The sequence below is a fragment of the Malus domestica genome, chromosome 05, assembly GCF_042453785.1.
Source record: "Malus domestica chromosome 05, GDT2T_hap1".
NCBI classification, from domain to species: domain Eukaryota; kingdom Viridiplantae; phylum Streptophyta; class Magnoliopsida; order Rosales; family Rosaceae; genus Malus; species Malus domestica.
Window position 1 is genome coordinate 22,346,119 of NC_091665.1, and position 72,089 is coordinate 22,418,207.

A 72,089-nucleotide genomic window follows, 5' to 3' on the forward strand; every position below is an offset into this window, starting at 1 on the left:
GTAGAGAATTTGCTTTGTTAATGTCCGAATGGATTTAGGTACGACTACAGTTGTAATATCGTTAGTTGTCATTAGTATTACTGTTTAGTGAAAATATTCTCCATTTGTAAGTGGGGAGGTCTCATTTTAACTTTGAGTTCAAATCTAATTGTCACGCCCCAATCCTGACATACGTACATGATCGACATGTGACATCACTTAGTACTCGTATATCTAACATACCCCGCCTCCAGGATATGGACAATCACAAGAAAGATCCAATTGCGTAGTAATTTTTCGTATACTCTATGGCTGCATCTAACCTCTTTGTTAGATTGCCTTCGTACCCTCCGATGAGATCAAGCCATTCGTAGTTCACTATTTGTTAAACTATGAACTATTCGTAAAATACTTCCTAGCAGAAAACATAGAGTACCACACTACACATCAATCATAAGCCAAGCAAGAGTTGTCATCTTACCATTCACACACACATATGCTTTCCAACACCATTCAACAATCACATCAATCAATAACACATACAATACACCAAAATGCAGGGCTAGAGCGACACAGTTCGGGAGAAGCCTACATCCCTGAAGCTTTCTCAATTTAGACCGAATCCAAGGAATCAGCGAAGTCAAGGATGTGATTTCGGACCACTCAACGAAATCCTACAAAATTGGGTTCCGGACCACTTAACGGAATCAAAGTACCAAACGAGATTCTGGACCTCTCAACGGAATCCAAATCAGGATACGATTCCTGACCACTCAATGGAATCACGGAGTAAAAGGGATTCTGGACCTCTCAACGGAATCTAAGTGGATACGATTCCGGACCACTCAACGGAATCTAGACGGAGCAGGGAATCAGACCACTCAATGGAATCCCAGCAGAACCCGGTTCTGTACCACTCAACGGAACTGAGTGGAAGTCTAGGAAACATAACAACGACTCGAAGAAACAAGACATGAATCAAGTTACTCAATTTAGAATGGCTCAACAAAATAAGAGATGAAACAATGAAACTAGATATGAAACAAGCTTCGAAGCAACAAACCCCAGGACAATGGGTTAACGGTTCACTACGAGCCCTCACATTTCATCAAACAATTCAACAAGCACTTCGAATCACATTTCAAAAATATCATCAATACACAAGTCAAATCACATTTAATAAACATAGATCAATGGCTAAATATAAAAAAAAAAAAAATCACATTTCAATAGAAATCACATTTATAAAATCAAGTGATATCCACAAAGGATACTAAATGCAAAATCAGGGTAATAACCATATCACATATCTTAAAGTCACTCACTAACCAATGTAGGCCCACTAGACTTCGCTTAATCTCTAATAGTACTAATTTTAGTATTTAAGAACGATTTGAATCATGTTGACCAAAAGTCAACTCTCTGTCAATGGTGGGTTCCGCAACCCTACATAATTCGATCTGGAACATCCGCCCACAGATTTCTGATCTGTAACCTCCCAAGAGTCTCATTAATCTTCTAGAACAATATTCTAAAGTTTTAGAACGATCCAACTGTCGGATCTCCGCCAATCACTAAAATTAAATTGCGGTCAATGTTTGGTTTTACAAATTTAGAAATTCAATTTGGGAAGATCCGTACCTCGGATTTCCAATCTGTAAGTTCCTAAGGTCCTCAAATATTACGTTTAATAACATATTAACATTTATTGACAATCTAACGGTTGGATCTTCGTTTGCTACATTAGTCAAGTGGTGGACCCTAATGGAACTAGGTCCAAACGACAGAATTTCATCGAACGGAGGTCAAATATGAAATTAGAATATCAAATTTAGCCTAGAAATTTAAAGTTGGCCCACTGGCCAAACGCTGCATGCGACGGTTTCCAGCAAACGAAAACCTAATTTTCCGACTAACTCCAAAAATTACCAAATTTTATAGGATTATAGAGCACAACAAGGGGAACAAATTTCATACCTAGGCTGAAGTCCAATTCGTCCAGGAAACGCCTGAAAACATCGTTGATCCGTCAGAACCCTAGAAATGGGTGTTCCTCGATTCGTTGAATTTGCAGCTCTGCCGCCCGCAAACTTGTTTGGGCTATATTCCTGGACTCAAGAGATGCCTAAGGGTGGTGGTGGTCGATGGAAATTTTTTCAGAAATGGCGGATTTGTTGCCTACACGCACGAAGCCCTCGGCTTTGATTCTTACAGAAAGACACCAAATCAACTCGGGTTTTGGGGGGAAATGGAAAATGACTTAATGCTGAGTTGCTTCCAGGTGATGGGTGGCTACGAATCACCAGAAAAAAAATGCCTGAAAAGGCGTCAGAAAACATGGTGCCGCCGGATTGGGTCTCGAGTTAAAGGGAGGGATCTGATTCCCTCATTCTCTCATCCCTTCTTTCCCCTCCTTGATTTTCCTTCTAATTCGCCTGTTTCTCCCACCTCTCTCTCCTTATCTCCCCATCCTAGCCACATAAATGGCACCAAATCAATGCTCCAGCAAATCTGAAGCCTTTCAGATAATGGTCAAATGATAATTTTGCCCTTGTCTTTACTTGTATATATCTCGTTCGTTATAGCTCCGTTTGGTGAACAGTTTTCCCTTACACACTCGTGAGGTCAAGCTCTATCCAAATATGTAAATAAGAATGACAAAACATATAGGAATTAAATACATCATCGAAAAGTACGTTTAGTTCATTAAGGTCTTTTTCATCCTTTTACTTATCGAAAAAAAACTATACGCCGTAATTATAAACGCATCGAAACTAAGAATACGAAATACGTAATTTTAAATAGTGAAATATGAGGACGGGATTTCACACTACTTCGACCAATGTTGTTGATATTTTCTTTTTAGGATTGTACTTGGGTACTCACTAGTGAGTACTCACATTTTGATTGTGATTATTCACCTTTTGATTTTGTCCAATAATATTTTATGAAATGTTTTATTGTTTTGAAAAATAATGCACATATGTTACTAACTTTTCTTGGGTAATAAAAAATAAAGAACATATGACATTTTTTGAATCGGCCAAAATCAGAAAGTGAGTACATAGATTGGTGAGTATTTATGTATTTAGGGTTGGACTATTATTTAATCTTTGAGGAAAAATTTTGCCTTTAAGGTAATTAAGGAAAATTATTAAAAAAATCTTTTTTTAATGCTTGATTTGACCCAATTATGTATTTTGAATGTGGAATGCTTGCTAACATCAAATACCTGAATGTTGGAATCAAATCTGAGTAAACTTGAGCAACCTGCAAAACAGTAAAACAATTGTGAGCAATCCTTAAACCCAGGGGGGGAGATGGGTGTTCATGCCAAAAGCTTTCCAACGGTCAAGTAAGTGAATGATTTTTAGACTCTAGTGAGTAAGAGAATTGAAGTGTATAGATTGTGTTACCATGGATGAACCCTAGGTGGGTGTATTTATAGTGTAGGAAAGAGACCTTTTTAGGATATAGTCCTCGTTCTAAGACGAGAGAATCCTAAAGGATATCTAGTAAATAGATATTGCATCCTCTTAGGAGTTGTGATTACTTGCAGCACAGGCCTATCCTTAGATTGTAAGGACTCCAAGAGACTTATAGGATCTGATTGTGTTCATATTCAGATCAGATCACGTATGGAACATGCATGGTCATCCAACGGAGTTGTTAGGACTTTACCTAGTACCCCGGAGTAGAGTGATGGTAGCACCCTGTTTCGTCTGATATAGCACCACCCGGAGTTGGAGCTGGTGAGTCCATGATCGAACTTTTAAGGTAACAACATTCAAATTTGACTCACTCTGGCCTTGGAAAATCATGGTCCCCCACTGAATTCATTAGAAAAAACAATTTCTCAACAAGTTAACCTACTATTTAGGAATACCATAATTGTGGTTCATGAATTTTCATTGCTGGAGTAAGGCAGATCGAAATACTAATACCTTAGAAGTCCGATCATGGACCCAACAACTTCGGCAGCGAAGCTGCATAGATGGATCATGGAGAAACGTTGTCACTATTAACCTATTTTGAAGCAGTGAGTGAAGTCCGTCAACTTCGCTAAGATTGACCATGCTTATTCCGTATGACTGAAGGAAAAATTTTTGTCCTAGCTAAGAACAAGTATGAACATTTGAATACACATGCAAGCTATTAACACTTTAAAGTAGGCATGCATCCAAAAACAATTCATAAAACCCATGACTTTCAAAGCCTAGTATATGGTGAACCAAAATAAACTCTTTAACAACATTAAAGAGAAGTAAAGATTTAGAGTTTCTTTACCCTTGAAGCTCATCCTTGTTTACACAAGGGATTCACCCAAGTGGAGGGCCTTCAAGTCACCTCCAAGCTCCTTGAATCCTCCTTGTGTTTTCCTCCCTTTAGTGCTCCTTTGATGATTTGAGGAAAAAGGATTTGTTCTCCAAAACACCAAAAGCTTGATATCTCTAAGTCTCTTCACCAAGGTTGTATCTTGTGAAGATGATATGGATGACTAAGGGAAGAAGAGATTGCTAGATGTCCCTCCCCTTAGTGGCCGGCCTCCTTAGAAGAAAATGGAGAAAATGTTTCACCCAATTTCAACAAGAAAAACCCCAATGAGAAAATAGCTATAAAGTTGCTTTTATAACCTTTTCTTTGGTGAGTGGCAAACTTGTAATTAAGCAAACTTTGCCCATCCACCCTAATGGCCGGCCATCCTTTGTTATTGGGCTAATTTGCCCATTTTGTTTTAGTTTTCATACAACTTAAACATAATGGGCCTTTTGGACCAAAACGCTTTTGGGCCCCGAAACCCAAAACCAACATATAAGCCCAATACGAACCTTTCGTAAAATTAATTAACTAATTAATTAATCTTGACCATTCTTCAATTAAACCATTTAATTGCTTATCCATTTCATATAATTTCTTCACATACATCCTTACTCGGTGTACGATCCATTAGGTTCCAATTAGCGAGGCAGTGGGCGATGTTACTCTTAACTATTGATTGTGAATTGAAACCACATTTCAATTCTCCCTTTAATGATTAGTGTTACCTAATCATTTGGGCTTCCACAAACCATGAGTGACACCTAGCAGTATGTCATGGTTACCCAAGCTAAGTAGAATTGGTTGGAGAACCTATCCAGTTACAACTACAATGCAATACGGTCCTTCTCTAATACAATACTCTTAATCACATTGTTTAAGCGATAGTTTGTTTCATGTCTACTATCCAATGTGATACTTTCATATATGATTCCCTTGAATATGATTTGGAACAAACTTCCTAAGTCATATTCATTTGCTTTGGCCAAAGACTTTAGAATCATATCTTAGAGTATTCTCCCTCCACCATGGAAGGTTAGAGATCCCTTGTTGTACATTCATATGCCTACATGACTAGATAGCTTGACCCCAACAATGTCGTGGACACTCCAAAGGAATGCCGTTGACATGATCAAAGATCAAGGACCTAACCATTAGACATCGATGATGCCTCAGGTCAAAGGACTACTTTGCATATTGCAACCTTAGAGTTCATACATGACATGTATGTTCGAACTCTCTTTTGATCGTAGTTCAGTGTACTCGAGTACTCTTTCGAGCACCTATGTGTTTGTCTTAGTGTCCAACACCAAATGACTTGAGACTAGTTATACTCACGATTGAGTCAACATAACACATACTAGCCTTAGCGGATTGTCAATGCCCAATTAGCAATCCTATGGCTAGGAACATTTTAGGAATGAACATAAGAGAAAGGTCTCGATAATCTAACTCATTAGATCACTTATCTCTTAATCAAATACATTCCTTGGATTCCCTTATTGCTTAAACACATGATACAATAAATAGTGATTAACAATAAGATTTGCCCTCCATTAAACATATAAAAGTTTAACACAATAAGTATTCCAAAAAGCTATTACATCAAATGAGTGGCTTTGTGGGCATACTTCCAACAATCTCCCACTTGCACTCAAAGCCATCGTCCCATGTATCTAATACCCATCTTTTCCATATGACGGTCAAGCTGGATCTGAGACATTGGCTTTGTCAGTGGATCTGCTACGTTATCGACTGAAGCAACTTTGAGGATGTTGATTTTCCGCTCGGCAACATATCTTCTAATGATATTAAAGCGTCTGTCAATATGCTTGTTCTTTTGATGTGCCCTGGGTTCCTTGGCTTGAGCTATCGCCCCACTATTATCACAGTACAAAGTTACTGGTGATGTAATGGTTGGAACCACCCCAAGTTCAGTGATGAACTTCTTCATCCAGAACGCTTCTTTGCCGGCTTCAGCTGCAGCGACATATTCAGCCTCTGTCGTGGAATCAGCAATTACACTTTGCTTCTTGCTTTTCCAACTGACAGCCCCACCATTCAGAGTGAATACATATCCGGAGTTGGAACTTCTATCATCGACGTCAGATTGGAAATCTGCGTCTGTATAGCCTTCCACTCGCAACTCTGATGCTCCTCCATACACGAGGAACATGTCCTTAGTTCTTCTTAAGTACTTAAGGACCGTCTTGACAGCTCCCCAGTGTTCTGATCCTGGGTTAGATTGATATCGACTAGTAATGCTCACATCATATGCAATATCTGGCCTTGTGCATATCATGGCATACATGAGACTTCCTATGGCTGAGGCATAAGGAATACAACTCATTTGCCGTATCTCTTCAGGAGTCTTAGGTTCCATGGATTTAGAAAGGTGAATTCCATGTCCAACAGGAAGAAAACCTTTCTTAGATTGTTCCATCTGGAACCTACTTAGCACCTTATCAATGTACATAGATTGGGATAATCCAATTAATTTTCTGGATCTATCACGATAGAGCTTTATCCCAAGTACATAAGATGCATCTCCCAAATCTTTCATGTGGAAGGTTTTGGACAACCACACTTTTACAGAAGAAAGTACTGCAGTGTCATTCCCGAATAGTAATATGTCATATACATATAACACCAGGAATACAACTGCATCCCCAACGACCTTTTGATAAACACAATTGTCGTCTTCGTTTTGAGTAAAACCAAACGTTTTGATCTCAATGTCGAAACGAATGTTCCAGCTCCTGGAGGCTTGCTTAAGTCCATAAATGGACCTTTGAAGCTTGCATACCTTAGTCTTTTCAGACTTGGACACGAAACCCTCGGGTTGAGTCATATAGAGCTCTTCCTCTAGGTAGCCGTTCAAAAAAGCCGTCTTCACGTCCATTTGCCATATCTCATAATCATGGTATGCAGCTATCGCAAGCAAAATCCGAATGGACTTAATCATGGCTACAGGAGAGAAAGTTTCTTCATAATCAATCCCTTCTCTTTGCCTGTAACCCTTGGCTACTAGTCTAGCCTTATAAGTCTCCACGTTCCCATCAACGCCTATCTTCCTCTTGAAGACCCATTTGTTTCCAACAGGTACAATACCTTCTGGAGGGTCTACAAGAGTCCAGACCTGATTTTGATACATGGAATCCATCTCGGATTTCATGGCCTCTTGCCATCTCTTTGAATCAATGTCGAACATTGCTTCAGTGTAGTCTCTAGGGTTCTCCTTTGTTTCATTGTCACCTAGAAGGTACAATTCATCAAAGTCATTGTCTAAGCCATACCTCTTAGGTGGCTTACTAACCCGTTCAGATCTACGTGGAGCTAGGGGTTCAGGAACAGGATTGTCAATATGTCGAGTGCTTGTTTGTGGTTCATTATTAATCTCATTAATTTCCATCTGTTTGCTTATAGTTCCTTTGAGAACAAATTCGTCCTCTAGAAACTTAGCAGTTCTGGCGACAAAGACTTTCTGGTCGTCAGGATGGTAGAACTCATATCCCATAGTTTCTTTAGGATATCCCACAAAATAACATCTTACTGATCTCGCTTCAAGCTTAGTAGCTTCAAGCGTCTTGACATATGCTTCACAACCCCAAATCTTAACATGTTTAAGACTTGGCTTTCTTCCATGCCATATCTCATAGGGCGTTTGTGGAACTGACTTGGAAGGTACTCTATTAAGCAAGTAAGCTGCTGTATATAGAGCGTATCCCCAGAATGTTACTGGTAGATCAGCGGAACTCATCATAGAACGAACCATGTTCATCAAGGTTCGATTTCTCCTTTCAGAAACTCCATTAAGTTGTGGAGTTCCTGGAGGAGTCCACTGTGATATTATTCCACACTCTTTGAGATAATCTAGGAACTCATTACTCAGATATTCACCCCCTCGATCTGATCTTAGGGTCTTTATCTGTTTCCCAGTTTGCTTCTCAACTTCATTCTTGAATTCTTTGAACCTTTCAAAGGATTCTGACTTGTACTTCATAAGATACACATAGCCAAACCGAGAGTGATCGTCGGTGAATGTGATATAGTAGGAGAAGCCTCCTTTCGACGTGGTAGACATAGGTCCACATACGTCAGTGTGGATTAACCCTAGAATTTCAGTGGCACGCTCTCCTTTTCCAGTAAATTGAGATTTGGTCATCTTCCCTTTCAAGCAACATTCACAAGTACCCATCCGGTCATTACCCAATGGGTGGATATATCCGTCTTTCGACATCTTGCGAATCTTATCAAGGTTCACATGTCCAAGTTTAAGATGCCACGTCTTTTCTTGGTTAACATCTTCTCTAGCCCTTTTGGGTTTTGAGGTATTCCCGCTTTCAATACAGTGCAACCCACTATTCGTCTCTAGGTGAAAAAGTCCCTCTATCATATTACCATGAGAGATAATACGACCGTTCAAGTATAAAGTGCAACTCATGTTGTCAAACAATATTGAGTGCCCATCTCGTAAAAGCTTAGAGATGGAAATCAAATTCTTTATACATGAAGGAAAATATAAACAATTTTTAAGTTCCAGGACTTCCTCAGAGGGTAGGTTAAGCATGTAGGTGCCTATTGCTTTTGCTGAGATTTTAGTGCCGTTTCCAACTCGCACAATCATCTCCCCATTGCTCAGTGACTTGCTCCCCACTAGTCCCTGCATCGTATTACAGATATGTTGACTAGCGCCTGAATCAAATATCCAGGAATTGGAGCTCACTGTAAAAGAACTCTCTATGACAGAAATAGTCTCTTCAAAAGTTCTTGTCATAAGGCTCGCAATGCGCATCCTGTATTTCTTCTTCCAACGTTCATCCTTTCCACAATGAAAGCATGTTCCTTTGGATTTCTTTGCCTTCTTCTTATGCAACCTTTTCCTTATGTTTGCATTCTCACTCCTACTGTCCATTTTGAATAAGGGCTTGCTCCTTAATACATAAATAATGGGCTAAGTCCCCCAAGTATTTTTCATGAGGCCCAATTGAGGCCCAATATATGGTACATAATGTAGTCCCCCAAGTCTTCGGTCAATAGAGTCTGTTGGCTGAAGACTTCAAATTGAATCCATGTATGGGCCGAAGTGGCGGTTGTTCAGAGGCGGTATTTGTATACCCTGCACTGAAGCTTTTGTGGGTGAAGCTTTGCAAGTAAAGCTTTGAAGCTAGAGCTCTGTAAATGAAGCTTTCGAAGTTGAAGCTTTTGTAAATGAAACTTTTGAAGCTAGAGCTCTGTAAATGAAGCTTTTGAAGCTAGAACTCTGTAAATGAAGCTTTTGAAGCTGTTTGACATGAGTGATGCTCATGAATGTTTATGTTGATTGACATGAGTGATGCTCATGGATGTTGTCATGAGTGATACTCATGAATGTTAACATGAGTGATGCTCATGAATGTTAACATGAGTGATGCTCATGAATGTTGACACGAATGATGGTCATGAATGTTTATGTATGATTGTCACGAGTGATGCTCATGAATGTTTATGTATAAATGACATGAGTAATGCTCATGTACAATTTAGAGTACTGGGCATACTTTTGTTCACCTGATTGGTTTGGGCTTTTTTTTTTTAATTACCCTTTGATGGGGTTTATACATATTACCCTCTGATGGGGTTTATACAGATGTTTCCAAAAGATCTGAAAAATAAATTACATCATTCAAAAATAAATAAAGCAATCGTTGGTGCGTTGCTTTTGCTTTTGTTTTCGGCTTTGCTTTTGCTTTCTTCTTTTGCTTTCTCTTTTCCCTTTCCTTGTACTTCTCTATAAACCAAACCAGGATGCTTTGCAAGCCTATGGAACAGCAGAAGCAGATTTGCTTTTGCTTTGCTTTTACTTTCTTTTTCCTTTTCTGTTTTTGCTTTTGTTTCCTTTTCTTTTCATAAAGTCTGCCTTGCTTTAACATAAGTGCAGGTGCCTGGGGTCCATCGGCGGCCTTCCCGGATTTTCCTTTCCGTTAGAGATCTGTAAATGAAACTTTTGAAGCTAGAGCTCTGTAAATGAAGCTTTTGAAGCTAGAACTCTGTAAATGAAGCTTTTGAAGCTGTTTGACATGAGTGATGCTCATGAATGTTTATGTTGATTGACATGAGTGATGCTCATGGATGTTGTCATGAGTGATACTCATGAATGTTAACATGAGTGATGCTCATGAATGTTAACATGAGTGATGCTCATGAATGTTGACACGAATGATGGTCATGAATGTTTATGTATGATTGTCACGAGTGATATTCATAGCTCCAGACCTCATGTCTCCATGCTTGCACTATCCAATCTTGGCTAAAAAAATGCTCTAAAATGCTCCAAAATGCACTTTCTTGCCAACTTTGTTATTATGACCTACAAACACATGAAAATAGCTTAAAATACATAATTAACTAAGAAATAACAACACAAATGCACAAGAACAAGCTAACTAAGTCGCATGAATATGCTTCTATCAAGGGTGAGGAGCCTTAGGAATTGGCCTCAGAAATGGCCTCTCCTAATTGTGAGGGTAAGGGGTCCTTTTATAGAATAAGGACTCCTCACTTATTACATATTTACCCCTTCCTTTATCACATAATTACATTTAAGTCCACCGAGTATTTATACGAGGTCTAAATACGAGGCCCTAATTATGGTATAAACAGTAGTCCCCCAAGTCTTCAGTCAAGAGAGTCTTTTGGCTTGAGACTTGAAATTCAGTCCCTGTGTGGGCCGAAGTAACTAGATGCTGTCTTGAACCGATGCTCGATATGAGGCAGTGCTCAATCTGAAATGACGCTCAACTAGAAGTAGCACACGCTGGGAGGCTGCTCAGCTCGTGGCTTATGTTGCCTTGGTTGGCTCGGCTTGCGGTGTTTGAAGGTGAGGGAGTCCCTTTTATAGAATAAGGGCTTACTCCTCAATACATGAATGATGGGCTAGAGTTGATGCTCTCTAATGATGGTGAGGGAGTCCCTTTTATAAAATAAGTGCTCGCTCCTCACTACATAAGTGATGGGTTATGAGTGATGCTCTCTAATGATGGTGAGGGAGTCCATTTTATAGAATAAGAGCTCGCTCTTCAGTACATGAATAATGGGTGCTTTCTAATGAAAGTAAGGGAGTCCCTTTTATAGAATAAGGGCTTGCTCCTTAATACATAAATAATGGGCTAAGTCCCCCAAGTATTTTTCATGAGGCCCAATTGGGGCCCAATATATGGTACATAATGTAGTCCCCCAAGTCTTCGGTCAATAGAGTCTGTTGGCTGAAGACTTCAAATTGAATCCATGTATGGGCCGAAGTGGCGGTTGTTCAGAGGCGGTATTTGTATACCCTGTACTGAAGCTTTTGTGGGTGAAGCTTTGCAAGTAAAGCTTTGAAGCTAGAGCTCTGTAAATGAAGCTTTCGAAGTTGGAGCTTTTGTAAATGAAACTTTTGAAGCTAGAGCTCTGTAAATGAAGCTTTTGAAGCTAGAACTCTGTAAATGAAGCTTTTGAAGCTGTTTGACATGAGTGATGCTCATGAATGTTTATGTTGATTGACATGAGTGATGCACATGGATGTTGTCATGAGTGATACTCATGAATGTTAACATGAGTGATGCTCATGAATGTTAACATGAGTGATGCTCATGAATGTTAACATGAGTGATGCTCATGAATGTTGACACTAATGATGGTCATGAATGTTTATGTATGATTGTCACGAGTGATGCTCATGAATGTTTATGTATAAATGACATGAGTAATGCTCATGTACAATTTAGAGTACTGGGCATACTTTTGTTCACCTGATTGGTTTGGGCTTTTTTTTTTTAATTACCCTTTGATGGGGTTTATACATATTACCCTCTGATGGGGTTTATACAGATATTTCCAAAAGATCTGAAAAATAAATTACATCATTCAAAAATAAATAAAGCAATCGTTGGTGCTTTGCTTTTGCTTTTGTTTTCGGCTTTGCTTTTGCTTTCTTCTTTTGCTTTCTCTTTTCCTTTTCCTTGCACTTCTCTATAAACCGAACCAAGATGCTTTGCAAGCCTGTGGAACAGCAGAAGCAGATTTGCTTTTGCTTTGCTTTTACTTTCTTTTTCCTTTTCTGTTTTTGCTTTTGTTTCCTTTTCTTTTCATAAAGTCTGCCTTGCTTTAACATAAGTGCAGGTGCCTGGGGTCCATCGGCGGCCTTCCTGGATTTTCCTTTCCAAAAATCCCTTTAGCCCTTGAGAAGCTGCAATCGTCCTGATAAGTTCAACAAGGTTCTTCTGTTCGCCATGAACTACATATTCCAGATTTAGCCTCTTAAAATGAGCAATGAACGTCCTTGAAACCATAGCAGCAACAACTCCAGACCAAAGATGCTTGGTGGTATTCATAGCTCCAGACCACAGCTTCTGGACGACATCTTGAGCTGCTGGAGGTTGTCACTGGACGACACGTGTGACAAAAGCTGGAGAAGACACAACAGGTGCTGGACGACAACGTTGGCAGCCGCGGCTGCCGCTGCTCTAAGTTCGTCGGCAGCTGAATCGGTGAGTTCCATTTATCCGAGTCAGGGTTTGGAGCTCCAGGTCGATGCTCGTACCCTTTGATCAGACGGCTGAGATTTGACACGAACAGAAAAGAGAGGTTTTGGCTTTTGGGTTCGAGGGAACACACAGAGGAAAAAGAACCAGAAATGAAGACCAAAAGCGGACTGTATCGACCTGACACTCTCTCTAATCTTTTTTTTCTTTATTTTTTTTTTGAACTGCGATGTGAGGTCTGAAGAACCCATCTTTTACTTTTCCTCATCTCCTATCTCCTCAAACCCATTTTACGGGTTGCTAAAGGCCTTTCTTCTCGGTGACTCAACTGAGAAATCTCTGAGATCGTCCATGGAAACCGCCCGGGTCAACTTCCTCGTCAAGTCGTCGATCGGCGACAGCAAAAAGGGCGACAGCGATGACGCCGAGAGGGTAACGGAGCGAGTTCTCTAGATTTGCTGCACCATTTCCGGTTTGCTGATAAAAAAAATGTTGAATCTTTGGAATACTGCAGCCAGGAGTTGGGTGCCGGCGTCGATGAGCTCGAAAGATTAAAACATTAAGGGAGAGAGAAACTGGGTTTGTGAAGGAATTTCGAGGATTTTTCAGGTGACATGTGAGGATATGATTGATCTGTGAGTTTTGATTTGATGGGTCTCTGCAAATTCCTTGGAGAATGAGGAGGAACAAGGTAGCAAGCGGCTGATGGTGGTGCGGCAGGCGAGCAAACGGGATCCAAGTCGACGACTATGAATCGCTGTGTTGATCTAGCGGTGCTCGATCTGCTTGATCATCGACATCGGGAAGCAGATCCACTTGGCTGACGAGTTAGGAGAGCCTTAAGTCACTTTCTGGATCTCTGGACTCAAATCCCACTCTTCCTCGCCGTCCAATGCATCTCCAAGTCCCTCTTGGGGATTTCTCGCCATATTTCTTTTACTTGTGTTGACAAAACTCCACCAGTTACTAACTTTTTTCTGCAACTGCTCAGATGGGTTTTGTAATTTACAGTAAGAAACATGAAAGGTTTGGTGAGTAAAGAATTAAAGCTGGGTTCTTGATGCTCTTTTTAGAGAGAGACAGTCACAAAGAGAGAGAGAGAGAGAGAGAGAGAGAATGAACCGTTGGGTTTTTGTGAAAGCTTTCGGTTTTTTGCAGATTCACAGTGGTGAGATTTGATGAAAAAATGAAAGATAACTGACATAGTTTTTTGTGTCGATTCCCACAGACAACGTCAAATGTTGATGCACAAAACCGGAGGTCTTGGAACAACGTAAATCCGACCGTGAATCTGCAAGAAATGTAAATAACACAAGATGTATCGCGGTTCATCCCAAGGTTTGGGCTACGTCCACACTGATTATATTTCTCTGAGAGTATTTGTGAGGGAGAGAGAGAGAGCTCTGAGAGTGAGAGCGTTAAGAGGGTGAGGAGCCTTAGGAATTGGCCTCAGAAATGGCCTCTCCTAATTGTGAGGGTAAGGGGTCCTTTTATAGAATAAGGACTCCTCACTTGTTACATATTTGCCCCTTCCTTTATCACATAATTACATTTAAGTGACCCGAGTATTTATACGAGGTCTAAATACGAGACCTTAAATATGGTATAAACAAAAGTCTAATGTAAAAAAAATCTGAATAAGATGACTTCACGATGTTATAAATATTAAACGGTCTAGTGGTATTCCTCTTTACTTGTAAGTGAGAGGTTTTAGGTTCGATTTTAATCAAAGGCGAATTTGAACCACATTATTGCTAGCCCATTATGAGGCTAAGCCCACTCTCTCTCCGTTAATGTAGATAATATCGTTTGTTCCAAAAAAAAAACAAAAAAACAAGACACTACATTTTTTTTTTCCTGAAAAAAAATGTCTTATCTATTTAAAATTTGATAATTTACCTTTAAAGTGTATCACATAAAAGTTTTTGAAATGTAAATTGTGGATTTAGCGCAAAGGTGTAAGAGAATGTTTTGCTAATTTGTGCTCTGCAATGGATTGAGCTGCACCTTTCCTTGCACAGAAATATACAAAACTTTCATTCTTCGTTCTTTGAGTTTTTCTTCAGTCTTATTTCCCAATCCATAACTTAAAAAAACAACATCAAATACTAAAAACCAACACAAGTCACGTAATTTAAATTGAAAAAAACTAAATAGATTACAATCTAGTAGAGAAGGGAAGAATTTGGAGGTTTTAATGAACTTAAGGACATTTGTTTGAAAAAATATCATTAGGGAACTTAATTTTTTAAATGGTAGGATTATGAGAGATATGTTGAAAAGTGTGTGATTAAGGAAATGAACTCAAATAAAAACTAAAAACTATTTTTAACTTGTATTTATTTTGAAGATTTTGTTTTTTGTTCATTTTTCTTTGTTTCCTTCATTCCCTTCCACCAGTATTCTTCATCCCTCATTTTCGCCTCCACTCTTCTTCATCCCATATTTCCTCCAAATAATTTCTCCATAACTCAAACACATAAAAATGAAAACTAAAAATAGAAAACATTTTGATAATTATCTCACAAATATGATCTCACATTTCCACCATATAATTTCCCTTTATATTTATGGAATAGTTATTAGCACTTAAAAGTCATTATGCACTCTTTAAATATATAGATTTGACAAACCGGCATTATATCTATCAAAGACAAGGAGCAAGAAATAATTGCTTGGTCACAAGCCAGCAATTTCTTTCTAATTAATATGTGTAGTAGATTACCAAGAGAAGTTTACCACAAACATTCATCGTTTCAGCCAAATAATGTAAATTAGGGTTTTCTTGGTTGAGGCAATAGTAGGACCTCAAGCTAGGCAAGTAATTATGCAACTTTGATCGTAGCATGCATGTCTTACTAGCAAGTTACCAAAATTTATTTTAAATAAAAAAGAGTGAATTCTTGATCAATTGAAATTTACCGTCCACCATGCCAGTGGAAGGTATACACAAAGGATCGATCATCACTTATTTATTCATTTTCTTTATTCTTAATAACCTACTTATCTTCTTAGATATATCCATCAGCAAAAATTGCTAGAGTGGTTGTTGTTCTTCCATAGCTAGTAAGGCTTCTCCCCAACATAGTTGCCTGGGGGATCATAGTTGCATCCAATGAAGGTACCCCCACTGCTGCACCTCACTTTTGCGCACCCTACACGAGCCGAGTTACGCCAAACCACCTGTGTATAATGCCCACACACCTTTCCAGCAGCACACGAGTTCGACTCATAACTGTAGTCGGCTTTCTCCGCCACCCACAGGTCCACAGCCGCTGTTCCCGACATGTCACCAGTGCTCATGGCAAGGTTTTCACCGTATGGCCCACCGGAGTGCACGAGATTGCAGTCGCCAACATGTTGGTTGGCGTAGTTTTGTGCATAGCCTGCTACATTGTCATCCCACGTCAAGGGACCAACGCCTACTGCTGCTCGAGCGGCGTTGTGGGAATTGAGGTAGTCTTGGGGTGTGTCTTGGGCATGAGAGGATTGTATTAGGGCTGAGCCTAAAATGAAAAGGAGAGCTAGGGAAATATTACACAACCCCATGTTAATGGTTTGTTCTCTTTGTGGATGGGCAAATGAGATGTTATGGTGCGGAATATTTATAATAGCGGGGAACGGTAAATGTTGATATTATGAGCTCTGAGAAATTGAGGATGTGGAAATTTATTTGCATGACTATCAAAGTTGAACGTTCACATTGCGTTATCAACTGAAGAAACCAAACCGTCGCCGAACTGATAAAACAAAACCCTACTTCTATATTTCTTTACTTACAACGGCTTACTTTTACAAGTAAAATTTATGAGAGGATTAACTTTTTCTAGTACTACAAACGATATTCTACATAGTCTAGACAAGGATGGAGATAGTTTGAACTAGGAAAGAGGATATGAACTACTATGACAATCTACCACTTGCATGAGAAGTACGAAGATTAGTCAAACTTTCTCGAGGTAATTAAATTGTCAGTATAACAAAAATAAGCAATCGTAACACCAAAAACGTGGCTACTGCTGGGGTAACAATAATATCGATCACTGACCTAGATATTATGTTGCTATGTAATACTTTAATTTCCCGATATTTGTTAACACAATTAACAATCCCTTGAAACCTTTGAAATTCATGTTGATGATGCAACATTGGAACAAATTGGAACTAATTGCTTTGGTAAATAAGCAGATCTGCTTCTTCGAATTTACGTTTGAAATTTACGTTTGTCATATCTGTTTACTTTTCTTTTAGAAAAGTATATGATCGATGCATGTAGGAAACGTATATGTTCATCTGTTGAAGGAAAGGTCTACTAAGCCTTCCCGTCATATTCTATGCACTGTTGCAATACGTGTGGTATACGGGTCTTCTCCGAAGTTTTATTTTCTTGAAACAAATATATTTTGGATGTGGAAGTCTCACTAAACTACACAATCACCTAACCATAAATTTGGCATTATTTATGGTTTTGAACTCCTCTTTAGGAAAACTGAATTTAAGACTTTCAACTTACAAGTTAGGAAAAAATAAATACCACTATATTGTAGTAGTAGAGGTGCGAGTCTTCTTTCAATTAAAATAAAATAGAATATTATGAACCTCTCATTTTTTTCCCTAACATTATAGAGGAGAATAATTGAGTTAAGTCACACAATTGTTAGGGTTCAAGATTTTTGTATATGAATTTCGCTGTAGTAATTGAGAGAATAAAGGACTGCATTTTCTGAGAATGAAAGATGTAGTTGCAGAGAGAATGTTTGAAGGACTGTATAAGATGCAATCCATTACCAATCCTTTCATATATTTTATAATATACATATTTATTTGTTTAATTACTACTTTAAGTTTTAAAATTGTTAAATTATTTTATCTCATTATATTATAACATGTGAATAAATAACATCATATTACCCTTAATATTGTGTTCAAAAGGGATATCTGTTGTACGTGGTTTAGTGTTGTCCGCGAATGTCCTCAACGCAAGACTTTTACCCGAATTGTGATGGCATTATTAGCATTAGCATACTTTTGGACATAAAGGCTACTACGTCAGCATCCTACGTCAGCATCCTACGTCAACTTTGGTAGCATTGAGACGCACGAAAATGTGGAACACGATGGCCTGTATGTATTGGGATATAGTGTGGAAAAGTTGGCGGCGAACCGTCTGGCGTCTCGGCGTTGTAAGGAAGCATGTGATTTAATTTGGGTCGATAGGTCCCCATCTTCCTTTATTCATGTTTTGTGTAATGATGACCTTCTTTGTTCCTCCTAATTGCTTTCTGGTAGTGCAAGGTGAGACGCTTTAGCATTAGATGCGTCGTCGTGGTTTTTCTGACCCCCCTTTGCACTACTCTTTTCTAGTAGTTTATTTGGTTGTTTGCCTCGGTGTAGGCTTTCTTGTTTCTCTTTGACATATTTGCCCGGTTATTGATATTTCCGTTTTCCCAAAAAAAAACTTGCTTTGTTGAAGTCCACATAATTTTTTTTTAAATTTAAAAAAAAAAATTGGAACCATGTGTATGTCTTTGGTTCCGGACGAAAGTGTTGGAAACTACGACCTGTCTATATTCAGAAGTGTGGAAAATATGGGACACAGACCCCTCTTTCCTTTAAATTATTGTACTAATTTTGAATCATTCATCCTACCCTTAATAATAATAATTTACAAAAAATTGGAACTATATTAGATCAAGTCGTTAGTCACGGAAGAAAATGTGGACACTATACCAGTATGTATTGGGATATATTGTAGAGAATTTGCTTTGTTAATGTCCGAATGGATTTAGGTACGACTACAGTTGTAATATCGTTAGTTGTCATTAGTATTACTGTTTAGTGAAAATATTCTCCATTTGTAAGTGGGGAGGTCTCATTTTAACTTTGAGTTCAAATCTAATTGTCACGCCCCAATCCTGACATACGTACATGATCGACATGTGACATCACTTAGTACTCGTATATCTAACATACCCCGCCTCCAGGATATGGACAATCACAAGAAAGATCCAATAATTTTTCGTATACTCTATGGCTGCATCTAACCTCTTTGTTAGATTGCCTTCGTACCCTCCGATGAGATCAAGCCATTCGTAGTTCACTATTTGTTAAACTATGAACTATTCGTAAAATACTTCCTAGCAGAAAACATAGAGTACCACACTACACATCAATCATAAGCCAAGCAAGAGTTGTCATCTTACCATTCACACACACATATGCTTTCCAACACCATTCAACAATCACATCAATCAATAACACATACAATACACCAAAATGCAGGGCTAGAGCGACACAGTTCGGGAGAAGCCTACATCCCTGAAGCTTTCTCAATTTAGACCGAATCCAAGGAATCAGCGAAGTCAAGGATGTGATTTCGGACCACTCAACGAAATCCTACAAAATTGGGTTCCGGACCACTTAACGGAATCAAAGTACCAAACGAGATTCTGGACCTCTCAACGGAATCCAAATCAGGATACGATTCCTGACCACTCAATGGAATCACGGAGTAAAAGGGATTCTGGACCTCTCAACGGAATCTAAGTGGATACGATTCCGGACCACTCAACGGAATCTAGACGGAGCAGGGAATCAGACCACTCAATGGAATCCCAGCAGAACCCGGTTCTGTACCACTCAACGGAACTGAGTGGAAGTCTAGGAAACATAACAACGACTCGAAGAAACAAGACATGAATCAAGTTACTCAATTTAGAATGGCTCAACAAAATAAGAGATGAAACAATGAAACTAGATATGAAACAAGCTTCGAAGCAACAAACCCCAGGACAATGGGTTAACGGTTCACTACGAGCCCTCACATTTCATCAAACAATTCAACAAGCACTTCGAATCACATTTCAAAAATATCATCAATACACAAGTCAAATCACATTTAATAAACATAGATCAATGGCTAAATATAAAAAAAAAAAAATTCACATTTCAATAGAAATCACATTTATAAAATCAAGTGATATCCACAAAGGATACTAAATGCAAAATCAGGGTAATAACCATATCACATATCTTAAAGTCACTCACTAACCAATGTAGGCCCACTAGACTTCGCTTAATCTCTAATAGTACTAATTTTAGTATTTAAGAACGATTTGAATCATGTTGACCAAAAGTCAACTCTCTGTCAATGGTGGGTTCCGCAACCCTACATAATTCGATCTGGAACATCCGCCCACAGATTTCTGATCTGTAACCTCCCAAGAGTCTCATTAATCTTCTAGAACAATATTCTAAAGTTTTAGAACGATCCAACTGTCGGATCTCCGCCAATCACTAAAATTAAATTGCGGTCAATGTTTGGTTTTACAAATTTAGAAATTCAATTTGGGAAGATCCGTACCTCGGATTTCCAATCTGTAAGTTCCTAAGGTCCTCAAATATTACGTTTAATAACATATTAACATTTATTGACAATCTAACGGTTGGATCTTCGTTTGCTACATTAGTCAAGTGGTGGACCCTAATGGAACTAGGTCCAAACGACAGAATTTCATCGAACGGAGGTCAAATATGAAATTAGAATATCAAATTTAGCCTAGAAATTTAAAGTTGGCCCACTGGCCAAACGCTGCATGCGACGGTTTCCAGCAAACGAAAACCTAATTTTCCGACTAACTCCAAAAATTACCAAATTTTATAGGATTATAGAGCACAACAAGGGGAACAAATTTCATACCTAGGCTGAAGTCCAATTCGTCCAGGAAACGCCTGAAAACATCGTTGATCCGTCAGAACCCTAGAAATGGGTGTTCCTCGATTCGTTGAATTTGCAGCTCTGCCACCCGCAAACTTGTTTGGGCTATATTCCTGGACTCAAGAGATGCCTAAGGGTGGTGGTGGTCGATGGAAATTTTTTCAGAAATGGCGGATTTGTTGCCTACACGCACGAAGCCCTCGGCTTTGATTCTTACAGAAAGACACCAAATCAACTCGGGTTTTGGGGGGAAATGGAAAATGACTTAATGCTGAGTTGCTTCCAGGTGATGGGTGGCTACGAATCACCAGAAAAAAAATGCCTGAAAAGGCGTCAGAAAACATGGTGCCGCCGGATTGGGTCTCGAGTTAAAGGGAGGGATCTGATTCCCTCATTCTCTCATCCCTCCTTTCCCCTCCTTGATTTTCCTTCTAATTCGCCTGTTTCTCCCACCTCTCTCTCCTTATCTCCCCATCCTAGCCACATAAATGGCACCAAATCAATGCTCCAGCAAATCTGAAGCCTTTCAGATAATGGTCAAATGATAATTTTGCCCTTGTCTTTACTTGTATATATCTCGTTCGTTATAGCTCCGTTTGGTGAACAGTTTTCCCTTACACACTCGTGAGGTCAAGCTCTATCCAAATATGTAAATAAGAATGACAAAACATATAGGAATTAAATACATCATCGAAAAGTACGTTTAGTTCATTAAGGTCTTTTTCATCCTTTTACTTATCGAAAAAAAACTATACGCCGTAATTATAAACGCATCGAAACTAAGAATACGAAATACGTAATTTTAAATAGTGAAATATGAGGACGGGATTTCACACTACTTCGACCAATGTTGTTGATATTTTCTTTTTAGGATTGTACTTGGGTACTCACTAGTGAGTACTCACATTTTGATTGTGATTATTCACCTTTTGATTTTGTCCAATAATATTTTATGAAATGTTTTATTGTTTTGAAAAATAATGCACATATGTTACTAACTTTTCTTGGGTAATAAAAAATAAAGAACATATGACATTTTTTGAATCGGCCAAAATCAGAAAGTGAGTACATAGATTGGTGAGTATTTATGTATTTAGGGTTGGACTATTATTTAATCTTTGAGGAAAAATTTTGCCTTTAAGGTAATTAAGGAAAATTATTAAAAAAATCTTTTTTTAATGCTTGATTTGACCCAATTATGTATTTTGAATGTGGAATGCTTGCTAACATCAAATACCTGAATGTTGGAATCAAATCTGAGTAAACTTGAGCAACCTGCAAAACAGTAAAACAATTGTGAGCAATCCTTAAACCCAGGGGGGGAGATGGGTGTTCATGCCAAAAGCTTTCCAACGGTCAAGTAAGTGAATGATTTTTAGACTCTAGTGAGTAAGAGAATTGAAGTGTATAGATTGTGTTACCATGGATGAACCCTAGGTGGGTGTATTTATAGTGTAGGAAAGAGACCTTTTTAGGATATAGTCCTCGTTCTAAGACGAGAGAATCCTAAAGGATATCTAGTAAATAGATATTGCATCCTCTTAGGAGTTGTGATTACTTGCAGCACAGGCCTATCCTTAGATTGTAGGGACTCCAAGAGACTTATAGGATCTGATTGTGTTCATATTCAGATCAGATCACGTATGGAACATGCATGGTCATCCAACGGAGTTGTTAGGACTTTACCTAGTACCCCGGAGTAGAGTGATGGTAGCACCTGAAGGAAAAAATTTGTCCTAGCTAAGAACAAGTATGAACATTTGAATACACATGCAAGCTATCAACACTTTAAAGTAGGCATGCATCCAAAACAATTCATAAAACCCATGACTTTCAAAGCCTAGTATATGGTGAACCAAAATAAACTCTTTAACAAAATTAAAGAGAAGTAAAGATTTAGTGATTCTTTACCCTTGAAGCTCATCCTTGTTTACACAAGGGATTCACCCAAGTGGAGGGCCTTCAAGTCACCTCCAAGCTCCTTGAATCCTCCTTGTGTTTTCCTCCCTTTAGTGCTCCTTTGATGATTAGAGGAAAAAGGATTTGTTCTCCAAAAACATCAAAAGCTTGATGTCTCTAAGTCTCTTCACCAAGGTTGTATATTGTGAAGATGATATGGATGACTTAGAGAGATTTTAGATGCTAGTAAAAATCCTCTAAGTGGCCGGCCTCTATGTAGAAAAAGAGAGAAAATGTTTCACCCAATTTCTATTAGAAAAACCCCTTATGAGAAAATTGCTATAAAGTTGCTTTTATAACATTTTCTTTGGTGAGTGGCAAACTTGTAATTAAGCAAGCTTGCCCATTCACCCTAATGGCCGGCCTCTCCTTGTTATTGGGCTAATTTGCCCATTTTGTTTTAGTTGTCATACAACTTAAACATAATGGGCCTTGTGGACCAAAACACTTTTGGGCCCCGAAACCCAAAACCAACTTATAAGCCCAATACGAACTTTTCGTATAATTAATTAACTAATTAATTAATCTTGACCATTCTTCAATTAAACCATTTAATTGCTTATCCATTTCATATAATTTCTTCACTAACATCCTTATGTGGTGTGCGATCCATTAGGTTCCAATTAGCGAGGCAGTGGGCGATGTTACTCTTAACGATCGATTGTGAATTGAAACCACATTTCAATTCTCCCTTAAGATTAGTGTTTGCTAATCTTCAGGGCTTCCACAAACCATGAGTGACACCTAGCAGCATATCATGGTTACCCAAGCTAAGTAGAATTGGTTGGAGAACCTATCCAGTTACAACTACAATGCAATACGGTCCTTCTCTAATACAATACTCTTAATCACATTGTTTAAGTGATAGTTTGTTTCATGTCTACTATCCAATGTGATACTTTCCTATATGACTCCTTTGAATATGATTTGGAACAAACTTCCTAAGTCATATTCATATGCTTTGGCCAAAGACTTTAGAATCATATCTTAGAGTATTCTCCTTCCACCATGGAAGGTTAGAGATCCCTTGTTGTGCATTCATATGCCTACATGACTAGATAGCTTGACCCCAACAATGCCGTGGACAATCCAAAGGAATGCCATTGACATGATCAAAGATCAAGGACCTAACCATTAGACATCTATGATGCCTCAGGTCAAAGGACTACTTTGCATATTGCAACTTTAGAGTTCATACATGACATGTATGTTCGAACTCTCTTTTGATCGACGTTCAGTGTACTCGATTACTCTTTCGAGCACCTATGTGTTTGTCTCAGTGTCCAACACCAAATGACTTGAGACTAGTTCATACTCACGTTTGAGTCAACATAACACATACTAACCTTAGCGGATTGTCAATGCCCAACTGGCAATCCTATGGCTAGGAACGTTTTAGGAATGAACATAAGAGAGAGGTCTCGATAATCTAACTCATTAGATCACTTCTCTCTTAGAACAAATACATTCCTTGGATTCCCTTATTGCTTAAACACATAATACAATAAATAGTGATTAACAATAAGCTTTGCCCTTCATTAAACATATAAAAGTTTAATACAATAAGTATTCCAAAAAGCTATTACATCAAATGAGTGGCTTTGTGGGCATACTTCCAACAGCACCCTGTTTCGTCTGATATAGCACCACCCGGAGTTGGAGCTGGTGAGTCCATGATCGAACTTTTAAGGTAACAACATTCAAATTTGACTCACTCTGGCCTTGGAAAATCATGGTCCCCCACTGAATTCATTAGAAAAAACAATTTCTCAACAAGTTAACCTACTATTTAGGAATACCATAATTGTGGTTCATGAATTTTCATTGCTGGAGTAAGGCAGATCGAAATACTAATACCTTAGAAGTCCGATCATGGACCCAACAACTTCGGCAGCGAAGCTGCATAGATGGATCATGGAGAAACGTTGTCACTATTAACCTATTTTGAAGCAGTGAGTGAAGTCCGTCAACTTCGCTAAGATTGACCATGCTTATTCCGTATGACTGAAGGAAAAATTTTTGTCCTAGCTAAGAACAAGTATGAACATTTGAATACACATGCAAGCTATTAACACTTTAAAGTAGGCATGCATCCAAAAACAATTCATAAAACCCATGACTTTCAAAGCCTAGTATATGGTGAACCAAAATAAACTCTTTAACAACATTAAAGAGAAGTAAAGATTTAGAGTTTCTTTACCCTTGAAGCTCATCCTTGTTTACACAAGGGATTCACCCAAGTGGAGGGCCTTCAAGTCACCTCCAAGCTCCTTGAATCCTCCTTGTGTTTTCCTCCCTTTAGTGCTCCTTTGATGATTTGAGGAAAAAGGATTTGTTCTCCAAAACACCAAAAGCTTGATATCTCTAAGTCTCTTCACCAAGGTTGTATCTTGTGAAGATGATATGGATGACTAAGGGAAGAAGAGATTGCTAGATGTCCCTCCCCTTAGTGGCCGGCCTTCTTAGAAGAAAATGGAGAAAATGTTTCACCCAATTTCAACAAGAAAAACCCCAATGAGAAAATAGCTATAAAGTTGCTTTTATAACCTTTTCTTTGGTGAGTGGCAAACTTGTAATTAAGCAAACTTTGCCCATCCACCCTAATGGCCGGCCATCCTTTGTTATTGGGCTAATTTGCCCATTTTGTTTTAGTTTTCATACAACTTAAACATAATGGGCCTTTTGGACCAAAACGCTTTTGGGCCCCGAAACCCAAAACCAACATATAAGCCCAATACGAACCTTTCGTAAAATTAATTAACTAATTAATTAATCTTGACCATTCTTCAATTAAACCATTTAATTGCTTATCCATTTCATATAATTTCTTCACATACATCCTTACTCGGTGTACGATCCATTAGGTTCCAATTAGCGAGGCAGTGGGCGATGTTACTCTTAACTATTGATTGTGAATTGAAACCACATTTCAATTCTCCCTTTAATGATTAGTGTTACCTAATCATTTGGGCTTCCACAAACCATGAGTGACACCTAGCAGTATGTCATGGTTACCCAAGCTAAGTAGAATTGGTTGGAGAACCTATCCAGTTACAACTACAATGCAATACGGTCCTTCTCTAATACAATACTCTTAATCACATTGTTTAAGCGATAGTTTGTTTCATGTCTACTATCCAATGTGATACTTTCATATATGATTCCCTTGAATATGATTTGGAACAAACTTCCTAAGTCATATTCATTTGCTTTGGCCAAAGACTTTAGAATCATATCTTAGAGTATTCTCCCTCCACCATGGAAGGTTAGAGATCCCTTGTTGTACATTCATATGCCTACATGACTAGATAGCTTGACCCCAACAATGTCGTGGACACTCCAAAGGAATGCCGTTGACATGATCAAAGATCAAGGACCTAACCATTAGACATCGATGATGCCTCAGGTCAAAGGACTACTTTGCATATTGCAACCTTAGAGTTCATACATGACATGTATGTTCGAACTCTCTTTTGATCGTAGTTCAGTGTACTCGAGTACTCTTTCGAGCACCTATGTGTTTGTCTTAGTGTCCAACACCAAATGACTTGAGACTAGTTATACTCACGATTGAGTCAACATAACACATACTAGCCTTAGCGGATTGTCAATGCCCAATTAGCAATCCTATGGCTAGGAACATTTTAGGAATGAACATAAGAGAAAGGTCTCGATAATCTAACTCATTAGATCACTTATCTCTTAATCAAATACATTCCTTGGATTCCCTTATTGCTTAAACACATGATACAATAAATAGTGATTAACAATAAGATTTGCCCTCCATTAAACATATAAAAGTTTAACACAATAAGTATTCCAAAAAGCTATTACATCAAATGAGTGGCTTTGTGGGCATACTTCCAACAATCTCCCACTTGCACTCAAAGCCATCGTCCCATGTATCTAATACCCATCTTTTCCATATGACGGTCAAGCTGGATCTGAGACATTGGCTTTGTCAGTGGATCTGCTACGTTATCGACTGAAGCAACTTTGAGGATGTTGATTTTCCGCTCGGCAACATATCTTCTAATGATATTAAAGCGTCTGTCAATATGCTTGTTCTTTTGATGTGCCCTGGGTTCCTTGGCTTGAGCTATCGCCCCACTATTATCACAGTACAAAGTTACTGGTGATGTAATGGTTGGAACCACCCCAAGTTCAGTGATGAACTTCTTCATCCAGAACGCTTCTTTGCCGGCTTCAGCTGCAGCGACATATTCAGCCTCTGTCGTGGAATCAGCAATTACACTTTGCTTCTTGCTTTTCCAACTGACAGCCCCACCATTCAGAGTGAATACATATCCGGAGTTGGAACTTCTATCATCGACGTCAGATTGGAAATCTGCGTCTGTATAGCCTTCCACTCGCAACTCTGATGCTCCTCCATACACGAGGAACATGTCCTTAGTTCTTCTTAAGTACTTAAGGACCGTCTTGACAGCTCCCCAGTGTTCTGATCCTGGGTTAGATTGATATCGACTAGTAATGCTCACATCATATGCAATATCTGGCCTTGTGCATATCATGGCATACATGAGACTTCCTATGGCTGAGGCATAAGGAATACAACTCATTTGCCGTATCTCTTCAGGAGTCTTAGGTTCCATGGATTTAGAAAGGTGAATTCCATGTCCAACAGGAAGAAAACCTTTCTTAGATTGTTCCATCTGGAACCTACTTAGCACCTTATCAATGTACATAGATTGGGATAATCCAATTAATTTTCTGGATCTATCACGATAGAGCTTTATCCCAAGTACATAAGATGCATCTCCCAAATCTTTCATGTGGAAGGTTTTGGACAACCACACTTTTACAGAAGAAAGTACTGCAGTGTCATTCCCGAATAGTAATATGTCATATACATATAACACCAGGAATACAACTGCATCCCCAACGACCTTTTGATAAACACAATTGTCGTCTTCGTTTTGAGTAAAACCAAACGTTTTGATCTCAATGTCGAAACGAATGTTCCAGCTCCTGGAGGCTTGCTTAAGTCCATAAATGGACCTTTGAAGCTTGCATACCTTAGTCTTTTCAGACTTGGACACGAAACCCTCGGGTTGAGTCATATAGAGCTCTTCCTCTAGGTAGCCGTTCAGAAAAGCCGTCTTCACGTCCATTTGCCATATCTCATAATCATGGTATGCAGCTATCGCAAGCAAAATCCGAATGGACTTAATCATGGCTACAGGAGAGAAAGTTTCTTCATAATCAATCCCTTCTCTTTGCCTGTAACCCTTGGCTACTAGTCTAGCCTTATAAGTCTCCACGTTCCCATCAACGCCTATCTTCCTCTTGAAGACCCATTTGTTTCCAACAGGTACAATACCTTCTGGAGGGTCTACAAGAGTCCAGACCTGATTTTGATACATGGAATCCATCTCGGATTTCATGGCCTCTTGCCATCTCTTTGAATCAATGTCGAACATTGCTTCAGTGTAGTCTCTAGGGTTCTCCTTTGTTTCATTGTCACCTAGAAGGTACAATTCATCAAAGTCATTGTCTAAGCCATACCTCTTAGGTGGCTTACTAACCCGTTCAGATCTACGTGGAGCTAGGGGTTCAGGAACAGGATTGTCAATATGTCGAGTGCTTGTTTGTGGTTCATTATTAATCTCATTAATTTCCATCTGTTTGCTTATAGTTCCTTTGAGAACAAATTCGTCCTCTAGAAACTTAGCAGTTCTGGCGACAAAGACTTTCTGGTCGTCAGGATGGTAGAACTCATATCCCATAGTTTCTTTAGGATATCCCACAAAATAACATCTTACTGATCTCGCTTCAAGCTTAGTAGCTTCAAGCGTCTTGACATATGCTTCACAACCCCAAATCTTAACATGTTTAAGACTTGGCTTTCTTCCATGCCATATCTCATAGGGCGTTTGTGGAACTGACTTGGAAGGTACTCTATTAAGCAAGTAAGCTGCTGTATATAGAGCGTATCCCCAGAATGTTACTGGTAGATCAGCGGAACTCATCATAGAACGAACCATGTTCATCAAGGTTCGATTTCTCCTTTCAGAAACTCCATTAAGTTGTGGAGTTCCTGGAGGAGTCCACTGTGATATTATTCCACACTCTTTGAGATAATCTAGGAACTCATTACTCAGATATTCACCCCCTCGATCTGATCTTAGGGTCTTTATCTGTTTCCCAGTTTGCTTCTCAACTTCATTCTTGAATTCTTTGAACCTTTCAAAGGATTCTGACTTGTACTTCATAAGATACACATAGCCAAACCGAGAGTGATCGTCGGTGAATGTGATATAGTAGGAGAAGCCTCCTTTCGACGTGGTAGACATAGGTCCACATACGTCAGTGTGGATTAACCCTAGAATTTCAGTGGCACGCTCTCCTTTTCCAGTAAATTGAGATTTGGTCATCTTCCCTTTCAAGCAACATTCACAAGTACCCATCCGGTCATTACCCAATGGGTGGATATATCCGTCTTTCGACATCTTGCGAATCTTATCAAGGTTCACATGTCCAAGTTTAAGATGCCACGTCTTTTCTTGGTTAACATCTTCTCTAGCCCTTTTGGGTTTTGAGGTATTCCCGCTTTCAATACAGTGCAACCCACTATTCGTCTCTAGGTGAAAAAGTCCCTCTATCATATTACCATGAGAGATAATACGACCGTTCAAGTATAAAGTGCAACTCATTTTGTCAAACAATATTGAGTGCCCATCTCGTAAAAGCTTAGAGATGGAAATCAAATTCTTTATACATGAAGGAAAATATAAACAATTTTTAAGTTCCAGGACTTCCTCAGAGGGTAGGTTAAGCATGTAGGTGCCTATTGCTTTTGCTGAGATTTTAGTGCCGTTTCCAACTCGCACAATCATCTCCCCATTGCTCAGTGACTTGCTCCCCACTAGTCCCTGCATCGTATTACAGATATGTTGACTAGCGCCTGAATCAAATATCCAGGAATTGGAGCTCACTGTAAAAGAACTCTCTATGACAGAAATAGTCTCTTCAAAAGTTCTTGTCATAAGGCTCGCAATGCGCATCCTGTATTTCTTCTTCCAACGTTCATCCTTTCCACAATGAAAGCATGTTCCTTTGGATTTCTTTGCCTTCTTCTTATGCAACCTTTTCCTTATGTTTGCATTCTCACTCCTACTGTCCATTTTGAATAAGGGCTTGCTCCTTAATACATAAATAATGGGCTAAGTCCCCCAAGTATTTTTCATGAGGCCCAATTGAGGCCCAATATATGGTACATAATGTAGTCCCCCAAGTCTTCGGTCAATAGAGTCTGTTGGCTGAAGACTTCAAATTGAATCCATGTATGGGCCGAAGTGGCGGTTGTTCAGAGGCGGTATTTGTATACCCTGCACTGAAGCTTTTGTGGGTGAAGCTTTGCAAGTAAAGCTTTGAAGCTAGAGCTCTGTAAATGAAGCTTTCGAAGTTGGAGCTTTTGTAAATGAAACTTTTGAAGCTAGAGCTCTGTAAATGAAGCTTTTGAAGCTAGAACTCTGTAAATGAAGCTTTTGAAGCTGTTTGACATGAGTGATGCTCATGAATGTTTATGTTGATTGACATGAGTGATGCTCATGGATGTTGTCATGAGTGATACTCATGAATGTTAACATGAGTGATGCTCATGAATGTTAACATGAGTGATGCTCATGAATGTTGACACGAATGATGGTCATGAATGTTTATGTATGATTGTCACGAGTGATGCTCATGAATGTTTATGTATAAATGACATGAGTAATGCTCATGTACAATTTAGAGTACTGGGCATACTTTTGTTCACCTGATTGGTTTGGGCTTTTTTTTTTAATTACCCTTTGATGGGGTTTATACATATTACCCTCTGATGGGGTTTATACAGATGTTTCCAAAAGATCTGAAAAATAAATTACATCATTCAAAAATAAATAAAGCAATCGTTGGTGCGTTGCTTTTGCTTTTGTTTTCGGCTTTGCTTTTGCTTTCTTCTTTTGCTTTCTCTTTTCCCTTTCCTTGTACTTCTCTATAAACCAAACCAGGATGCTTTGCAAGCCTGTGGAACAGCAGAAGCAGATTTGCTTTTGCTTTGCTTTTACTTTCTTTTTCCTTTTCTGTTTTTGCTTTTGTTTCCTTTTCTTTTCATAAAGTCTGCCTTGCTTTAACATAAGTGCAGGTGCCTGGGGTCCATCGGCGGCCTTCCCGGATTTTCCTTTCCGTTAGAGATCTGTAAATGAAACTTTTGAAGCTAGAGCTCTGTAAATGAAGCTTTTGAAGCTAGAACTCTGTAAATGAAGCTTTTGAAGCTGTTTGACATGAGTGATGCTCATGAATGTTTATGTTGATTGACATGAGTGATGCTCATGGATGTTGTCATGAGTGATACTCATGAATGTTAACATGAGTGATGCTCATGAATGTTAACATGAGTGATGCTCATGAATGTTGACACGAATGATGGTCATGAATGTTTATGTATGATTGTCACGAGTGATATTCATAGCTCCAGACCTCATGTCTCCATGCTTGCACTATCCAATCTTGGCTAAAAAAATGCTCTAAAATGCTCCAAAATGCACTTTCTTGCCAACTTTGTTATTATGACCTACAAACACATGAAAATAGCTTAAAATACATAATTAACTAAGAAATAACAACACAAATGCACAAGAACAAGCTAACTAAGTCGCATGAATATGCTTCTATCAAGGGTGAGGAGCCTTAGGAATTGGCCTCAGAAATGGCCTCTCCTAATTGTGAGGGTAAGGGGTCCTTTTATAGAATAAGGACTCCTCACTTATTACATATTTACCCCTTCCTTTATCACATAATTACATTTAAGTCCACCGAGTATTTATACGAGGTCTAAATACGAGGCCCTAATTATGGTATAAACAGTAGTCCCCCAAGTCTTCAGTCAAGAGAGTCTTTTGGCTTGAGACTTGAAATTCAGTCCCTGTGTGGGCCGAAGTAACTAGATGCTGTCTTGAACCGATGCTCGATATGAGGCAGTGCTCAATCTGAAATGACGCTCAACTAGAAGTAGCACACGCTGGGAGGCTGCTCAGCTCGTGGCTTATGTTGCCTTGGTTGGCTCGGCTTGCGGTGTTTGAAGGTGAGGGAGTCCCTTTTATAGAATAAGGGCTTACTCCTCAATACATGAATGATGGGCTAGAGTTGATGCTCTCTAATGATGGTGAGGGAGTCCCTTTTATAAAATAAGTGCTCGCTCCTCACTACATAAGTGATGGGTTATGAGTGATGCTCTCTAATGATGGTGAGGGAGTCCATTTTATAGAATAAGAGCTCGCTCTTCAGTACATGAATAATGGGTGCTTTCTAATGAAAGTAAGGGAGTCCCTTTTATAGAATAAGGGCTTGCTCCTTAATACATAAATAATGGGCTAAGTCCCCCAAGTATTTTTCATGAGGCCCAATTGGGGCCCAATATATGGTACATAATGTAGTCCCCCAAGTCTTCGGTCAATAGAGTCTGTTGGCTGAAGACTTCAAATTGAATCCATGTATGGGCCGAAGTGGCGGTTGTTCAGAGGCGGTATTTGTATACCCTGTACTGAAGCTTTTGTGGGTGAAGCTTTGCAAGTAAAGCTTTGAAGCTAGAGCTCTGTAAATGAAGCTTTCGAAGTTGGAGCTTTTGTAAATGAAACTTTTGAAGCTAGAGCTCTGTAAATGAAGCTTTTGAAGCTAGAACTCTGTAAATGAAGCTTTTGAAGCTGTTTGACATGAGTGATGCTCATGAATGTTTATGTTGATTGACATGAGTGATGCACATGGATGTTGTCATGAGTGATACTCATGAATGTTAACATGAGTGATGCTCATGAATGTTAACATGAGTGATGCTCATGAATGTTAACATGAGTGATGCTCATGAATGTTGACACGAATGATGGTCATGAATGTTTATGTATGATTGTCACGAGTGATGCTCATGAATGTTTATGTATAAATGACATGAGTAATGCTCATGTACAATTTAGAGTACTGGGCATACTTTTGTTCACCTGATTGGTTTGGGCTTTTTTTTTTTAATTACCCTTTGATGGGGTTTATACATATTACCCTCTGATGGGGTTTATACAGATATTTCCAAAAGATCTGAAAAATAAATTACATCATTCAAAAATAAATAAAGCAATCGTTGGTGCTTTGCTTTTGCTTTTGTTTTCGGCTTTGCTTTTGCTTTCTTCTTTTGCTTTCTCTTTTCCTTTTCCTTGCACTTCTCTATAAACCGAACCAAGATGCTTTGCAAGCCTGTGGAACAGCAGAAGCAGATTTGCTTTTGCTTTGCTTTTACTTTCTTTTTCCTTTTCTGTTTTTGCTTTTGTTTCCTTTTCTTTTCATAAAGTCTGCCTTGCTTTAACATAAGTGCAGGTGCCTGGGGTCCATCGGCGGCCTTCCTGGATTTTCCTTTCCAAAAATCCCTTTAGCCCTTGAGAAGCTGCAATCGTCCTGATAAGTTCAACAAGGTTCTTCTGTTCGCCATGAACTACATATTCCAGATTTAGCCTCTTAAAATGAGCAATGAACGTCCTTGAAACCATAGCAGCAACAACTCCAGACCAAAGATGCTTGGTGGTATTCATAGCTCCAGACCACAGCTTCTGGACGACATCTTGAGCTGCTGGAGGTTGTCACTGGACGACACGTGTGACAAAAGCTGGAGAAGACACAACAGGTGCTGGACGACAACGTTGGCAGCCGCGGCTGCCGCTGCTCTAAGTTCGTCGGCAGCTGAATCGGTGAGTTCCATTTATCCGAGTCAGGGTTTGGAGCTCCAGGTCGATGCTCGTACCCTTTGATCAGACGGCTGAGATTTGACACGAACAGAAAAGAGAGGTTTTGGCTTTTGGGTTCGAGGGAACACACAGAGGAAAAAGAACCAGAAATGAAGACCAAAAGCGGACTGTATCGACCTGACACTCTCTCTAATCTTTTTTTTCTTTATTTTTTTTTTGAACTGCGATGTGAGGTCTGAAGAACCCATCTTTTACTTTTCCTCATCTCCTATCTCCTCAAACCCATTTTACGGGTTGCTAAAGGCCTTTCTTCTCGGTGACTCAACTGAGAAATCTCTGAGATCGTCCATGGAAACCGCCCGGGTCAACTTCCTCGTCAAGTCGTCGATCGGCGACAGCAAAAAGGGCGACAGCGATGACGCCGAGAGGGTAACGGAGCGAGTTCTCTAGATTTGCTGCACCATTTCCGGTTTGCTGATAAAAAAAATGTTGAATCTTTGGAATACTGCAGCCAGGAGTTGGGTGCCGGCGTCGATGAGCTCGAAAGATTAAAACATTAAGGGAGAGAGAAACTGGGTTTGTGAAGGAATTTCGAGGATTTTTCAGGTGACATGTGAGGATATGATTGATCTGTGAGTTTTGATTTGATGGGTCTCTGCAAATTCCTTGGAGAATGAGGAGGAACAAGGTAGCAAGCGGCTGATGGTGGTGCGGCAGGCGAGCAAACGGGATCCAAGTCGACGACTATGAATCGCTGTGTTGATCTAGCGGTGCTCGATCTGCTTGATCATCGACATCGGGAAGCAGATCCACTTGGCTGACGAGTTAGGAGAGCCTTAAGTCACTTTCTGGATCTCTGGACTCAAATCCCACTCTTCCTCGCCGTCCAATGCATCTCCAAGTCCCTCTTGGGGATTTCTCGCCATATTTCTTTTACTTGTGTTGACAAAACTCCACCAGTTACTAACTTTTTTCTGCAACTGCTCAGATGGGTTTTGTAATTTACAGTAAGAAACATGAAAGGTTTGGTGAGTAAAGAATTAAAGCTGGGTTCTTGATGCTCTTTTTAGAGAGAGACAGTCACAAAGAGAGAGAGAGAGAGAGAGAGAGAGAATGAACCGTTGGGTTTTTGTGAAAGCTTTCGGTTTTTTGCAGATTCACAGTGGTGAGATTTGATGAAAAAATGAAAGATAACTGACATAGTTTTTTGTGTCGATTCCCACAGACAACGTCAAATGTTGATGCACAAAACCGGAGGTCTTGGAACAACGTAAATCCGACCGTGAATCTGCAAGAAATGTAAATAACACAAGATGTATCGCGGTTCATCCCAAGGTTTGGGCTACGTCCACACTGATTATATTTCTCTGAGAGTATTTGTGAGGGAGAGAGAGAGAGCTCTGAGAGTGAGAGCGTTAAGAGGGTGAGGAGCCTTAGGAATTGGCCTCAGAAATGGCCTCTCCTAATTGTGAGGGTAAGGGGTCCTTTTATAGAATAAGGACTCCTCACTTGTTACATATTTGCCCCTTCCTTTATCACATAATTACATTTAAGTGACCCGAGTATTTATACGAGGTCTAAATACGAGACCTTAAATATGGTATAAACAAAAGTCTAATGTAAAAAAAATCTGAATAAGATGACTTCACGATGTTATAAATATTAAACGGTCTAGTGGTATTCCTCTTTACTTGTAAGTGAGAGGTTTTAGGTTCGATTTTAATCAAAGGCGAATTTGAACCACATTATTGCTAGCCCATTATGAGGCTAAGCCCACTCTCTCTCCGTTAATGTAGATAATATCGTTTGTTCCAAAAAAAAAACAAAAAAACAAGACACTACATTTTTTTTTTCCTGAAAAAAAATGTCTTATCTATTTAAAATTTGATAATTTACCTTTAAAGTGTATCACATAAAAGTTTTTGAAATGTAAATTGTGGATTTAGCGCAAAGGTGTAAGAGAATGTTTTGCTAATTTGTGCTCTGCAATGGATTGAGCTGCACCTTTCCTTGCACAGAAATATACAAAACTTTCATTCTTCGTTCTTTGAGTTTTTCTTCAGTCTTATTTCCCAATCCATAACTTAAAAAAACAACATCAAATACTAAAAACCAACACAAGTCACGTAATTTAAATTGAAAAAAACTAAATAGATTACAATCTAGTAGAGAAGGGAAGAATTTGGAGGTTTTAATGAACTTAAGGACATTTGTTTGAAAAAATATCATTAGGGAACTTAATTTTTTAAATGGTAGGATTATGAGAGATATGTTGAAAAGTGTGTGATTAAGGAAATGAACTCAAATAAAAACTAAAAACTATTTTTAACTTGTATTTATTTTGAAGATTTTGTTTTTTGTTCATTTTTCTTTGTTTCCTTCATTCCCTTCCACCAGTATTCTTCATCCCTCATTTTCGCCTCCACTCTTCTTCATCCCATATTTCCTCCAAATAATTTCTCCATAACTCAAACACATAAAAATGAAAACTAAAAATAGAAAACATTTTGATAATTATCTCACAAATATGATCTCACATTTCCACCATATAATTTCCCTTTATATTTATGGAATAGTTATTAGCACTTAAAAGTCATTATGCACTCTTTAAATATATAGATTTGACAAACCGGCATTATATCTATCAAAGACAAGGAGCAAGAAATAATTGCTTGGTCACAAGCCAGCAATTTCTTTCTAATTAATATGTGTAGTAGATTACCAAGAGAAGTTTACCACAAACATTCATCGTTTCAGCCAAATAATGTAAATTAGGGTTTTCTTGGTTGAGGCAATAGTAGGACCTCAAGCTAGGCAAGTAATTATGCAACTTTGATCGTAGCATGCATGTCTTACTAGCAAGTTACCAAAATTTATTTTAAATAAAAAAGAGTGAATTCTTGATCAATTGAAATTTACCGTCCACCATGCCAGTGGAAGGTATACACAAAGGATCGATCATCACTTATTTATTCATTTTCTTTATTCTTAATAACCTACTTATCTTCTTAGATATATCCATCAGCAAAAATTGCTAGAGTGGTTGTTGTTCTTCCATAGCTAGTAAGGCTTCTCCCCAACATAGTTGCCTGGGGGATCATAGTTGCATCCAATGAAGGTACCCCCACTGCTGCACCTCACTTTTGCGCACCCTACACGAGCCGAGTTACGCCAAACCACCTGTGTATAATGCCCACACACCTTTCCAGCAGCACACGAGTTCGACTCATAACTGTAGTCGGCTTTCTCCGCCACCCACAGGTCCACAGCCGCTGTTCCCGACATGTCACCAGTGCTCATGGCAAGGTTTTCACCGTATGGCCCACCGGAGTGCACGAGATTGCAGTCGCCAACATGTTGGTTGGCGTAGTTTTGTGCATAGCCTGCTACATTGTCATCCCACGTCAAGGGACCAACGCCTACTGCTGCTCGAGCGGCGTTGTGGGAATTGAGGTAGTCTTGGGGTGTGTCTTGGGCATGAGAGGATTGTATTACGGCTGAGCCTAAAATGAAAAGGAGAGCTAGGGAAATATTACACAACCCCATGTTAATGGTTTGTTCTCTTTGTGGATGGGCAAATGAGATGTTATGGTGCGGAATATTTATAATAGCGGGGAACGGTAAATGTTGATATTATGAGCTCTGAGAAATTGAGGATGTGGAAATTTATTTGCATGACTATCAAAGTTGAACGTTCACATTGCGTTATCAACTGAAGAAACCAAACCGTCGCCGAACTGATAAAACAAAACCCTACTTCTATATTTCTTTACTTACAACGGCTTACTTTTACAAGTAAAATTTATGAGAGGATTAACTTTTTCTAGTACTACAAACGATATTCTACATAGTCTAGACAAGGATGGAGATAGTTTGAACTAGGAAAGAGGATATGAACTACTATGACAATCTACCACTTGCATGAGAAGTACGAAGATTAGTCAAACTTTCTCGAGGTAATTAAATTGTCAGTATAACAAAAATAAGCAATCGTAACACCAAAAACGTGGCTACTGCTGGGGTAACAATAATATCGATCACTGACCTAGATATTATGTTGCTATGTAATACTTTAATTTCCCGATATTTGTTAACACAATTAACAATCCCTTGAAACCTTTGAAATTCATGTTGATGATGCAACATTGGAACAAATTGGAACTAATTGCTTTGGTAAATAAGCAGATCTGCTTCTTCGAATTTACGTTTGAAATTTACGTTTGTCATATCTGTTTACTTTTCTTTTAGAAAAGTATATGATCGATGCATGTAGGAAACGTATATGTTCATCTGTTGAAGGAAAGGTCTACTAAGCCTTCCCGTCATATTCTATGCACTGTTGCAATACGTGTGGTATACGGGTCTTCTCCGAAGTTTTATTTTCTTGAAACAAATATATTTTGGATGTGGAAGTCTCACTAAACTACACAATCACCTAACCATAAATTTGGCATTATTTATGGTTTTGAACTCCTCTTTAGGAAAACTGAATTTAAGACTTTCAACTTACAAGTTAGGAAAAAATAAATACCACTATATTGTAGTAGTAGAGGTGCGAGTCTTCTTTCAATTAAAATAAAATAGAATATTATGAACCTCTCATTTTTTTCCCTAACATTATAGAGGAGAATAATTGAGTTAAGTCACACAATTGTTAGGGTTCAAGATTTTTGTATATGAATTTCGCTGTAGTAATTGAGAGAATAAAGGACTGCATTTTCTGAGAATGAAAGATGTAGTTGCAGAGAGAATGTTTGAAGGACTGTATAAGATGCAATCCATTACCAATCCTTTCATATATTTTATAATATACATATTTATTTGTTTAATTACTACTTTAAGTTTTAAAATTGTTAAATTATTTTATCTCATTATATTATAACATGTGAATAAATAACATCATATTACCCTTAATATTGTGTTCAAAAGGGATATCTGTTGTACGTGGTTTAGTGTTGTCCGCGAATGTCCTCAACGCAAGACTTTTACCCGAATTGTGATGGCATTATTAGCATTAGCATACTTTTGGACATAAAGGCTACTACGTCAGCATCCTACGTCAGCATCCTACGTCAACTTTGGTAGCATTGAGACGCACGAAAATGTGGAACACGATGGCCTGTATGTATTGGGATATAGTGTGGAAAAGTTGGCGGCGAACCGTCTGGCGTCTCGGCGTTGTAAGGAAGCATGTGATTTAATTTGGGTCGATAGGTCCCCATCTTCCTTTATTCATGTTTTGTGTAATGATGACCTTCTTTGTTCCTCCTAATTGCTTTCTGGTAGTGCAAGGTGAGACGCTTTAGCATTAGATGCGTCGTCGTGGTTTTTCTGACCCCCCTTTGCACTACTCTTTTCTAGTAGTTTATTTGGTTGTTTGCCTCGGTGTAGGCTTTCTTGTTTCTCTTTGACATATTTGCCCGGTTATTGATATTTCCGTTTTCCCAAAAAAAAACTTGCTTTGTTGAAGTCCACATAATTTTTTTTTAAATTTAAAAAAAAAAATTGGAACCATGTGTATGTCTTTGGTTCCGGACGAAAGTGTTGGAAACTACGACCTGTCTATATTCAGAAGTGTGGAAAATATGGGACACAGACCCCTCTTTCCTTTAAATTATTGTACTAATTTTGAATCATTCATCCTACCCTTAATAATAATAATTTACAAAAAATTGGAACTATATTAGATCAAGTCGTTAGTCACGGAAGAAAATGTGGACACTATACCAGTATGTATTGGGATATATTGTAGAGAATTTGCTTTGTTAATGTCCGAATGGATTTAGGTACGACTACAGTTGTAATATCGTTAGTTGTCATTAGTATTACTGTTTAGTGAAAATATTCTCCATTTGTAAGTGGGGAGGTCTCATTTTAACTTTGAGTTCAAATCTAATTGTCACGCCCCAATCCTGACATACGTACATGATCGACATGTGACATCACTTAGTACTCGTATATCTAACATACCCCGCCTCCAGGATATGGACAATCACAAGAAAGATCCAATAATTTTTCGTATACTCTATGGCTGCATCTAACCTCTTTGTTAGATTGCCTTCGTACCCTCCGATGAGATCAAGCCATTCGTAGTTCACTATTTGTTAAACTATGAACTATTCGTAAAATACTTCCTAGCAGAAAACATAGAGTACCACACTACACATCAATCATAAGCCAAGCAAGAGTTGTCATCTTACCATTCACACACACATATGCTTTCCAACACCATTCAACAATCACATCAATCAATAACACATACAATACACCAAAATGCAGGGCTAGAGCGACACAGTTCGGGAGAAGCCTACATCCCTGAAGCTTTCTCAATTTAGACCGAATCCAAGGAATCAGCGAAGTCAAGGATGTGATTTCGGACCACTCAACGAAATCCTACAAAATTGGGTTCCGGACCACTTAACGGAATCAAAGTACCAAACGAGATTCTGGACCTCTCAACGGAATCCAAATCAGGATACGATTCCTGACCACTCAATGGAATCACGGAGTAAAAGGGATTCTGGACCTCTCAACGGAATCTAAGTGGATACGATTCCGGACCACTCAACGGAATCTAGACGGAGCAGGGAATCAGACCACTCAATGGAATCCCAGCAGAACCCGGTTCTGTACCACTCAACGGAACTGAGTGGAAGTCTAGGAAACATAACAACGACTCGAAGAAACAAGACATGAATCAAGTTACTCAATTTAGAATGGCTCAACAAAATAAGAGATGAAACAATGAAACTAGATATGAAACAAGCTTCGAAGCAACAAACCCCAGGACAATGGGTTAACGGTTCACTACGAGCCCTCACATTTCATCAAACAATTCAACAAGCACTTCGAATCACATTTCAAAAATATCATCAATACACAAGTCAAATCACATTTAATAAACATAGATCAATGGCTAAATATAAAAAAAAAAAAATTCACATTTCAATAGAAATCACATTTATAAAATCAAGTGATATCCACAAAGGATACTAAATGCAAAATCAGGGTAATAACCATATCACATATCTTAAAGTCACTCACTAACCAATGTAGGCCCACTAGACTTCGCTTAATCTCTAATAGTACTAATTTTAGTATTTAAGAACGATTTGAATCATGTTGACCAAAAGTCAACTCTCTGTCAATGGTGGGTTCCGCAACCCTACATAATTCGATCTGGAACATCCGCCCACAGATTTCTGATCTGTAACCTCCCAAGAGTCTCATTAATCTTCTAGAACAATATTCTAAAGTTTTAGAACGATCCAACTGTCGGATCTCCGCCAATCACTAAAATTAAATTGCGGTCAATGTTTGGTTTTACAAATTTAGAAATTCAATTTGGGAAGATCCGTACCTCGGATTTCCAATCTGTAAGTTCCTAAGGTCCTCAAATATTACGTTTAATAACATATTAACATTTATTGACAATCTAACGGTTGGATCTTCGTTTGCTACATTAGTCAAGTGGTGGACCCTAATGGAACTAGGTCCAAACGACAGAATTTCATCGAACGGAGGTCAAATATGAAATTAGAATATCAAATTTAGCCTAGAAATTTAAAGTTGGCCCACTGGCCAAACGCTGCATGCGACGGTTTCCAGCAAACGAAAACCTAATTTTCCGACTAACTCCAAAAATTACCAAATTTTATAGGATTATAGAGCACAACAAGGGGAACAAATTTCATACCTAGGCTGAAGTCCAATTCGTCCAGGAAACGCCTGAAAACATCGTTGATCCGTCAGAACCCTAGAAATGGGTGTTCCTCGATTCGTTGAATTTGCAGCTCTGCCACCCGCAAACTTGTTTGGGCTATATTCCTGGACTCAAGAGATGCCTAAGGGTGGTGGTGGTCGATGGAAATTTTTTCAGAAATGGCGGATTTGTTGCCTACACGCACGAAGCCCTCGGCTTTGATTCTTACAGAAAGACACCAAATCAACTCGGGTTTTGGGGGGAAATGGAAAATGACTTAATGCTGAGTTGCTTCCAGGTGATGGGTGGCTACGAATCACCAGAAAACATGGTGCCGCCGGATTGGGTCTCGAGTTAAAGGGAGGGATCTGATTCCCTCATTCTCTCATCCCTCCTTTCCCCTCCTTGATTTTCCTTCTAATTCGCCTGTTTCTCCCACCTCTCTCTCCTTATCTCCCCATCCTAGCCACATAAATGGCACCAAATCAATGCTCCAGCAAATCTGAAGCCTTTCAGATAATGGTCAAATGATAATTTTGCCCTTGTCTTTACTTGTATATATCTCGTTCGTTATAGCTCCGTTTGGTGAACAGTTTTCCCTTACACACTCGTGAGGTCAAGCTCTATCCAAATATGTAAATAAGAATGACAAAACATATAGGAATTAAATACATCATCGAAAAGTACGTTTAGTTCATTAAGGTCTTTTTCATCCTTTTACTTATCGAAAAAAAACTATACGCCGTAATTATAAACGCATCGAAACTAAGAATACGAAATACGTAATTTTAAATAGTGAAATATGAGGACGGGATTTCACACTACTTCGACCAATGTTGTTGATATTTTCTTTTTAGGATTGTACTTGGGTACTCACTAGTGAGTACTCACATTTTGATTGTGATTATTCACCTTTTGATTTTGTCCAATAATATTTTATGAAATGTTTTATTGTTTTGAAAAATAATGCACATATGTTACTAACTTTTCTTGGGTAATAAAAAATAAAGAACATATGACATTTTTTGAATCGGCCAAAATCAGAAAGTGAGTACATAGATTGGTGAGTATTTATGTATTTAGGGTTGGACTATTATTTAATCTTTGAGGAAAAATTTTGCCTTTAAGGTAATTAAGGAAAATTATTAAAAAAATCTTTTTTTAATGCTTGATTTGACCCAATTATGTATTTTGAATGTGGAATGCTTGCTAACATCAAATACCTGAATGTTGGAATCAAATCTGAGTAAACTTGAGCAACCTGCAAAACAGTAAAACAATTGTGAGCAATCCTTAAACCCAGGGGGGGAGATGGGTGTTCATGCCAAAAGCTTTCCAACGGTCAAGTAAGTGAATGATTTTTAGACTCTAGTGAGTAAGAGAATTGAAGTGTATAGATTGTGTTACCATGGATGAACCCTAGGTGGGTGTATTTATAGTGTAGGAAAGAGACCTTTTTAGGATATAGTCCTCGTTCTAAGACGAGAGAATCCTAAAGGATATCTAGTAAATAGATATTGCATCCTCTTAGGAGTTGTGATTACTTGCAGCACAGGCCTATCCTTAGATTGTAGGGACTCCAAGAGACTTATAGGATCTGATTGTGTTCATATTCAGATCAGATCACGTATGGAACATGCATGGTCATCCAACGGAGTTGTTAGGACTTTACCTAGTACCCCGGAGTAGAGTGATGGTAGCACCTGAAGGAAAAAATTTGTCCTAGCTAAGAACAAGTATGAACATTTGAATACACATGCAAGCTATCAACACTTTAAAGTAGGCATGCATCCAAAACAATTCATAAAACCCATGACTTTCAAAGCCTAGTATATGGTGAACCAAAATAAACTCTTTAACAAAATTAAAGAGAAGTAAAGATTTAGTGATTCTTTACCCTTGAAGCTCATCCTTGTTTACACAAGGGATTCACCCAAGTGGAGGGCCTTCAAGTCACCTCCAAGCTCCTTGAATCCTCCTTGTGTTTTCCTCCCTTTAGTGCTCCTTTGATGATTAGAGGAAAAAGGATTTGTTCTCCAAAAACATCAAAAGCTTGATGTCTCTAAGTCTCTTCACCAAGGTTGTATATTGTGAAGATGATATGGATGACTTAGAGAGATTTTAGATGCTAGTAAAAATCCTCTAAGTGGCCGGCCTCTATGTAGAAAAAGAGAGAAAATGTTTCACCCAATTTCTATTAGAAAAACCCCTTATGAGAAAATTGCTATAAAGTTGCTTTTATAACATTTTCTTTGGTGAGTGGCAAACTTGTAATTAAGCAAGCTTGCCCATTCACCCTAATGGCCGGCCTCTCCTTGTTATTGGGCTAATTTGCCCATTTTGTTTTAGTTGTCATACAACTTAAACATAATGGGCCTTGTGGACCAAAACACTTTTGGGCCCCGAAACCCAAAACCAACTTATAAGCCCAATACGAACTTTTCGTATAATTAATTAACTAATTAATTAATCTTGACCATTCTTCAATTAAACCATTTAATTGCTTATCCATTTCATATAATTTCTTCACTAACATCCTTATGTGGTGTGCGATCCATTAGGTTCCAATTAGCGAGGCAGTGGGCGATGTTACTCTTAACGATCGATTGTGAATTGAAACCACATTTCAATTCTCCCTTAAGATTAGTGTTTGCTAATCTTCAGGGCTTCCACAAACCATGAGTGACACCTAGCAGCATATCATGGTTACCCAAGCTAAGTAGAATTGGTTGGAGAACCTATCCAGTTACAACTACAATGCAATACGGTCCTTCTCTAATACAATACTCTTAATCACATTGTTTAAGTGATAGTTTGTTTCATGTCTACTATCCAATGTGATACTTTCCTATATGACTCCTTTGAATATGATTTGGAACAAACTTCCTAAGTCATATTCATATGCTTTGGCCAAAGACTTTAGAATCATATCTTAGAGTATTCTCCTTCCACCATGGAAGGTTAGAGATCCCTTGTTGTGCATTCATATGCCTACATGACTAGATAGCTTGACCCCAACAATGCCGTGGACAATCCAAAGGAATGCCATTGACATGATCAAAGATCAAGGACCTAACCATTAGACATCTATGATGCCTCAGGTCAAAGGACTACTTTGCATATTGCAACTTTAGAGTTCATACATGACATGTATGTTCGAACTCTCTTTTGATCGACGTTCAGTGTACTCGATTACTCTTTCGAGCACCTATGTGTTTGTCTCAGTGTCCAACACCAAATGACTTGAGACTAGTTCATACTCACGTTTGAGTCAACATAACACATACTAACCTTAGCGGATTGTCAATGCCCAACTGGCAATCCTATGGCTAGGAACGTTTTAGGAATGAACATAAGAGAGAGGTCTCGATAATCTAACTCATTAGATCACTTCTCTCTTAGAACAAATACATTCCTTGGATTCCCTTATTGCTTAAACACATAATACAATAAATAGTGATTAACAATAAGCTTTGCCCTTCATTAAACATATAAAAGTTTAATACAATAAGTATTCCAAAAAGCTATTACATCAAATGAGTGGCTTTGTGGGCATACTTCCAACAGCACCCTGTTTCGTCTGATATAGCACCACCCGGAGTTGGAGCTGGTGAGTCCATGATCGAACTTTTAAGGTAACAACATTCAAATTTGACTCACTCTGGCCTTGGAAAATCATGGTCCCCCACTGAATTCATTAGAAAAAACAATTTCTCAACAAGTTAACCTACTATTTAGGAATACCATAATTGTGGTTCATGAATTTTCATTGCTGGAGTAAGGCAGATCGAAATACTAATACCTTAGAAGTCCGATCATGGACCCAACAACTTCGGCAGCGAAGCTGCATAGATGGATCATGGAGAAACGTTGTCACTATTAACCTATTTTGAAGCAGTGAGTGAAGTCCGTCAACTTCGCTAAGATTGACCATGCTTATTCCGTATGACTGAAGGAAAAATTTTTGTCCTAGCTAAGAACAAGTATGAACATTTGAATACACATGCAAGCTATTAACACTTTAAAGTAGGCATGCATCCAAAAACAATTCATAAAACCCATGACTTTCAAAGCCTAGTATATGGTGAACCAAAATAAACTCTTTAACAACATTAAAGAGAAGTAAAGATTTAGAGTTTCTTTACCCTTGAAGCTCATCCTTGTTTACACAAGGGATTCACCCAAGTGGAGGGCCTTCAAGTCACCTCCAAGCTCCTTGAATCCTCCTTGTGTTTTCCTCCCTTTAGTGCTCCTTTGATGATTTGAGGAAAAAGGATTTGTTCTCCAAAACACCAAAAGCTTGATATCTCTAAGTCTCTTCACCAAGGTTGTATCTTGTGAAGATGATATGGATGACTAAGGGAAGAAGAGATTGCTAGATGTCCCTCCCCTTAGTGGCCGGCCTCCTTAGAAGAAAATGGAGAAAATGTTTCACCCAATTTCAACAAGAAAAACCCCAATGAGAAAATAGCTATAAAGTTGCTTTTATAACCTTTTCTTTGGTGAGTGGCAAACTTGTAATTAAGCAAACTTTGCCCATCCACCCTAATGGCCGGCCATCCTTTGTTATTGGGCTAATTTGCCCATTTTGTTTTAGTTTTCATACAACTTAAACATAATGGGCCTTTTGGACCAAAACGCTTTTGGGCCCCGAAACCCAAAACCAACATATAAGCCCAATACGAACCTTTCGTAAAATTAATTAACTAATTAATTAATCTTGACCATTCTTCAATTAAACCATTTAATTGCTTATCCATTTCATATAATTTCTTCACATACATCCTTACTCGGTGTACGATCCATTAGGTTCCAATTAGCGAGGCAGTGGGCGATGTTACTCTTAACTATTGATTGTGAATTGAAACCACATTTCAATTCTCCCTTTAATGATTAGTGTTACCTAATCATTTGGGCTTCCACAAACCATGAGTGACACCTAGCAGTATGTCATGGTTACCCAAGCTAAGTAGAATTGGTTGGAGAACCTATCCAGTTACAACTACAATGCAATACGGTCCTTCTCTAATACAATACTCTTAATCACATTGTTTAAGCGATAGTTTGTTTCATGTCTACTATCCAATGTGATACTTTCATATATGATTCCCTTGAATATGATTTGGAACAAACTTCCTAAGTCATATTCATTTGCTTTGGCCAAAGACTTTAGAATCATATCTTAGAGTATTCTCCCTCCACCATGGAAGGTTAGAGATCCCTTGTTGTACATTCATATGCCTACATGACTAGATAGCTTGACCCCAACAATGTCGTGGACACTCCAAAGGAATGCCGTTGACATGATCAAAGATCAAGGACCTAACCATTAGACATCGATGATGCCTCAGGTCAAAGGACTACTTTGCATATTGCAACCTTAGAGTTCATACATGACATGTATGTTCGAACTCTCTTTTGATCGTAGTTCAGTGTACTCGAGTACTCTTTCGAGCACCTATGTGTTTGTCTTAGTGTCCAACACCAAATGACTTGAGACTAGTTATACTCACGATTGAGTCAACATAACACATACTAGCCTTAGCGGATTGTCAATGCCCAATTAGCAATCCTATGGCTAGGAACATTTTAGGAATGAACATAAGAGAAAGGTCTCGATAATCTAACTCATTAGATCACTTATCTCTTAATCAAATACATTCCTTGGATTCCCTTATTGCTTAAACACATGATACAATAAATAGTGATTAACAATAAGATTTGCCCTCCATTAAACATATAAAAGTTTAACACAATAAGTATTCCAAAAAGCTATTACATCAAATGAGTGGCTTTGTGGGCATACTTCCAACAATCTCCCACTTGCACTCAAAGCCATCGTCCCATGTATCTAATACCCATCTTTTCCATATGACGGTCAAGCTGGATCTGAGACATTGGCTTTGTCAGTGGATCTGCTACGTTATCGACTGAAGCAACTTTGAGGATGTTGATTTTCCGCTCGGCAACATATCTTCTAATGATATTAAAGCGTCTGTCAATATGCTTGTTCTTTTGATGTGCCCTGGGTTCCTTGGCTTGAGCTATCGCCCCACTATTATCACAGTACAAAGTTACTGGTGATGTAATGGTTGGAACCACCCCAAGTTCAGTGATGAACTTCTTCATCCAGAACGCTTCTTTGCCGGCTTCAGCTGCAGCGACATATTCAGCCTCTGTCGTGGAATCAGCAATTACACTTTGCTTCTTGCTTTTCCAACTGACAGCCCCACCATTCAGAGTGAATACATATCCGGAGTTGGAACTTCTATCATCGACGTCAGATTGGAAATCTGCGTCTGTATAGCCTTCCACTCGCAACTCTGATGCTCCTCCATACACGAGGAACATGTCCTTAGTTCTTCTTAAGTACTTAAGGACCGTCTTGACAGCTCCCCAGTGTTCTGATCCTGGGTTAGATTGATATCGACTAGTAATGCTCACATCATATGCAATATCTGGCCTTGTGCATATCATGGCATACATGAGACTTCCTATGGCTGAGGCATAAGGAATACAACTCATTTGCCGTATCTCTTCAGGAGTCTTAGGTTCCATGGATTTAGAAAGGTGAATTCCATGTCCAACAGGAAGAAAACCTTTCTTAGATTGTTCCATCTGGAACCTACTTAGCACCTTATCAATGTACATAGATTGGGATAATCCAATTAATTTTCTGGATCTATCACGATAGAGCTTTATCCCAAGTACATAAGATGCATCTCCCAAATCTTTCATGTGGAAGGTTTTGGACAACCACACTTTTACAGAAGAAAGTACTGCAGTGTCATTCCCGAATAGTAATATGTCATATACATATAACACCAGGAATACAACTGCATCCCCAACGACCTTTTGATAAACACAATTGTCGTCTTCGTTTTGAGTAAAACCAAACGTTTTGATCTCAATGTCGAAACGAATGTTCCAGCTCCTGGAGGCTTGCTTAAGTCCATAAATGGACCTTTGAAGCTTGCATACCTTAGTCTTTTCAGACTTGGACACGAAACCCTCGGGTTGAGTCATATAGAGCTCTTCCTCTAGGTAGCCGTTCAGAAAAGCCGTCTTCACGTCCATTTGCCATATCTCATAATCATGGTATGCAGCTATCGCAAGCAAAATCCGAATGGACTTAATCATGGCTACAGGAGAGAAAGTTTCTTCATAATCAATCCCTTCTCTTTGCCTGTAACCCTTGGCTACTAGTCTAGCCTTATAAGTCTCCACGTTCCCATCAATGCCTATCTTCCTCTTGAAGACCCATTTGTTTCCAACAGGTACAATACCTTCTGGAGGGTCTACAAGAGTCCAGACCTGATTTTGATACATGGAATCCATCTCGGATTTCATGGCCTCTTGCCATCTCTTTGAATCAATGTCGAACATTGCTTCAGTGTAGTCTCTAGGGTTCTCCTTTGTTTCATTGTCACCTAGAAGGTACAATTCATCAAAGTCATTGTCTAAGCCATACCTCTTAGGTGGCTTACTAACCCGTTCAGATCTACGTGGAGCTAGGGGTTCAGGAACAGGATTGTCAATATGTCGAGTGCTTGTTTGTGGTTCATTATTAATCTCATTAATTTCCATCTGTTTGCTTATAGTTCCTTTGAGAACAAATTCGTCCTCTAGAAACTTAGCAGTTCTGGCGACAAAGACTTTCTGGTCGTCAGGATGGTAGAACTCATATCCCATAGTTTCTTTAGGATATCCCACAAAATAACATCTTACTGATCTCGCTTCAAGCTTAGTAGCTTCAAGCGTCTTGACATATGCTTCACAACCCCAAATCTTAACATGTTTAAGACTTGGCTTTCTTCCATGCCATATCTCATAGGGCGTTTGTGGAACTGACTTGGAAGGTACTCTATTAAGCAAGTAAGCTGCTGTATATAGAGCGTATCCCCAGAATGTTACTGGTAGATCAGCGGAACTCATCATAGAACGAACCATGTTCATCAAGGTTCGATTTCTCCTTTCAGAAACTCCATTAAGTTGTGGAGTTCCTGGAGGAGTCCACTGTGATATTATTCCACACTCTTTGAGATAATCTAGGAACTCATTACTCAGATATTCACCCCCTCGATCTGATCTTAGGGTCTTTATCTGTTTCCCAGTTTGCTTCTCAACTTCATTCTTGAATTCTTTGAACCTTTCAAAGGATTCTGACTTGTACTTCATAAGATACACATAGCCAAACCGAGAGTGATCGTCGGTGAATGTGATATAGTAGGAGAAGCCTCCTTTTGACGTGGTAGACATAGGTCCACATACGTCAGTGTGGATTAACCCTAGAATTTCAGTGGCACGCTCTCCTTTTCCAGTAAATTGAGATTTGGTCATCTTCCCTTTCAAGCAACATTCACAAGTACCCATCCGGTCATTACCCAATGGGTGGATATATCCGTCTTTCGACATCTTGCGAATCTTATCAAGGTTCACATGTCCAAGTTTAAGATGCCACGTCTTTTCTTGGTTAACATCTTCTCTAGCCCTTTTGGGTTTTGAGGTATTCCCGCTTTCAATACAGTGCAACCCACTATTCGTCTCTAGGTGAAAAAGTCCCTCTATCATATTACCATGAGAGATAATACGACCGTTCAAGTATAAAGTGCAACTCATTTTGTCAAACAATATTGAGTGCCCATCTCGTAAAAGCTTAGAGATGGAAATCAAATTCTTTATACATGAAGGAAAATATAAACAATTTTTAAGTTCCAGGACTTCCTCAGAGGGTAGGTTAAGCATGTAGGTGCCTATTGCTTTTGCTGAGATTTTAGTGCCGTTTCCAACTCGCACAATCATCTCCCCATTGCTCAGTGACTTGCTCCCCACTAGTCCCTGCATCGTATTACAGATATGTTGACTAGCGCCTGAATCAAATATCCAGGAATTGGAGCTCACTGTAAAAGAACTCTCTATGACAGAAATAGTCTCTTCAAAAGTTCTTGTCATAAGGCTCGCAATGCGCATCCTGTATTTCTTCTTCCAACGTTCATCCTTTCCACAATGAAAGCATGTTCCTTTGGATTTCTTTGCCTTCTTCTTATGCAACCTTTTCCTTATGTTTGCATTCTCACTCCTACTGTCCATTTTGAATAAGGGCTTGCTCCTTAATACATAAATAATGGGCTAAGTCCCCCAAGTATTTTTCATGAGGCCCAATTGAGGCCCAATATATGGTACATAATGTAGTCCCCCAAGTCTTCGGTCAATAGAGTCTGTTGGCTGAAGACTTCAAATTGAATCCATGTATGGGCCGAAGTGGCGGTTGTTCAGAGGCGGTATTTGTATACCCTGCACTGAAGCTTTTGTGGGTGAAGCTTTGCAAGTAAAGCTTTGAAGCTAGAGCTCTGTAAATGAAGCTTTCGAAGTTGGAGCTTTTGTAAATGAAACTTTTGAAGCTAGAGCTCTGTAAATGAAGCTTTTGAAGCTAGAACTCTGTAAATGAAGCTTTTGAAGCTGTTTGACATGAGTGATGCTCATGAATGTTTATGTTGATTGACATGAGTGATGCTCATGGATGTTGTCATGAGTGATACTCATGAATGTTAACATGAGTGATGCTCATGAATGTTAACATGAGTGATGCTCATGAATGTTGACACGAATGATGGTCATGAATGTTTATGTATGATTGTCACGAGTGATGCTCATGAATGTTTATGTATAAATGACATGAGTAATGCTCATGTACAATTTAGAGTACTGGGCATACTTTTGTTCACCTGATTGGTTTGGGCTTTTTTTTTTTAATTACCCTTTGATGGGGTTTATACATATTACCCTCTGATGGGGTTTATACAGATGTTTCCAAAAGATCTGAAAAATAAATTACATCATTCAAAAATAAATAAAGCAATCGTTGGTGCGTTGCTTTTGCTTTTGTTTTCGGCTTTGCTTTTGCTTTCTTCTTTTGCTTTCTCTTTTCCCTTTCCTTGTACTTCTCTATAAACCAAACCAGGATGCTTTGCAAGCCTGTGGAACAGCAGAAGCAGATTTGCTTTTGCTTTGCTTTTACTTTCTTTTTCCTTTTCTGTTTTTGCTTTTGTTTCCTTTTCTTTTCATAAAGTCTGCCTTGCTTTAACATAAGTGCAGGTGCCTGGGGTCCATCGGCGGCCTTCCCGGATTTTCCTTTCCGTTAGAGCTCTGTAAATGAAACTTTTGAAGCTAGAGCTCTGTAAATGAAGCTTTTGAAGCTAGAACTCTGTAAATGAAGCTTTTGAAGCTGTTTGACATGAGTGATGCTCATGAATGTTTATGTTGATTGACATGAGTGATGCTCATGGATGTTGTCATGAGTGATACTCATGAATGTTAACATGAGTGATGCTCATGAATGTTAACATGAGTGATGCTCATGAATGTTGACACGAATGATGGTCATGAATGTTTATGTATGATTGTCACGAGTGATGCTCATGAATGTTTATGTATAAATGACATGAGTAATGCTCATGTACAATTTAGAGTACTGGGCATACTTTTGTTCACCTGATTGGTTTGGGCTTTTTTTTTTTAATTACCCTTTGATGGGGTTTATACATATTACCCTCTGATGGGGTTTATACAGATGTTTCCAAAAGATCTGAAAAATAAATTACATCATTCAAAAATAAATAAAGCAATCGTTGGTGCGTTGCTTTTGCTTTTGTTTTCGGCTTTGCTTTTGCTTTCTTCTTTTGCTTTCTCTTTTCCCTTTCCTTGTACTTCTCTATAAACCAAACCAGGATGCTTTGCAAGCCTGTGGAACAGCAGAAGCAGATTTGCTTTTGCTTTGCTTTTACTTTCTTTTTCCTTTTCTGTTTTTGCTTTTGTTTCCTTTTCTTTTCATAAAGTCTGCCTTGCTTTAACATAAGTGCAGGTGCCTGGGGTCCATCGGCGGCCTTCCCGGATTTTCCTTTCCGTTAGAGCTCTGTAAATGAAACTTTTGAAGCTAGAGCTCTGTAAATGAAGCTTTTGAAGCTAGAACTCTGTAAATGAAGCTTTTGAAGCTGTTTGACATGAGTGATGCTCATGAATGTTTATGTTGATTGACATGAGTGATGCTCATGGATGTTGTCATGAGTGATACTCATGAATGTTAACATGAGTGATGCTCATGAATGTTAACATGAGTGATGCTCATGAATGTTGACACGAATGATGGTCATGAATGTTTATGTATGATTGTCACGAGTGATATTCATAGCTCCAGACCTCATGTCTCCATGCTTGCACTATCCAATCTTGGCTAAAAAAATGCTCTAAAATGCTCCAAAATAACACAAGATGTATCGCGGTTCATCCCAAGGTTTGGGCTACGTCCACACTGATTATATTTCTCTGAGAGTATTTGTGAGGGAGAGAGAGAGAGCTCTGAGAGTGAGAGCGTTAAGAGGGTGAGGAGCCTTAGGAATTGGCCTCAGAAATGGCCTCTCCTAATTGTGAGGGTAAGGGGTCCTTTTATAGAATAAGGACTCCTCACTTATTACATATTTGCCCCTTCCTTTATCACATAATTACATTTAAGTGACCCGAGTATTTATACGAGGTCTAAATACGAGACCCTAAATATGGTATAAACAAAAGTCTAATGTAAAAAAAATCTGAATAAGATGACTTCACGATGTTATAAATATTAAACGGTCTAGTGGTATTCCTCTTTACTTGTAAGTGAGAGGTTTTAGGTTCGATTTTAATCAAAGGCGAATTTGAACCACATTATTGCTAGCCCATTATGAGGCTAAGCCCACTCTCTCTCCGTTAATGTAGATAATATCGTTTGTTCCAAAAAAAAAACAAAAAAACAAGACACTACATTTTTTTTTTCCTGAAAAAAAATGTCTTATCTATTTAAAATTTGATAATTTACCTTTAAAGTGTATCACATAAAAGTTTTTGAAATGTAAATTGTGGATTTAGCGCAAAGGTGTAAGAGAATGTTTTGCTAATTTGTGCTCTGCAATGGATTGAGCTGCACCTTTCCTTGCACAGAAATATACAAAACTTTCATTCTTCGTTCTTTGAGTTTTTCTTCAGTCTTATTTCCCAATCCATAACTTAAAAAAACAACATCAAATACTAAAAACCAACACAAGTCACGTAATTTAAATTGAAAAAAACTAAATAGATTACAATCTAGTAGAGAAGGGAAGAATTTGGAGGTTTTAATGAACTTAAGGACATTTGTTTGAAAAAATATCATTAGGGAACTTAATTTTTTAAATGGTAGGATTATGAGAGATATGTTGAAAAGTGTGTGATTAAGGAAATGAACTCAAATAAAAACTAAAAACTATTTTTAACTTGTATTTATTTTGAAGATTTTGTTTTTTGTTCATTTTTCTTTGTTTCCTTCATTCCCTTCCACCAGTATTCTTCATCCCTCATTTTCGCCTCCACTCTTCTTCATCCCATATTTCCTCCAAATAATTTCTCCATAACTCAAACACATAAAAATGAAAACTAAAAATAGAAAACATTTTGATAATTATCTCACAAATATGATCTCACATTTCCACCATATAATTTCCCTTTATATTTATGGAATAGTTATTAGCACTTAAAAGTCATTATGCACTCTTTAAATATATAGATTTGACAAACCGGCATTATATCTATCAAAGACAAGGAGCAAGAAATAATTGCTTGGTCACAAGCCAGTAATTTCTTTCTAATTAATATGTGTAGTAGATTACCAAGAGAAGTTTACCACAAACATTCATCGTTTCAGCCAAATAATGTAAATTAGGGTTTTCTTGGTTGAGGCAATAGTAGGACCTCAAGCTAGGCAAGTAATTATGCAACTTTGATCGTAGCATGCATGTCTTACTAGCAAGTTACCAAAATTTATTTTAAATAAAAAAGAGTGAATTCTTGATCAATTGAAATTTACCGTCCACCATGCCAGTGGAAGGTATACACAAAGGATCGATCATCACTTATTTATTCATTTTCTTTATTCTTAATAACCTACTTATCTTCTTAGATATATCCATCAGCAAAAATTGCTAGAGTGGTTGTTGTTCTTCCATAGCTAGTAAGGCTTCTCCCCAACATAGTTGCCTGGGGGATCATAGTTGCATCCAATGAAGGTACCCCCACTGCTTGATCGGATCATATTTATATATATTTTTACTTTAAATTCACTCGTCTTTTCTTGGTTAGTTCCTTATATTTTTGAGCTATTTACGTTATTTTTGTGTTTATAGGATTTGTTATGCAAAGAAAATAAAAATAGAACAAGTGAAATTTTATGTAATGAATTCGTCAAAACTGTCTGTGTAGATCAGCTTTTAAATTAAATTAAAAAGAAAATATAATAATGATAAGTCATGATGATGTTTGAAACATCATCATGATGGTTTTGTTTTGTAGAAGAAAAGAAAGGAACGGATGGAGAAGAAGAAAAAAAAAAAGGGGAATAAAAGTATGGAAAGCAAAGGCATACGGGGGAGAAATAATCAGGAAAGGAGGGATCCAAAGAAAGATATACGAAAGAAGAAGAAAAAGGAGAATCCAAGGCGTGAAAGGGATAGAGGCGGGAGACAGAGAAGACTTGAAAAAGTGGGAAATAAAATAATAAGATAGAGAGGAGAACGCAGGAAGGAGGGGGATGGAGCTGCCTTTGGCAGCACGGGGTCAGAGAGGATAATTGGGGTCTGGGAGCGGGAGAAAGGGAGCTGCCCTTTGGGCAGCTCGCAGAGACGCAGATAGGAGCACAGGAAAAACTGTGCGGAAAGAAAAAAAACAAAAAAAAAAGATATAGAAGGGACGGGAGTGAGAGAGCAGCGAGGTCAGAGGGGTGAGAGAGACTGTCCAGGCGACAGAAGCACAGAAAACTGTGCGGAGAGGAAGACAGAGGGCAGAAGCACATAAGCACGGCAGATCCTCTCTTTCGGTTTAATCTTTCCAAACTTCTATTTTATTTTTGTTTTAATAATGTGTAATTAAATTTATGTTGGTTAGAGGTTAATTCGAAACCATGAATATATTTGTAATATGAATTGATTACCTTCAGTTGTGATTTATAAGTTGTGAATTCAATTTACTTATCCGTTCGTATAAAAACTGATTTGTGTATGTTGGTTGAGAGTGCACGCTTAATTTACATGCATGAATTTGTTGCTAGAATATAAGTGAATTTCACCTAATCGTTATGAACTTATTTTCACAAGTAGTAAAGGTTGCTAGTCACAATCACGTTAAGTAAATTCTTGGCAAGAGTATCATGCTTTTCATAGTTACGAATGCCTCGTCAATGCTTATAGTTTTCACAAAGTTTAATGATCTTTGATTGTATCTCTATTGTGCTTTTCACGTAGGGGACTTTTGAAGAATGTTTTGAATTGTTGTATGCGTTTTCCCGTCCAATTCAATAACTTAAGGAAAACTTGAAGATTAAAAAAGTGCTGTTCACGGTTAATCTGGAGTATTGAAATTCACAATTTATTAAAAGAACAACTGGAAATCATTTTGTATGCAAGTATAACATGTGTGGAGAAGAACCCTCTAGCTAGTCCGTCATTTATCATTTTACCTTAATTTTATGTTTTTATCAATTCTGTAATTTAATTAAGTTTATTTTACTTTTCATCAAAACCAAACACCCATCCATTATTAAATTATATTATTTAGTTAGTTTTCATTATTGTTAGTCTTTCAATTCGATTTCCGTCAATTTCAGTTCCTAGTGTTTAATTTGATTATTTTCATTATTTTGAGTCATCCTAAGTGTGTTTCGAGTTATTAGAGTTTTTAGCCTAGTTTTGTATCATTGAGTCTTGTTTAATATTTTTAAATTAATTTAGAATAGATTAGCAATCCCTCCTAATCCCCGGCCTAGAACGATACCCTACTTACATCTATACTACAATTGTCAAAAAGAGGGTTTAATTTGTGTGTCAAGTAATTTTACGCATCAAATTTTGGCGCCGTTGCCGGGGATTAGCAACTTTGCTAATCCTTTTATTTTTGTTTTTGTTTATGTTTATATTGGTGTTTGTGTATTTTACTTTTGATATTTGATTTATTTTTCTTTCTTTGATTTTAGGTTCAAATGGAGCCGAGGGAAATTTAAAGGAAAGATGCGTCCGGCTAAAGACGTTAAATCAAGCGCTTCTTGGGAGGCAACCCAAGCATTCAACGAAGGGAGACTTTGGAATCACTAACCCAATCAGCTTTGCATTCTTCCACCCTTATCTTTACTGCTTTCATTTTGTTTTGTTTAATTAGTTGTGTTAATTGGTTGATTTCTGTGAGTTTGTGTTATTTAGTTTAAGTGTGGGGGAAGGTTAACCAAAGTCTCTTTACATTAATTTACTTATATAAAAAAAAAAAAAAAAAAAAAAAAGATAAAATTAAAAATTAAAAAAAAAAATAAAAATAAAAAAAAAAAAAAAAAAAAACATAAAAAAATAAAAAAAAAAAAAAATTACATAAAAAAAAAAAAAAAATGCAAATATTTTACAATAATGTAAACTAATAGTATTCATTGGTCGGGTGGTGCTTCAGTAGTAGGCGGGGCTTCAGCAGTCGGCGGGGCCACAGAAGGAGGAGGCGGCAGAGGTTGATCAGTTGGAGCTTCATTACGCGGTGCCGCTCCAGAAGACGAAGGCAGATGCGGTTGGAACAAACCCACAAACCTCCGATGATCAAGTAAAATTTGACCATCGGTGTCCTGCATCTGGTCAATCTTCCTCTTCATGGTTGTGGCATAATTGTGTGCAAGCTTGTGCAATTGTTTATTTTCATGCTTGAGTCCTCTAATCTCCTCTTTGAGACTCTGTATTTCAGCCACCAACGATTCAACGTGACGGGTTCGAGCAAATAGGCGTTGGGCCATGTTGGATACAGAACCGGCGCACTGCACGCTAAGTGCCAGAGACTCCTTAACCGCCAATTCATCAGACCGCCTAGCGAGCAGTCTGTTATCTCTGGGGGTGACAAGATTCCGGGCCACCACCGCAGCAGTCATGTCATTTTTCATCACCGAATCCCCCACGGTAAGAGGACCGGTAGGGGATATGAAGGATGGGCGCCATATATTGTCTGGTGAAGGCGGAGCTGCCTCTTCACCAATGTTCAAGTCAAAACGACGATCGGAAGGGCCAGACATTTTTCAGAGGTGGTGAAGAAAGAAGAGAGTCGGAATGATCAAGATTAAACAAGTGCAAGAAGGAAGTGTTTACAGGAGGGTGCTCAAGTGTGTTGTGGAACAAAATTAACGCCTCTATAAAAAGAAGAAATCGGAGAGGCGCTCCTCAGAGAAGCGTCCTCTCGCAAATCGAAGAGTCGGGGCTCCTTTCTCAAAAGCCGGATTCTTTTCTCAAAAGAGGCGTTTCATTTCTTAAAGGCTGGGCTTGCTCAGAAACCACGAGCCGAACCCCGGATTTCAAAAGATCAATTTGTCCAGACGTGTCGTCACTTGTCACACGCAAATTGCTTTGCGAAATTCTCGGGCAGTTTGTCGAAGCACCAATTCAGAAATCGAAGAGGGAAATTCAACAGTCAAAGACACGCTAGCTTTCTCAAAAGCTGGGCTTCAACCCACGGGCAAATCTTCTTTTCCAGATTTATCCGCACGTGTCACATGCTACCTCTACAATCGACGTTGCTCAGAGCTCGAAGCGCCGATTCCAGATATCAATGAGGAATCTGCTTTGCGGAAATTACGGGCAGCTTTGTCAGAAAGAGCGTAATTTTTACTATTCATCCATCCACCGGCTGCCGACAATGAGTGAGGGAATAGTTCCGGTTGTGAAGAAAAGTCCTATAAGTATCTACCTTCGCCTTCCACAGCAAAGGCACACCCTCTCAGCACTTCTTCCTCTCTGAAATGGCTTTCCAACAAACCCTCTCAAGTCACTCTGTATTTTTCATCCCCTGGGATACCCCTGCAAACAACCCATCCAAAGCAAAAGTATTTCATATCATAAAGGTTGAAAGCAAGAGTATCTCATATCATGCTTTCTCCCTGTCCTTTCTCCAGCCAGCCCTTGCTCTCGAGTACTCATCATCTTATGTTTTCGCTTTGTTTCTCACTTATAAGGGAAGTGAAGATGATACCTCGAAGCATGTGGAGACAACGTGCTGATTCATCCTCAACTAAGGACAAGGAGAAAGAGAGCAAGAGGTGGGCACTTGGAAAGATTGAAGAAAGAAACAGACCAACACCTCTACCTCGTGCCTGCCCGCCATGCAGAGGAAACAAGCAGAGAAGAATGCAGCTTGCACAATCATCCTAGCAGAAGGAGTCTGAGATGAAGAACTAGAGAAGCTGCCACATCTGCTTGGAGAACAAATAAGGAACTGCAACATTCCCAAAGAGCAAAGCCTCGCCGTACAATATCATCAAATCATCACTTGCAAGTAAAAAGCTAAGTGTCACCCTGTTCAAGAGGAAAGCTGTGGAAAGTCAACAAGCACGACCAATGATTACTTATTAGTTTTATTCATTATCTTTTATCGTAATTTTCAATTTTTCGTTTGCAATTTTTTTTTTTTTTATTTTCTTGCGTACTTAACTGAATTATTTCTTTTCTTTGCAGGAACTTTTGGTTATTTCCACCCTTGAAGTTGATTGCAGAATTTTAGCTTGGGGGTCATCACTTGATTTTACTGCAAATTAGGGAAGTTTTCAGTCCAATTGCTTTATTTTGTTTCTTATTATTTATTTATTTTATTTTTATTTGCATTATAGTGTTTTCTGACATTGGGGACAATGTCAAGTTTAAGTGTGGGGGTAGAAATCTCCAGAATTTCATTTGTCTCTGTGTTGTTGTTTTTTGTGTTCTTAATTAGTTTTGTTTTCTTTTAAAAAAAATTTAAATTAAAAAAATTTCGGAAAATTTAAAAATCCAAAAATATTGTCTTGTTTCCCTTATTGTTTTGAATTAGATTTTTGTTAGTTTCCCGACCCAATGATATAATTAGATCAAATTTGAATCACGATTATCAAGAACTTAGTTAACATGTGTTTTATGAAATTCCTAATTCTCTTGTTAGTTTTGTACATGTTTGACCATCTTTGAAAAACCAAATGCACATAGCCTTGTTAATGTGAAACTAAAGTATGACTTAAAGCTTCATATGTGAATTTAGTGACCATATACATCCTATGTGAGTTTTTGAGCCGATTGAAAGTGTGTGCATTTTTCATACACTCCTATTCTTTCATGTGTGATGAACTTATGTGAGATACATCTCTAGAACTTGCGTAACGATCTTTCGAAATGTTTGTCATTGATTGCTTGAACTTGGAAATGATAGAGGCATCAGGTTTACCACCATGGCCCAAATAACCATGTTCCCCAAAGAAAAATGATATCATTAGATTACCAATTTGAGTCGTGTATGTTGAGCCTTTTATTTCTTATTCACCAGATATGTCTACCCTTATACCTGAAACATTTTTCCTTACCCTTTCCAAGCAAGCTAGTGAGCAATGTGAGATTGTCTTATGAAAAATGTTTGTGAAGTACTTTGAAGGTGTTTGGCAAAAGAATAAGTGTGGGGGTATTTCATGTTAAAAAAAAAAAAAAAAAAAAAAAAAAAAAAAAGGATTGTATACAAAGAAAATAAAAAGTTTTTCAAGTTTCAGTTAAGGGTGTGATTGGAGGTATCAGAAGAATCGTTGGAGATCTTGAGTTCTTATAAATCTAAACAAAAGAATTGCTTGCAATGTAGCTTGGAACTTGTGTTTTCCTATTCTTTCGTTTCAATAACCTTATCCTTAAACCTCATTACATCCAATAAAAGTCCTCTTGATTTAAGTTTTGCAATTATGATTGTGGAGATGAGATCTTTATGCAAGCTTATGGTAGAAATTTCACATTTGATTCTTTGAGCAAAACACATTAAAACTAAACACATGTGTGATTGAGTGCATATCCCGTGAGAAGGTCGCTAGTTTGCATATGATGATTTTAAAAATAAAAACTTGAAATTGCATTAGCATGGCTATCTCACACACTACACTTCAAGGATGATTCAAAGATTACTGCTAATATTTGAATTAGGAAGATGAACTTGGATTAACATGTTTGGTGCTAGCTATGGTTCTTGATGATTTGTTTTCTTAAATGAAATTCTATGAGGGTCACATAGGGGGAAGCTAATGCTTTTCTTGTTACTTCTTGTTCTTGTTTTCTTTGTTTTGCTCGAGGACTAGCAAAAGTTAAGTGTGGGGGTATTTGATCGGATCATATTTATATATATTTTTACTTTAAATTCACTCGTCTTTTCTTGGTTAGTTCCTTATATTTTTGAGCTATTTACGTTATTTTTGTGTTTATAGGATTTGTTATGCAAAGAAAATAAAAATAGAACAAGTGAAATTTTATGTAATGAATTCGTCAAAACTGTCTGTGTAGATCAGCTTTTAAATTAAATTAAAAAGAAAATATAATAATGATAAGTCATGATGATGTTTGAAACATCATCATGATGGTTTTGTTTTGTAGAAGAAAAGAAAGGAACGGATGGAGAAGAAGAAAAAAAAAAAGGGGAATAAAAGTATGGAAAGCAAAGGCATACCGGGGAGAAATAATCAGGAAAGGAGGGATCCAAAGAAAGATATACGAAAGAAGAAGAAAAAGGAGAATCCAAGGCGTGAAAGGGATAGAGGCGGGAGACAGAGAAGACTTGAAAAAGTGGGAAATAAAATAATAAGATAGAGAGGAGAACGCAGGAAGGAGGGGGATGGAGCTGCCTTTGGCAGCACGGGGTCAGAGAGGATAATTGGGGTCTGGGAGCGGGAGAAAGGGAGCTGCCCTTTGGGCAGCTCGCAGAGACGCAGATAGGAGCACAGGAAAAACTGTGCGGAAAGAAAAAAAACAAAAAAAAAAGATATAGAAGGGACGGGAGTGAGAGAGCAGCGAGGTCAGAGGGGTGAGAGAGACTGTCCAGGCGACAGAAGCACAGAAAACTGTGCGGAGAGGAAGACAGAGGGCAGAAGCACATAAGCACGGCAGATCCTCTCTTTCGGTTTAATCTTTCCAAACTTATATTTTATTTTTGTTTTAATAATGTGTAATTAAATTTATGTTGGTTAGAGGTTAATTCGAAACCATGAATATATTTGTAATATGAATTGATTACCTTCAGTTGTGATTTATAAGTTGTGAATTCAATTTACTTATCCGTTCGTATAAAAACTGATTTGTGTATGTTGGTTGAGAGTGCACGCTTAATTTACATGCATGAATTTGTTGCTAGAATATAAGTGAATTTCACCTAATCGTTATGAACTTATTTTCACAAGTAGTAAAGGTTGCTAGTCACAATCACGTTAAGTAAATTCTTGGCAAGAGTATCATGCTTTTCATAGTTACGAATGCCTCGTCAATGCTTATAGTTTTCACAAAGTTTAATGATCTTTGATTGTATCTCTATTGTGCTTTTCACGTAGGGGACTTTTGAAGAATGTTTTGAATTGTTGTATGCGTTTTCCCGTCCAATTCAATAACTTAAGGAAAACTTGAAGATTAAAAAAGTGCTGTTCACGGTTAATCTGGAGTATTGAAATTCACAATTTATTAAAAGAACAACTGGAAATCATTTTGTATGCAAGTATAACATGTGTGGAGAAGAACCCTCTAGCTAGTCCGTCATTTATCATTTTACCTTAATTTTATGTTTTTATCAATTCTGTAATTTAATTAAGTTTATTTTACTTTTCATCAAAACCAAACACCCATCCATTATTAAATTATATTATTTAGTTAGTTTTCATTATTGTTAGTCTTTCAATTCGATTTCCGTCAATTTCAGTTCCTAGTGTTTAATTTGATTATTTTCATTATTTTGAGTCATCCTAAGTGTGTTTCGAGTTATTAGAGTTTTTAGCCTAGTTTTGTATCATTGAGTCTTGTTTAATATTTTTAAATTAATTTAGAATAGATTAGCAATCCCTCCTAATCCCCGGCCTAGAACGATACCCTACTTACATCTATACTACAATTGTCAAAAAGAGGGTTTAATTTGTGTGTCAAGTAATTTTACGCATCACTGCTGCACCTCACTTTTGCGCACCCTACACGAGCCGAGTTACGCCAAACCACCTGTGTATAATGCCCACACACCTTTCCAGCAGCACACGAGTTCGACTCATAACTGTAGTCGGCTTTCTCCGCCACCCACAGGTCCACAGCCGCTGTTCCCGACATGTCACCAGTGCTCATGGCAAGGTTTTCACCGTATGGCCCACCGGAGTGCACGAGATTGCAGTCGCCAACATGTTGGTTGGCGTAGTTTTGTGCATAGCCTGCTACATTGTCATCCCACGTCAAGGGACCAACGCCTACTGCTGCTCGAGCGGCGTTGTGGGAATTGAGGTAGTCTTGGGGTGTGTCTTGGGCATGAGAGGATTGTATTAGGGCTGAGCCTAAAATGAAAAGGAGAGCTAGGGAAATATTGCACAACCCCATGTTAATGGTTTGTTCTCTTTGTGGATGGGCAAATGAGATGTTATGGTGCGGAATATTTATAATAGCGGGGAACGGTAAATGTTGATATTATGAGCTCTGAGAAATTGAGGATGTGGAAATTTATTTGCATGACTATCAAAGTTGAACGTTCACATTGCGTTATCAACTGAAGAAACCAAACCGTCGCCGAACTGATAAAACAAAACCCTACTTCTATATTTCTTTACTTACAACGGCTTACTTTTACAAGTAAAATTTATGAGAGGATTAACTTTTTCTAGTACTACAAACGATATTCTACATAGTCTAGACAAGGATGGAGATAGTTTGAACTAGGAAAGAGGATATGAACTACTATGACAATCTACCACTTGCATGAGAAGTACGAAGATTAGTCAAACTTTCTCGAGGTAATTAAATTGTCAGTATAACAAAAATAAGCAATCGTAACACCAAAAACGTGGCTACTGCTGGGGTAACAATAATATCGATCACTGACCTAGATATTATGTTGCTATGTAATACTTTAATTTCCCGATATTTGTTAACACAATTAACAATCCCTTGAAACCTTTGAAATTCATGTTGATGATGCAACATTGGAACAAATTGGAACTAATTGCTTTGGTAAATAAGCAGATCTGCTTCTTCGAATTTACGTTTGAAATTTACGTTTGTCATATCTGTTTACTTTTCTTTTAGAAAAGTATATGATCGATGCATGTAGGAAACGTATATGTTCATCTGTTGAAGGAAAGGTCTACTAAGCCTTCCCGTCATATTCTATGCACTGTTGCAATACGTGTGGTATACGGGTCTTCTCCGAAGTTTTATTTTCTTGAAACAAATATATTTTGGATGTGGAAGTCTAACTAAACTACACAATCACCTAACCATAAATTTGGCATTATTTATGGTTTTGAACTCCTCTTTAGGAAAACTGAATTTAAGACTTTCAACTTACAAGTTAGGAAAAAATAAATACCACTATATTGTAGTAGTAGAGGTGCGAGTCTTCTTTCAATTAAAATAAAATAGAATATTATGAACCTCTCATTTTTTTTCCCTAACATTATAGAGGAGAATAATTGAGTTAAGTCACACAATTGTTAGGGTTCAAGATTTTTGTATATGAATTTCGCTGTAGTAATTGAGAGAATAAAGGACTGCATTTTCTGAGAATGAAAGATGTAGTTGCAGAGAGAATGTTTGAAGGACTGTATAAGATGCAATCCATTACCAATCCTTTCATATATTTTATAATATACATATTTATTTGTTTAATTACTACTTTAAGTTTTAAAATTGTCAAATTATTTTATCTCATTATATTATAACATGTGAATAAATAACATCATATTACCCTTAATACTGTGTTCAAAAGGGATATCTGTTGTACGTGGTTTAGTGTTGTCCGCGAATGTCCTCAACGCAAGACTTTTACCCGAATTGTGATGGCATTATTAGCATTAGCATACTTTTGGGCATAAAGGCTACTACGTCAGCATCCTACGTCAACTTTGGTAGCATTGAGACGCACGAAAATGTGGAACACGATGGCCTGTATGTATTGGGATATAGTGTGGAAAAGTTGGCGGCGAACCGTCTGGCGTCTCGGCGTTGTAAGGAAGCATGTGATTTAATTTGGGTCGATAGGTCCCCATCTTCCTTTATTCATGTTTTGTGTAATGATGACCTTCTTTATTCCTCCTAATTGCTTTCTGGTAGTGCAAGGTGAGACGCTTTAGCATTAGATGCGTCGTCGTGGTTTTTCTGACCCCCCTTTGCACTACTCTTTTCTAGTAGTTTATTTGGTTGTTTGCCTCGGTGTAGGCTTTCTTGTTTCTCTTTGACATATTTGCCCGGTTATTGATATTTCCGTTTTCCCAAAAAAAAACTTGCTTTGTTGAAGTCCACATAATTTTTTTTTAAATTTAAAAAAAAAAATTGGAACCATGTACGTCTTTGGTTCCGGACGAAAGTGTAGGAAACTACGACCTGTCTATATTCAGAAGTGTGGAAAATATGGGACACAGACCCCTCTTTCCTTTAAATTATTGTACTAATTTTGAATCATTCATCCTACCCTTAATAATAATAATTTACAAAAAATTGGAACTATATTAGATCAAGTCGTTAGTCACGGAAGAAAATGTGGACACTATACCAGTATGTATTGGGATATATTGTAGAGAATTTGCTTTGTTAATGTCCGAATGGATTTAGGTACGACTACAGTTGTAATATCGTTAGTTGTCATTAGTATTACTGTTTAGTGAAAATATTCTCCATTTGTAAGTGGGGAGGTCTCATTTTAACTTTGAGTTCAAATCTAATTGTCACGCCCCAATCCTGACATACGTACATGATCGACATGTGACATCACTTAGTACTCGTATATCTAACATATCCCGCCTTCAGGATATGGACAATCACAAGAAAGATCCAATTGCGTAGTAATTTTTCGTATACTCCATTGCTGCATCTAACCTCTTTGTTAGATTGCCTTCGTACCCTCCGATGAGATCAAGCCATTCGTAGTTCACTATTTGTTAAACTATGAACTATTCGTAAAATACTTCCTAGCAGAAAACATAGAGTACCACACTACACATCAATCATAAGCCAAGCAAGAGTTGTCATCTTACCATTCACACACACATATGCTTTCCAACACCATTCAACAATCACATCAATCAATAACACATACAATACACCAAAATGCAGGGCTAGAGCGACACAGTTCGGGAGAAGCCTACATCCCTGAAGCTTTCTCAATTTAGACCGAATCCAAGGAATCAGCGAAGTCAAGGATGTGATTTCGGACCACTCAACGAAATCCTACAAAATTGGGTTCCGGACCACTTAACGGAATCAAAGTACCAAACGAGATTCTGGACCTCTCAACGGAATCCAAATCAGGATACGATTCCTGACCACTCAATGGAATCACGGAGTAAAAGGGATTCTGGACCTCTCAACGGAATCTAAGTGGATACGATTCCGGACCACTCAACGGAATCTAGACGGAGCAGGGAATCAGACCACTCAATGGAATCCCAGCAGAACCCGGTTCTGTACCACTCAACGGAACTGAGTGGAAGTCTAGGAAACATAACAACGACTCGAAGAAACAAGACATGAATCAAGTTACTCAATTTAGAATGGCTCAACAAAATAAGAGATGAAACAATGAAACTAGATATGAAACAAGCTTCGAAGCAACAAACCCCAGGACAATGGGTTAACGGTTCACTACGAGCCCTCACATTTCATCAAACAATTCAACAAGCACTTCGAATCACATTTCAAAAATATCATCAATACACAAGTCAAATCACATTTAATAAACATAGATCAATGGCTAAATATAAAAAAAAAAAAAATATCACATTTCAATAGAAATCACATTTATAAAATCAAGTGATATCCACAAAGGATACTAAATACAAAATCAGGGTAATAACCATATCACATATCTTAAAGTCACTCACTAACCAATGTAGGCCCACTAGACTTCGCTTAATCTCTAATAGTACTAATTTTAGTATTTAAGAACGATTTGAATCATGTTGACCAAAAGTCAACTCTCTGTCAATGGTGGGTTCCGCAACCCTACATAATTCGATCTGGAACATCCGCCCACAGATTTCTGATCTGTAACCTCCCAAGAGTCTCATTAATCTTCTAGAACAATATTCTAAAGTTTTAGAACGATCCAACTGTCGGATCTCCGCCAATCACTAAAATTAAATTGCGGTCAATGTTTGGTTTTACAAATTTAGAAATTCAATTTGGGAAGATCCGTACCTCGGATTTCCAATCTGTAAGTTCCTAAGGTCCTCAAATATTACGTTTAATAACATATTAACATTTATTGACAATCTAACGGTTGGATCTTCGTTTGCTACATTAGTCAAGTGGTGGACCCTAATGGAACTAGGTCCAAACGACAGAATTTCATCGAACGGAGGTCAAATATGAAATTAGAATATCAAATTTAGCCTAGAAATTTAAAGTTGGCCCACTGGCCAAACGCTGCATGCGACGGTTTCCAGCAAACGAAAACTTAATTTTCCGACTAACTCCAAAAATTACCAAATTTTATAGGATTATAGAGCACAACAAGGGGAACAAATTTCATACCTAGGCTGAAGTCCAATTCGTCCAGGAAACGCCTGAAAACATCGTTGATCCGTCAGAACCCTAGAAATGGGTGTTCCTCGATTCGTTGAATTTGCAGCTCTGCCGCCCGCAAACTTGTTTGGGCTATATTCCTGGACTCAAGAGATGCCTAAGGGTGGTGGTGGTCGATGGAAATTTTTTCAGAAATGGCGGATTTGTTGCCTACACGCACGAAGCCCTCGGCTTTGATTCTTACAGAAAGACACCAAATCAACTCGGGTTTTGGGGGGAAATGGAAAATGACTTAATGCTGAGTTGCTTCCAGGTGATGGGTGGCTACGAATCACTAGAAAAAAAATGCCTGAAAAGGCGTCAGAAAACATGGTGCCACCGGATTGGGTCTCGAGTTAAAGGGAGGGATCTGATTCCCTCATTCTCTCATCCCTCCTTTCCCCTCCTTGATTTTCCTTCTAATTCGCCTGTTTCTCCCACCTTTCTCTCCTTATCTCCCCATCCTAGCCACATAAATGGCACCAAATCAATGCTCCAGCAAATCTGAAGCCTTTCAGATAATGGTCAAATGATAATTTTGCCCTTGTCTTTACTTGTATATATCTCGTTCGTTATAGCTCCGTTTGGTGAACAGTTTTCCCTTACACACTCGTGAGGTCAAGCTCTATCCAAATATGTAAATAAGAATGACAAAACATATAGGAATTAAATACATCATCGAAAAGTACGTTTAGTTCATTAAGGTCTTTTTCATCCTTTTACTTATCGAAAAAAAACTATACGCCGTAATTATAAACGCATCGAAACTAAGAATACGAAATACGTAATTTTAAATAGTGAAATATGAGGACGGGATTTCACACTACTTCGACCAATGTTGTTGATATTTTCTTTTTAGGATTGTACTTGGGTACTCACTAGTGAGTACTCACATTTTGATTGTGATTATTCACCTTTTGATTTTGTCCAATAATATTTTATGAAATGTTTTATTGTTTTGAAAAATAATGCACATATGTTACTAACTTTTCTTGGGTAATAAAAAATAAAGAACATATGACATTTTTTGAATCGGCCAAAATCAGAAAGTGAGTACATAGATTGGTGAGTATTTATGTATTTAGGGTTGGACTATTATTTAATCTTTGAGGAAAAATTTTGCCTTTAAGGTAATTAAGGAAAATTATTAAAAAAATCTTTTTTTAATGCTTGATTTGACCCAATTATGTATTTTGAATGTGGAATGCTTGCTAACATCAAATACCTGAATATTGGAATCAAATCTGAGTAAACTTGAGCAACCTGCAAAACAGTAAAACAATTATGAGCAATCCTTAAACCCAGGGGGGGAGATGGGTGTTCATGCCAAAAGCTTTCCAACGGTCAAGTAAGTGAATGATTTTTAGACTCTAGTGAGTAAGAGAATTGAAGTGTATAGATTGTGTTACCATGGATGAACCCTAGGTGGGTGTATTTATAGTGTAGGAAAGAGACCTTTTTAGGATATAGTCCTCGTTCTAAGACGAGAGAATCCTAAAGGATATCTAGTAAATAGATATTGCATCCTCTTAGGAGTTGTGATTACTTGCAGCACAGGCCTATCCTTAGATTGTAGGGACTCCAAGAGACTTATAGGATCTGATTGTGTTCATATTCAGATCAGATCACGTATGGAACATGCATGGTCATCCAACGGAGTTGTTAGGACTTTACCTAGTACCCCGGAGTAGAGTGATGGTAGCATCCTGTTTCGTCTGATATAGCACCACCCGGAGTTGGAGCTGGTGAGTCCATGATCGAACTTTTAAGGTAACAACATTCAAATTTGACTCACTCTGGCCTTGGAAAATCATGGTCCCCCACTGAATTCATTAAAAAAAACAATTTCTCAACAAGTTAACCTACTATTTAGGAATACCATAATTGTGGTTCATGAATTTTCATTGCTGGAGTAAGGCAGATCAAAATACTAATACCTTAGAAGTCCGATCATGGACCCAACAACTTCGGCAGCGAAGCTGCATAGATGGATCATGGAGAAACGTTGTCACTATTAACCTATTTTGAAGCAGTGAGTGAAGTCCGTCAACTTCGCTAAGATTGACCATGCTTATTCCGTATGACACGGAAACATGATCCAATAAGGAATCAGCCATGTTTCCTATATTATTGGAATCCTTACAATCTAAGGATTGATGTGCACTTGAAGTAATCATACTCCTAAAAGGATGCAATATCTACTCCAAGGTATAATCTAAGATTGTCCCAGTTTAATACTAATTTCATGTTCTAAAAGGACTTTATCTCGATTGGTATAAATACACCATTCTTGGATTCATATCTGGTAACACAATTATGCACACTTATTAATTTGCCGATAGCTTGAGTTTCATATATTTCTTACTAACTTGGCCGTCAGAGAGCCTTTGACCTGCACCCCTGGTCCTTGGCTGCTTACGGTTGTTTGTTCTTTAACATGCTAAACGAGTTTGTGCATCTCCTCCACACACAGTGGTACACGAATTTAGCTTCAGCAAAAATGCTTATTATACAAACAAAAACAAAATGTCAAACACAATGAACACATAAAATCGCAGCATGGATATTCAATTGATATCTAAATATGTCTATATTATATCATCAAACTCCTAACTAAATTATGTTGCTACCAGGTAACATATTTATATCCATATGGCAAAGCATAGAAATTAAGACTAACAATTTTGTTAGAAAAAACTAACAATAATAATAATCATGGCTATAATCAGCCCTTTTTTTTGTTACCTAATTAAAAGGTAAAATTGAAGAACATATGTTGGGAAAACAAAATCATAAATAACACATGAAACCGACACCTGAAGCAAAAAGGATGGTGCGGAGGTGGGATGCATACCTATTGTATAGATTGGTAGACAACCCCCCAAAATTATATCTATGGGATAGGCATGGTGGAAAGGTAGGCAATAAGAGGAAGAAGAAGAATACTGCTTTAAATCTTCAACGACGACTACCTTGGTGGACAGAAAATATATGAATCAATTTGCACACATGTGGATGCAAATTTCCGCCTTTTTCTTCTTGGACGAAAATGCACCTGTAAAATAATCAACACCTAAGATCAAGGCCAAGAGTCTCACGCACCCATGATGAATGGGGGGGGCTTTGGCTGAAGAATCTCCGATGCCAAAGTTAGGATTTGAGAGAAAGTGTTTATAGAATTTTTGGGAGAGAATTGGACTTAGATTTTTTGAGAAATGAAGGGCTATATATAGGGGTGTGTCCGACCCTATTAGGAGAATTGGGACCGGCCACTTATGGTTGATTTGTGGGATTGATTGCAAGATATTATGTAAATAATATCTTGTAATTAATTTGGTAATTAATCCCAATTTGAAAAGAATAATTGGGAATTACCTTGTGAGTGAGGATTTGATGAGGATTAATGAGAGGGTTTTAAAAGAAAACCATTTTTATCACCTTTGACCTCGTTTGAGCCGTTATTGTCTGTTGCATGCGTGTGGGCGGTGTGCCTTAAGGATAATTTTGTCTTTTTACCCAAAAGTCCAAATGTCTCCTCCATATTTTTCTTGATTATTTGTTGCTCAACAAATGCCCCCTCACTTGTTGGGCTACTTACAGGAAAAGGTAGCAGGTGTAGAGATCTTCTCTTTAGGAAAATAGGATTGTTTCCTATCTTGACTTAGATTCGCTCTTTAATTGGAAATTAGATCCTTCTAAAGAAAGGGAAATAAATTACTTTTAAAATCTATTTATCTATACCTTAAGTAGATTATTAAATCAACTTTAGAGAGCAATTTATTCTACCCAAAAAAGAAAGCTGTAGGATATTTATTCCCCATCCCCTAGCAATCTTCTACACTTGCTTGTGCAAAGGACCGTCTTTCGTTACTTTCTTTTTCTTCTCCGCACCGCACCAAGGTAAGAAAAAATTAATTTTCCTTTTCTTCTTCTTGGATAGTGCTATCATAGGGCAACTGTCGGGGTGCAGCGGCACTTCGGCTAGCATGGGTCGATGAGGTGTTATGGCAGAGACCACTACTTGGGTTGCTCGGCTTGGCTAAAGCCAAGGGCAGCTGTGCGGCTGGGGTAGCGGATTAAGGCACTAAGGCGTAGTGCTAGGCGAGCCATATGGCTAATGTCCTTTGGGCTTTTAGACCTGACACAAGCCAAGTCGACGATTGAGAGAAATGAGGAGGTCGCGGGCCTCATGGGCTGCTAGAATGCTGGGCATGCATGCCTCCTGCTTGTTGGTCTGAGAGAAAAAATGAGGGAAAAATCAGCATAGGTTGAGCTTCCTTGCTGAGTACCGTGAATGACGTTGGTTGCTTAGTCATATTTGTCGGGAAAAAAATGGGCTGCTCCCGAGAGAAGAGATAAAGAGGATCAAGGTGGATACATTGGCTCGTCTGATCCCTGTCGTGGAGCCTACTATAAACCTCCCTACCTGCTCAAGAGAAGTCGGTTGAGAAAATACTGAAGACTTCCTCCACTGTTCGTAAAGGTCCGTTTGCTGATAAGAAGCCTATGATTGACTTGACTTCTTCCAATGGGAAGAAAAATGAGGTTTCTAGATCTAAGCCTGTGACGCCTGCCATGCTGAAAGTGGCTAGTACGATTACTGATAGAATTGCTCAACGTAGAGGTTTTGTGTTCTTTGGAGAGGCTTGCTACTATGAAAAGCGATAAGGTGGACTTTGCTGCTAAAATGGCACCAAGGCCTATTCCTCTTACCGCTGAGACTAGTTCACCTGCTACAAAAAAAGAGATTGCTCGCGTGGGCAGTCGTGAGAAATCTGTTAAGCCTGTTTCTGGATAGGCTTCTGAAATCTATATGCTTTTAAAGCCAGATCTGCTAGAAGACATGGATGCGTGTGGTAAGCTTGTTGATGGCGTTAAACGGATTATTTGCCCAAGTTCCTTTACGAATCATTCAACCCAATATGAAATACTACTATTTTTTCTATGATGCAGAAAAACGGCGATTCTGGCATCAGAGTCTAGGCTCCTTGACCAAGAGGATACCAAGGCTGCCAATGAGGTGGCAATGACTATGGCAGCTGAAGCTTATTCCTCGATCAAGAAGATCAAGAGGTTACATACAAATGGTATGAAAGTGCAGAGGAGGATATTGGATGTTACATACAAATGGTTGTTATGTACAACACAATTGGGAGACGTTCCAACTTCTCGTGAATACGCTTTCGGTCATATTCGTAAGAAGTGATACAAAGAAATTCAGAATCATTCTCTTCAGTGGTTTCAACATGATATTAATTATCTTGAATATCTCTAAAACTCAGCAATTTTCTTCTGGAACGTGGAGAATATAGTGCCTCTTTAATGGTTCATTCAGTACCATTGGCCAACATAATACGGACCTTTCCGTATTCTTTTATCAGGTTAGATGGGCCTGAGAGGGTTGTCAGAGGTGGATTCTTAGGTACGAAGTTAGTAAAATAGTATTTCTCACGCAATATAGTGTGCGTAGTTGCACTATCAGCCATACAACTAACTTCCCCACTAGTTATACCTAGAAATAAATTAATTGAATTGGTCACATGTATAAATATAATTCCATTCATTCAAGTAATCAATTCGAGAAATAATATCCATAAA

General features: G+C 38.3%; 2 protein-coding genes across 2 annotated transcripts; both read right to left on the reverse strand.

The window, feature by feature from the left end:
• Window positions 1-15,652: 15,652 nt before the first annotated feature.
• LOC139196444 (pathogenesis-related protein 1-like) lies at window positions 15,653-16,404 on the reverse strand. The gene has a single exon (XM_070822394.1). The coding sequence runs from the start codon at window positions 16,344-16,346 to the stop codon at window positions 15,861-15,863; it is 486 nt and encodes a 161-aa protein (XP_070678495.1). The 5' UTR covers window positions 16,347-16,404; the 3' UTR covers window positions 15,653-15,860.
• A 19,654-nt stretch (window positions 16,405-36,058) lies between these two features.
• Window positions 36,059-36,810, reverse strand: LOC139196445 (pathogenesis-related protein 1-like). The gene has a single exon (XM_070822395.1). It carries the CDS (start codon window positions 36,750-36,752, stop codon window positions 36,267-36,269), a length of 486 nt encoding a protein of 161 aa, XP_070678496.1. The 5' UTR covers window positions 36,753-36,810; the 3' UTR covers window positions 36,059-36,266.
• Window positions 36,811-72,089: the final 35,279 nt, after the last annotated feature.

What these genes read in the sequence shown, in the direction of transcription:
- LOC139196444 (XM_070822394.1), bottom strand. Translation starts at nt 16,346, where the DNA reads ATGGGGTTGTGTAATATTTCCCTAGCTCTCCTTTTCATTTTAGGCTCA.
- LOC139196445 (XM_070822395.1), bottom strand. Translation starts at nt 36,752, where the DNA reads ATGGGGTTGTGTAATATTTCCCTAGCTCTCCTTTTCATTTTAGGCTCA.